This window comes from Pyrus communis, chromosome 16 (genome assembly GCF_041283825.1).
Source record: "Pyrus communis isolate YQ-2024b chromosome 16, ASM4128382v1, whole genome shotgun sequence".
Lineage (NCBI taxonomy): Eukaryota > Viridiplantae > Streptophyta > Magnoliopsida > Rosales > Rosaceae > Pyrus > Pyrus communis.
This window is the reverse complement of record NC_142580.1, coordinates 14,087,895-14,159,983: the sequence shown is the minus strand read 5'-3', so window position 1 is coordinate 14,159,983 and position 72,089 is coordinate 14,087,895. Positions and strand designations below refer to the sequence as shown.

At 37.4% G+C, this 72,089-nt stretch overlaps 3 protein-coding genes, 1 long non-coding RNA gene and 3 pseudogenes across 6 annotated transcripts; 3 read left to right on the top strand and 4 right to left on the bottom strand.

The window, feature by feature from the left end:
• Window positions 1–6,816: 6,816 nt before the first annotated feature.
• LOC137732730 (quillaic acid 3-O-glycosyltransferase CSL1-like) lies at window positions 6,817–18,835 on the bottom strand (annotated as a pseudogene).
• A 328-nt stretch (window positions 18,836–19,163) lies between these two features.
• LOC137732728 (quillaic acid 3-O-glycosyltransferase CSL1-like) lies at window positions 19,164–22,242 on the top strand (annotated as a pseudogene).
• Window positions 22,243–25,481: 3,239 nt separating this feature from the next.
• On the bottom strand, window positions 25,482–28,356 carry LOC137733007 (SMAD/FHA domain-containing protein). Its single transcript, XM_088687750.1, has 2 exons — window positions 27,105–28,356; window positions 25,482–25,620 (listed from the first exon to the last, which is right to left on the bottom strand). Coding segments are annotated over exons 1-2 (1,149 nt in total). The 5' UTR covers window positions 28,253–28,356; the 3' UTR covers window positions 25,482–25,619.
• A 932-nt stretch (window positions 28,357–29,288) lies between these two features.
• Window positions 29,289–36,944, bottom strand: LOC137732206 (uncharacterized). The gene is made up of 7 exons (XM_068471506.2): window positions 36,713–36,944; window positions 36,316–36,432; window positions 33,988–34,057; window positions 32,487–32,743; window positions 32,009–32,125; window positions 31,217–31,259; window positions 29,289–30,004 (listed from the first exon to the last, which is right to left on the bottom strand). Exons 2-7 carry the CDS (start codon window positions 36,406–36,408, stop codon window positions 29,493–29,495), a joined length of 1,092 nt encoding a protein of 363 aa, XP_068327607.2. The 5' UTR covers window positions 36,409–36,432; window positions 36,713–36,944; the 3' UTR covers window positions 29,289–29,492.
• Window positions 36,945–37,177: 233 nt separating this feature from the next.
• LOC148690026 (uncharacterized) lies at window positions 37,178–40,169 on the top strand. Of its 2 annotated transcripts, XR_015957973.1 has the most exons (5): window positions 37,178–37,393; window positions 37,464–37,814; window positions 38,376–38,465; window positions 38,798–38,870; window positions 39,844–40,169. It is a non-coding gene; the product is annotated as an uncharacterized LOC148690026 (long non-coding RNA). The 2 variants fall into 2 exon arrangements; XR_015957972.1 differs by lacking the exons at window positions 37,178–37,393; window positions 37,464–37,814 and having other exon boundaries at window positions 37,878–38,465.
• Window positions 40,170–49,716: 9,547 nt separating this feature from the next.
• Window positions 49,717–52,072, bottom strand: LOC148690025 (zinc finger BED domain-containing protein RICESLEEPER 1-like; annotated as a pseudogene).
• Window positions 52,073–55,320: 3,248 nt separating this feature from the next.
• LOC137730847 (TNF receptor-associated factor homolog 1a) lies at window positions 55,321–64,827 on the top strand. Of its 2 annotated transcripts, none has more exons than XM_068469836.2 (13): window positions 55,321–55,495; window positions 56,319–56,535; window positions 57,097–57,208; window positions 57,995–58,083; window positions 58,173–58,241; window positions 58,335–58,464; window positions 58,921–59,079; window positions 59,407–59,755; window positions 60,406–60,518; window positions 61,366–61,516; window positions 62,215–62,684; window positions 62,765–62,972; window positions 63,253–64,827. In XM_068469836.2, the coding sequence occupies exons 2-13, from the start codon at window positions 56,358–56,360 to the stop codon at window positions 64,636–64,638; spliced, it is 3,414 nt and encodes a 1,137-aa protein (XP_068325937.2). In that variant the 5' UTR covers window positions 55,321–55,495; window positions 56,319–56,357; the 3' UTR covers window positions 64,639–64,827. The 2 variants fall into 2 exon arrangements, with proteins under 2 accessions (XP_068325937.2, XP_088543574.1); XM_088687448.1 differs by having other exon boundaries at window positions 55,335–55,495; window positions 61,369–61,516.
• Window positions 64,828–72,089: the final 7,262 nt, after the last annotated feature.

Genomic DNA, 72,089 nt, shown 5'->3' with positions numbered 1-72,089 from the left:
TACCAAAATACCCTAGGTTGATATCACATGTCCCAAAAATAACACTTGATCCAACCGGAATTGTCATTTACTAAACTTAGCGTACAGCTGATGTTCCCTCAATTTCTTCAAAACCAGAGTGAGATGTCAAATATGATCTGCCTTAGACTTAGAATATACCAAAATATAATCAATAAAGACAATAACAAACCTGTCGAGATACGACTTAAATACTCGATTCATCAGGTCCATAAAAGCTGCTGGTGCATTCGTTAACCCGAACGGCATCACAAGAAACTCGTAATGACCATATCGAGTCCTAAAAGATGTCTTAGAGACATCTTCATTCTTAATTTTCAATTGATAATACCCAGACCTCAAATCAATCTTGGAAAACACATAAGCACCTTGAAGTTGGTTAAACAAATCATCTATACGCGGTAATAGATAACGACTTTTAATCGTTACCTGATTCAGCTGTTGATAATCAATACATAGCCTCAAAGTCTCGTATTTCTTCCGTACAAATAAAACTGGAGCTCCCCAAGGTGAAATACTAGGCTGAATGAAACCTTTATCAATCAATTCCTACAACTGGGTTTTCAATTCCCTCAACTCAGCAAAAGACATTCGATAAGAGGTTAAGGAAATAGGTTCTGTACCTGGAAGTAAATCAATGGTGAACTCTACTTCTCGATCTGGTGGTAATCCAGGTAAATCATAAGGGAAAACATCAAGAAAACGTCTGACTACACGTACATCCTCCACATGGGTAGAAGTATCCTCATTCAATACCACGTGAGCCAAATAATCTTGACATCCTTTCCTCAATAGCCGCTTAGCCCTCACGGCAAAAATAACGTTGTGTTTCAATCCACTAAGCATACTCACAAAGGTAACCATAGGCAAGCTCGGCCGATGGAAAGTGACTGTCTTCTCGTAACAATCCAACTTGGCAAGATTGTAATGTAACCAATCCATGCCCAAAATAACATCAAAATCAACCATATCTAATGGAACAAGATTAGCTGGAATGACAATGTCCTCCACCAGAACAGGACATCCTTGGCATACCCAGCTAACGTAACATGTCTCACCTTTAGGCATCAAAAACTCTAACTCGTAACCAAGAGGTGTAAGGTAGGGTTGCGCCATTTGAACAAACGTATGAGAAATAACAGAATGTGTGGCACCTGAAAAAATTAATACTCTAGCAAAATGGCCAAGAATATTCAACGTACCCATAATCAGATCAGGGTTGATCTGAGCATCTTGCAGAGTGATATGATGGACACGACCTTATGCCTGCTATCGGCATTCATAACCCCTATTACCTTGGTTTCCACGTCCATGCATACCTCACCCCTGACCAGGCTAGTTAGGCTGCCTAATCGATCCAGCACTGCTAGAAGCAACCTCAACGTTCTGGGACTGTCATCCAAGATACCACTGTGATCTACCACCTGGATATGGCGGATATGGCTTGTAACCTTCTGGATATTAAGTGTAACCACCCTGATGATACGGATCGTGTGGGTACTGATATGGTCCTCCATAATATAAAGCTATATCTCCCTGATAATGGTATGCTCCACCATAACCCGTCGGGGTATAACCACCAGGCCCTAGGACATGCTGTAAAGAAACAACTAGTGGTAATGCAAACTGGGGTTTCTGCTGGCTCTATGGGCACTGATTAGCCTGGTGTCCTGTCTAACCACAAACAAAACATCGTCTATTGCCTTGTTTACACTTTCCAAAATGCCGACTATTGCACCTACGACAGAATGGGGCACCAGAACTATTAAAATCTCTCTGTCTCTGAAAACGAGAACCTCATGAGGACTTGCTGCCCCTCCGCGGCGCAATAGAACTTGAACCCCTATTGGGTGAGCCAGAACTAGTACCACTTCGTTTAAAACTTTGTGTCTTGTGAGAACCATGTGATGACTGCCATTTATCTTTATTATTACTTTTCTTCTGGTTATTATCTTTTTCTTCCTCCTCGTCACTGTCACTTGGAGCATTTTCTATGTCCTCAACCCAAAGTAAAACCTCAAAGAACTCTTGATATGTAGAACATTGAGTTGAAGTCGCCATAAAACGCAATTTCTTAAGTACCCCACTTAAAACGTTGAAGCATCTCAGCAGGATTTGCAACAATCTTCAGACAATATCGGGACAAATCAGTGAATCTCCGATGATACTCAGTAGCTAACATTTTCTCTTGTTTCAAACGTGAGAATTTTTCCCTCTTACAATACAAATACTCCGGAGGTATAAATCTCTTATGAAATAGATGCTTAAAAATCTCCCAATTTGCGGCATCTTCCTCTGACAACTGGAAAGATTCCTGTCTCCACCATGATGTAGTCTCTTCACCCAAAAACTAAGTGGTTGTCTCAACCCATCTGTCCTCAAGAAGATTTCCCTATCACTACATCACTCGAAAGGTTTTCTTAACATGATTGATCCAATGCTCAGCTCCCTCGGACCTCTCAGTACCGTCAAAATTATTCAACTTTAAGTTATATACAGTTTCCAAGGGGGTCCTCTAGGGAGGACAGAGTAAGGACTGAATAGCATTAGCAATAGCTTCACCAAGTTGTCTAATATCTGGAAAATTAGACTCAGAAGAAGTACGTGGCTTTCTACGGGGAGGCATGGTTCTGACATAAAACATCAAAATGATTAAAATGCCCACAAAATATGCAGGACTGCCAAACCTAATCTTTGATACCAAACTGACACACCCCAACCTGAATCGAGGTGTAATCACGGTCACGTGAGGATAACGTAACCATGTGCGCAGTGCGGAAGTGATAGTGATATGCAAATGTTGGTAAATAAAAACCAAACTAGCTAGTTTACACTAGATACATACACAAGTGCGAGTAAAGGTGTTTAAAGTATACATACACATAGTCAGAGCATAGGCAACCTAGATGCAGTCCAGCCAGCTAAATATTAATTATACAAGACATGAAAGAAATTCCTACATTATTTGGAGTCTGTCAGAACCGCCGTAAGTCCTCGTAAACCACAAACACGAATGTCTAACTAGAACCTGGAGGGGCGCAAAACAGAAAATGTGAGTGGGCAAAAACAAAGCTTTTTGAAACCATTTCTCTTTCCAAAAATAATAACCCCTCACCGTAAAACCCGTATAATTTCCCAGAAAATAATAATACATACGTATGTAGAAATCATGCTTGAGAGCAATGAAACCAAGTATATGCCATGTTAAGTATCTCAGTAATAAATATGTAAGCCAGATGTTGTGAACCAATATAAAATGATATTTTAGTCAGAGTCACCTAACGTGATCTGTACGGCTGAACCCATAGCTCATAAAACAATTCCTGCACATGAGTCAGAACCACCTAATGTGGTCTGTATGACAGGCTGAGTGTAAATAAGTACGCTCAAGTGCTACGATCACGTGAAGGCTGTGCGATGAATCGCGGGTCACCTACGAGTCGGAACCACCTAATGTGATCTGTACGATAGGTTGTCACCAAACTTGGATCCAAGGTGAGCGTACGGTGCGGGAGGTGAACGATCACGTGAAGGCTGTGCCCTGGCCTCAGGCGGGAGCACTAACACTGGGGTGCAGGATAATGAACTCTAAATGCATCTACGCATAACCATACACAATGCAACCACTACCATCATACAATACTCACATCAAGCTTACCTAGGCCTTTGCAGCGTTATTCAATATTATGCATACCTATACTAATGCATATACAAAAATAAAATGCAAGTAGGACATGGCACTTAAAAACATAATTCCATTTAGATCAGTTTCTGGGCAATGTAAAACATATATACATATATATAGAAAACCAAAAGCCTACTTAATGGTATGTAGCAGGGTCGTAACCCCCGAGTCTCGCTTGGCTACGCTCGTCCTCCGGAAATGTCTCACCTATATGTGAAACAACTAATTAACGTTAATTCGAAAGTACATAACAAAAACCATGTAATAACTTCCCATATTTTTAGAAAAATTTTCTCATGTCTCACGTGCCGGCCACGCACTGGCATGTGCCTGGCACGCTAGACGGAAACCCTAATGGTGTTAGGGAATATTCCGTTAAATTGAAGCATATTCCATTATATTTATCTGACGCCATTAGTATATTCCGTCAAAGTTGATGGAATATTCTATGTCTTCTCCGATGGTCTTCGTCGGAACCACCGTCTGCAACGTCGGATTCTGGAAAATCTTAAAACCTTAATATCTCCCTCAATTCTCAACCAAAATTCACGAATTTTATGTAGATTTGAAGCTCTTGAAGTCTAGAACACAACCATACCTATTTGAAGTCCTAAAATCGACAGAAAACGACCAGAAAAATTCTTGGAAAAACCGGCTAACTCTGCAATTCCACCATCATGCTTATTCCGACGTCCAAACTTCTCCAAAACTAGTCTAAAATGCTAGGGAGGTTAAGTGAGTACCTTACTAAGCCTCAAAACCAAGTGGATTACCCACGGTCACGTCGAAGCTATTTTAGCTATTCGCCAAAGTTTCTAAAATCCGGCGTTTTCGAGATCAACTCAATTAACAAATGGTACCACAAGATTCTAGAGCTCAAGAGATGTATGATTATAGAAACCTCAAGTTTGATCAGTGAAATCTGATGGTGTTTGAAGGTTAGAGGGCTCAGGTCGTACGGATGAGAGAGAGAAAGTTCGAGAAGGAATGAGAGGGTTACACGTGTGTGTGTGTGTGTGTGTGTGTGTGTGTGTGTGTGTGGGGTCATGGGTTGGCCAATTTAAAATGGTCTCAAGCCCTAATTGGGCTATAGAATTTAGGGCTTACACAAAAAAGTCCAAATAGGAATAAAGCCAACCCAATCTCACTTATTCATACGTAACATTTTCGTTACAAACCCGATTTGGTCCTAACTCGCGTCAACACACTCGTGACGACGCGTACAATTTAATTACGTCTGTGAGAAAAATAATTTAAAAGTATATGCATACATCCACGTCACTAAGCCTCGAGGGCAGTATCGTCACTTTACACTTTCAGGGAGGAAATATATACAACAATTTGGGATGGGTCGCCATATATGATTTTGTTACTTAAATATAATCTTGATTCTGTTGTTAGAGGGGTTTATGGTACTTAAGATTGGTCCGTTTAGTAGTTTGCCATCTCAACATTTTCGTGGGAACAAAGGCAATTGACAATCTTAACAATTTTCTTCTTCTGAAAAACAATCTTGACCTTTATTTTGTGATGCAAATCTTTGAAGTGTTGGATACTAGGGCATGAAGAGTGGAGTTTTAGCGTCAATTAGTGAGTTGATTAAGGTTGTGATTAAATTTTGTGTCATCCATATTCTAAGTTCAATCTCATAGATTTTTCAGTAGTAAAAAAATTATTTTTGGAGTCAGCAGAAAGAAGTACAACTAGAAAAGTGATTAGTGGTAAAAAGTATTACTATGAATCAGTGGCAGATGCACATTGGAACCAAGGTGGTCTTAAGACCACCTAGAGTCCTGAAAATACACATGTGAAGGTCTTTCGAGAACTTTTCGATTGCTTTGTAAGGGTCCTTTTGTGCCCAACAAGTGTTTGAAGTAATGCATTCTAGGCATATTTTAGCAGCACTCAAAAGGTTGCGTCAAGAGCACTCAACAAATTATCTCAATAGCACTCATCATATTGTTGTGGCATATGTTGATATTTTTTGACATGTGCACAAAATGGTTCCGCTGACAACAATTGTTCAGTGAAATTCCTTAACGAATAAACTGAAATTTTTTTTCATGCTTCGAGCTCTATTTCAAATAAAAGACTTAGATCTTTAACACTGCGACCACTAATCCTTAAATCTTGGATGTGCAACTGTTATGATTTGAACATCAAGAGAGGTAATGCATAATAGATTATGAAGACAACGATTAAAACTTAAACACGTTAACTTTTCTGTCTATATTTAGCCTTCAACTTGTTTAAGAAACAAGCCAAGCTTGACTTAGACATGCAACTTGTAAAGCATGTGAGTAGCTCGTTAATAAGAAGCTAGATGAAAATGTTATACAAGAAGACCATCTCAATGTAGTAAATTAGCTTGTGTTTGACTTTTCTTTTTTACCCCACTTGAGATCGGCTCAAAAATAAATGAGGCAACCAAGTTGAGCTCTTATAAAATTGTAACAAAGCCAACTTAAACATGATGAAATTCACAACATTTATAGCCCTAGTTAAATTTGGCAAGGTGATTTCACACATCTTTTTTATTTTTTCACACACCCACTTTATTTATGATCGTCAAATTGCATAAATTTAAAAAAAAAAATGAAGAATAAACATAGGTGTGAAAGAAGCTAAAAAGAGTGTTTGATTATTCTTTCTTTAAACTTACTAGGGCATCATGGTGATTTGGAAAAAGTAGCTCAACATGAGAGGTCCAGAACTATTGTGGACTTGGACTATGGAGGTACATGTTCTTACTTATTAATGTTGCAGCCGAAACTTATTGGGCTTAGTTTATGGTAACTTTGCTTTGATCACTATCAAAGAATTTAATGGTGACATTTCTTTCTTCCAAATAGTGGCTCCACTCGTGCATTCCTATTCTTTTGGAGGGTGAAGTAGAAGAATTTTTTTTTTTTTAACAAACAATATTATCTACACTAAATGAGTATAGGTAGACTTAGCCTCACAATGAGTTAGCAATAATTTCATTCAAATTCATTTTTGGTCAGAATTGAATCGAAGATCTCTTACTTACAAGTGAAGAGGAATACCACTAGATCATAATAAAAGTACATGTTTTAGACACCCCTACATTTAATGGTAAAAATGTACCTATATCATGGATAAATATATAGTCCATAGTCCATGTCCTTGCTACATGAAAATAATAGAACCAAAAAAATAGAAACGAGGGAAACTAAGGCAGATAGTAGGGTAACAGATAGTGGAATGCTTCCTTTGTCTTTCCTTATAAGCATTCCTTCAATGATAGGGTAGTTCATTACTATGACATAGAAGGGTATGAAAACTTGTATGAGCATCTTGTCCAACTCCCCCACAAAGATCCCTCTAGCAATCCCCACAGCAAATGATGCCATGTTCAAGATGACTAAGGCAACCATTGGAGCAAGAAATAGTATGATGTTTGGAAATCAAATACTCCCATATTGTAACGCTTGAGTTGTTCAACGTCGTCGACTTTATTCGTTGGAAAAAAACTGGCTTCTCTCATACCAAGTTTCTTCATGAAAGCATCCACACTACCATAGAAGTGAGATGTGACTGACTTCATCATCCATATCCTCTGCTCATTACCCAATGTCGAAATGTTGACCCCGTTGCGAGCACCTTGTATAAATGTTTAGAATGGAATGATGGGAATATGAACAAAAATACAATGAAATAAGTATTTGACACCTGCAAAGAACAAGATCGTCATACTATCATGTCAAAATCATACTACTAAAGTTGTATAACAACTAATTAAGATGGTAATGCTTTCTTATATACTATACAAATACTTATATCGACAGACTGTGAGTTTGAATTTTTAACCACAAATGTGTTCATAATCAACCATAGTAAATGGTTCAGTTTCAGTCTTAAGAACATAAAGCAAGTGAACATTTCCCTTGATAGTGAAAGTAATTATATATTTTGAATCATTTATACAAAAGAATTTTTAAAGAAACTTGTAAAAAAATATAGGTATAATGAGGGAAAATTATTTGAGGGTATAAAGGAATGCCATTGAGTAGGCAGAGTTGAGGAATGGTAGCAAAGCCCCAGAGCGACAAGAAATAGAAAGGGCCATATATAAGAGGACTAAACTTGGAGATAGCAACATCAACCAAACCAGAGGACCATCTTGTCCCTTGGACCAAAAACTCATCCAAATTGGTGGTGCCACTGCCCAAGTATTGTGGCCTTTTTGGATCACAATACACTGAAATCCAACATTCACAATGCAAATGAAACCCTGTGAAGTAATCTTCCACCACTGAACCGTATAAGAAACCAACCTGCATGCCACAAATAAAAGAAGATCACCATTAGCATAAAGTTGGAGGAATGCTAGGCTCAGTCACCTCTCTAGCGGGTTTACTATGAGCGCTTGATACATTGTACCACTAACACGTATCAACTCCTCACAATTGACTAAGCTTGGCATAATATTTTTTTCGAAATAAGTAACGTTTCAATAGTTTCATTTGGCTGTGCATTATTTCTCTGCATGAATATAGGATCAGGCTTGTTGATTTGGCGGAGGGATTTGATGAACTCATTGGATGGACCAAAACATTGTCTAAGTTTCATTGCATCCCCGGCTGATCATTCAATAATTGAAACTAATTAGTGACCTAAAAAACGTAAGAAAGCATATAATACAGACAAGTTCATAATTCTAATACATATGGTTCTTAAACCAAATTAAGGTGATGTAATTAAGTGAATTTATATTTACCTTCTGATAGGAGCATATTCATGCGACTTAAATAGCTTGTTCTCGTGCATTTACGTTATGTTTCTTTAGTTATTTTAGTACTTTAAGCTATTTTCGTGTGTTTGTAGGTCCAAAGGGCTAAAGGAGCAAAAAAATGCATTTTGGAGACTTTTGGAGCACTTTTGGGCTAAGGACGGATAGCTTATGCTTGAAGCCAAAGTGTTGGACGAAATTGAAGATCTAATTGAAGACCAAAGTGTTGGAACCTTGTTCCCTTTAGTTTTAGGACATTTAAACCTTTCCTTTATCCTTAGCCGTGCATAACATTCCAACATTCCACACTCCCACTTATCACACACCACATATCACTTACCACTTATCATACACCACATATCACTTACCACTTATCATACACCACATATCACTTATCACATATCATTCACCACTTATCATATCATACACTCAATCACTTATCACATATCACTTATCACACACCACATATCACTCATCACATATCATATCACTTATCATAACCACTTATCATTCACCTACAACATCCACCTACTTCACCTACTTCACCTACAACATCCACCTACTTCACCTACAACATCCACCTACTTCACCTACAAATGACATAGCCATATGTTCCCTCCACTACTCCTATAAATACCCTTGCATTCATTCATTCATGGACATCTCATTTCATACACAACACACCACAAACACTTCCATTCCCTCATTGCCGTGAGTCCCCCTTCCCTTATAATCCAAACACAAACCATCTTTCCATTTCCATCACTCCTCACTCCATTCCACACTTCCATTCCCCCAAACCAACTATCCTTAGACCTTATGCTACAATAAAGAGGAAGAGAAGAGGGCCTAAACGTTCATACAATTCAAGTTTGAGTTGTTGGAATGTTTAGGTGTTTCTTTGATTTCAATGTTTAATTTTAATTCTCTTTGTTTTGTATGAGGAACTAAACCCCCCCTTAGCTAGGGGGTGATTCGAAATATATGTTTATATTTGCAATATGAATTGATTAACTTTCGTTGGAATTTCATAAGTTGTGGATTCAATTTGTTTAACCGTTTGATTGATAACTTATTTATGAATGTTTATTAAGAATGTGCGCTTAATTTTCATGCATGAATATGACACTAGAATATAAGTGAATTTCACCTAATCGTTATGAACTTATATTCACAAGTAGTGGAGGTTGCTTATAAACAATCGCGTTAAATGAATTCTTGGCACGAGTTTCATGCTCATCATAGTAACGAATGCCTCGTCAACACTTATAGTTTTCATAATGCTTAATGATCTTTGATTGTATCTTTATTGTGCTGTTCACGTAAAGGACTTTTGGAGAATGTTGTGAATTGCGTTGCGCTAACCCATCCAATTCATTAACTTAAGGAAAACTTGACGGTTAATTTAAGCGGACCTAATTAACCCGGGGTGATGAGTTTCATAATTTATTGAAATGCAATTGGAAATCTTTTTATTATGCAAGTGTAGCATGTGTGGAGATGAACCCCTTGGCTAGCATCCATTCATTCCATTTCATCAATTTCATATTTACATTCTGTCTAGTTTATTAACTTGTTTCGTTATTTCAATTTTCGTCAAACATCAATCCCCCTTTTGCTTTAATGTTCAATTTAGTTAGAAATCAATTTAGTTTGTGTTTTTAAAGCATTTTGAGTATTTGGTTTGTCTTAGTGTTTTAACGTTTAGTTTCGCATTCTTTGAGTCTAGTTTAGTGTTTTATATTGTTTTTACGTTTTTAAGTCAGTTTCCAAGAGATTAACAATCCCTCCTAATCCCCGGTCCAGAACGATCCCTACTTATACTTATACTACAATTGTCAAAAAGAGGGTTTAATTTGTGTGCGTATAAATCTCGCATCAAATTTTGGCGCCGTTGCCGGGGATTAGAAAATTTGCTAATCCCTTGGATTGTTTGTTTCTGTATTGTCTTTTAGATTTAGTTTTTATTTGTGTTTTGTTTGTTAAGAACAACATGGCACTTGATAACGCTTCTCTTTTGTCACAGCTCATGGAAAGGTCCCAAATGCAAAGAGTTGATATATCTAATCTTCAATCAAGGAATAACGTGTTTTCCAATACTTACAATTTGGATTGGAGTGATCATTCAAACTCTATGTGGTGGGAACCTCAAAATGCTCAACAAGGAGGATATTGGCAGCCACCACAACCTCATATTCAATATGCCCAACCAAACTCAAGTTCGTCAATAGATTATAATCAAAAGCTTAATGAATTAATTTGTTTGGTGCAGGGCTCACAAAATCAAGACAATGAGGCTCAACAAGAAGGATATTGGCAGCCATATGAGGAGTTCTATTCAACGCCTATGCAGCCACCACAAAGGTTGGACCACTTGGATAAGCAAATTGGGCAGATCGCGGAGTTCGTAGGACAGTTTCGAGACCAAGGCGAACTCCCTAGTTCAACCATTGCAAATCAGAAGGGAGAATTTGAAAACACCAATGCTATCATGTTGAGAAGTGACAAGGAGGTTGGAACGGACCCTCAACCATCAAAATCAAATCACAAGGAAGAGGAATACACCCAACCCACGGAAAGGGTGGAAACACCTTTACCGGAGGCACCTATTGCTCCTATGCCATCTAATACAGGTATGGTTGTTCCAAATTTCATTATTTTTAACCCCGTTCCAACAAGTATCCCTATTCCTTGCAGATTCATGACTTCCAAGGAAGAAGAAGGTGAAAAAGACATCTTGGAAGCCCTTTCAAAGGTGACAAGTAGGGAATGTCATGAATTCATCAAAGAGGACGTTCTTGAAATCACAAAATCCAAAGAAGTTAAATTTGATGACATTGGACAAGTCATAACCATCACTTGCAATCTGGCCAAGTCCAATATCCCTGAAACTTTCAAAGGAGTGGTGTTTGTCATTGAGTTCTTGTCGGACAAAACAAGTAAGTTTTTTTCAAATTCCTTTACATTTTATACTAACTTGCTGTTTTTTATGAATCAGGCACCTACACTAGAATTCAAACCATTGCCGGTTCACTTCAAGTATCACCTTCCATTCAAGGACCAATTCCATGCCGTTTGATTTTATTTATGTTAATAAAAATAAATAAATAAATAAATTAATTAAAAAAAAAATAAAATAAAAAAATAAAAAAAGAGAGAAAGAAAGATACTAAACATGGAGAAAGGTGGAGCTTCACAAAGGTTGTTTGCGTGAAGCCCCACTACGAGGCGCAGAAGCGGAAGGCATAGAAGCGGGAGGCATAGAAGCGGGAGGCATCGGAGCGGAAGCCATCGGAGCGGGAGGCATCGGAGCTAGAGCATTCCAGGCCTCAATACTTGGCCAAGCGCTGGATGACCCAGGAAAAAGGTGCCTCTGGAGATAAGACGCAAGGCTTTGACGGTCACTGTGAATTCGACCCTCAGATTCTTGCAGCTCATTAAGCTTCCTCTTCATCCCCGACGAATAGTTATTTGCAAGCACATGCAAACTTCTATTCTCGTACTTAAGCTGCTGGATCTCTTGCTTAAGTCTTTCCACCTCTGCCATCAACGATTCCACTTGGCGGGACCGAGCAAGCAGGCGTTGGCCCATGTTGGACACAGAACTCGCACACTGAACACTAAGTGCGAGGGACTCTTGAACGGCCAACTCATCGGACCGTCCTGACAGCAGCCTACTATCTTTTGGAGTGAGGAGGTTTTTAGCTACTATTGTAGCTGTTGTGGCGTCCTGCATCACAGAGTCTTCACCTGAAAGAGGACCGTTAGAAGATAAAAAAGAAGGGCGCCATACATTACCTTGACGGGGCGCAACCGGATCGCTGCTGAGACTCAAATCTAAGCTAAGGTTCGATGAGTTTGCCATTTTTTTTCAAAAGTGTTCAAAGAGAAGGGGTGGATGGAGTTAAAATTTCACAAAGGGCCGGAGTCGAGTTTCAGGAATGGGAAATCTTCAGAGTGTGTGTGCTGGGGTGATTGATAGCTCTATAAAAAGCCAAGACGACGTCCACCGATTCAAAGAGCCGGATTTTCCGGCTTAATTTAGGCGACGCTCCCTCGGCTTTTCAGAAAACGCGTTCAACTTTGTCAAAAGATTTCTGACAAAGCTGAAAACACGTGGAGGCCATCATCGCATCTACACATCTTTAGCCGACAAGCGCAAAGTTCGGTGACGCTTTCTCTGCTTTTCAGAAGGCGCGTGCAGCTTTGTCAAAAGGAGCCGCATCTGCACTACCACGTGTCGTTCAGAAAGCGAAGGGGCGTCGTTCAGAAATCGAAGGGGCGCCTGCTCAGAAATCGAAGAGGCGTATTCAAAGATCGAAGAGACGCCACTATTTCAAAGAGCCGGATTTGCGGGATCAAAACGTTTGTCGACAAGGGTAAAAAGTACCACCACTTGATATTATCTCTATATATGTCGACCTTCGTCTTTTATGGCAGGGCAAACCTGAAGAAAATGCCCAACTCTCCCTCACCTCTGAGGGCGCACTCCCAGCAAAGCCTTTCAAAATACTCAATTCTTTTTTCTTCCCCAAAGATGATACCAGATGCCTGGAGTACATATGACCCAGGAGGAAACGGCGGATTGAAGCATGTGCTGATTCATTCACCGCTTCTTCAAAGCAAAGGTATCTCATATCATCAAGGTCAAAAGCAAAAGTATCTCATATCATGCTCTTTCCCTGTCTTTTTCTTTGTCCTTGTTCTTACTTGCATGGCAAAGTAAAAGAAGCAATCAGCCGGCACTTGGAGTCAGTCTTCCGATCTGGAGCCAACTGCCTGGAATCTATTCCTGATTGCTTACCTAGCGTTGCTCTCGAGTAGTCATCTTCAACGGTTGTTACACTTCCAGAGAAGGGACCACTCCTGCAAAGATTGAACAAAGAAACAGATAACAGGAGGAAGCTCAGACCTTCGGGGGAAACCAAAAGAACCATCCTGCTGCCCAGTTCAAGAAGTAGCACAAAGGAAAATCAACGATGGGCAGAAACCAGTTCAAGAGTAAGCCTGTGGAATCACAAAGATCAAAGCCTCAATGCAATCACCAAGGAGAAGAGGGAATTTACACTCCATAACCAGATTTGCGTCCCTAAACTCTTCTCTTTGTTAATTACATTATGCCATGTTTAATATGTTTAGTTGCTTTTTGTGTGTTTACTTATGTTTTGTGTGAATCTATGCTTAAAACATTGAGGACAATGTTTGATTTAAGTGTGGGGGGGTAACTAAAGTGTTTTGATGCAAATTCGTAGGGTTTTATCCACCATAACTTCTAATGTTGTTCCTTGCTATTTTAAGGTGTTTTTAAGTTGTTTTAGAGTGTTTTAGTGTGTTTTGTTTTATAATTCGAAAATCCCATAAAAATTTGAAAAATTGTTTTGAAAAACCCAAAAAGAGTTGTTTTAAAGTTGTTTTTGTGTGTGTGTTTGTGTCTTAGGGTACCTTCCAACACAATGATAAGGATTTGGTTTATAATTGCATGACGGTTAGAAAGAGTTATAAACATAGAGAAAAGTTTGATTTACTCTTGGTATATGCTTGGTTATGGTTATAATGTATGACTTCACATGCAATCATAAAAGAAAAAAAAATTCGTTTTTGTAACATGCTTGAAGGAAGGAACTCAAACAAACGCTACAACCCTGAGAGACTTGAGCCTATAACGTTCTTTGGAGAGTATAATCTGTGATTTCTTGTTTTCTAAAGTCGTTGCATGATCTCATTATTCTTTGCTTGGTTACTACTTAGAAGGCGTTTCATCATATAGTTCCAAATGCTAGAACTCATGCCCATTTCATTCAAAGCATGTTATTGATTTGCATAACACATATTCAAGAAGAAGTTGTGTAGTGACCACCACCATAGCCAAATAGCCTTACTTCCCATACTTCGTATATGTTATAAGTTTTAACCCCGTTGAGCCTCTTTTTGCCTTTATTCCTTGTTTACCCACATCACCCCTTACCTAGCTTAGAGTAGGACTTTCCTATACCCTTGTTCTTAAAGTTTAGTGAGCATGACTTAAATGAATTCCTTTTGAGTTACATTATGCAAGAAAATGAGTGTGGGGGAGTAAAAGTTTGTTCTTACGTTTATATGTATGTTTTGAGATTCAAAAGAAAAAGAAGAAGAAAAGAAAAAAATAAAAAAAGGAGTGAAAATAAGTAAGAATGAACTCACGAGCGTTGATGGTTGAAGAAAGGGTCCAAAAAGTTGAATATGGCCCTAAGTTTTGTGTGATTTTCCCTTGGGTGTTCAAAGTTGACTTCTGCGTTCTTAAGGGAATTCTAAGTGCCTAATTCAATACTTTGCTCACTATTGCTTTAAGAATGTTTGTTTATCCTTCACCTTTCATTGTTAGCCAATACCCTAGCCCCGTTACTACCCTTTGACTTCTATATTGAGTGTTATGTATTTCAATTGTGGAGTTTGAACTTGGTATGAGCTTATGGTATCACTGGTTCTCGCGTCTAAGTAGTAGCATTCCATTCATGAGATCATATCTTAACATGCTTATTAACTCCAGATATTGCTTCCTTTGAAATACATATATGTGAGTGTTCGTTTTTATGATTACATCAATCTTCTCACATATAACTAGTTTAGGGTGTGTAGTCAGAAAATCTGTGTGAAAAACGAGAGCATATCTTGTAAGGATTTGAGCAAATTCTCTAAGGCATGTTACTACATTCAAAACATGGTTTTAAATGCTTAATTGTGAAATAGTATGTGGTGACTATGATTAAGAATGTACTTAAGTGTCAAGATGGCTAAAATCTGTGGGAATAATGATTTTTAACTTGTCTTGTGCATTGGAAATCCGTGAGACGATTGTTGGAAGGTGTAGGTTGTGTTTTGTTCGTTTTGTCTAGTTTCGTGTTCTTTTGTTTTGTTTTGCTCGAGGACTAGCAAAAGATAAGTGTGGGGGTATTTGATAGGAGCATATTCATGCGACTTAAATAGCTTGTTCTCGTGCATTTACGTTATGTTTCTTTAGTTATTTTAGTACTTTAAGCTATTTTCGTGTGTTTGTAGGTCCAAAGGGCTAAAGGAGCAAAAAAATGCATTTTGGAGACTTTTGGAGCACTTTTGGGCTAAGGACGGATAGCTTATGCTTGAAGCCAAAGTGTTGGACGAAATTGAAGATCTAATTGAAGACCAAAGTGTTGGAACCTTGTTCCCTTTAGTTTTAGGACATTTAAACCTTTCCTTTATCCTTAGCCGTGCATAACATTCCAACATTCCACACTCCCACTTATCACACACCACTTATCATACACCACATATCACTTACCACTTATCATACACCACATATCACTTATCACATATCATTCACCACTTATCATATCATACACTCAATCACTTATCACATATCACTTATCACACACCACATATCACTCATCACATATCATATCACTTATCATAACCACTTATCATTCACCTACAACATCCACCTACTTCACCTACTTCACCTACAACATCCACCTACTTCACCTACAACATCCACCTACTTCACCTACAAATGACATAGCCATATGTTCCCTCCACTACTCCTATAAATACCCTTGCATTCATTCATTCATGGACATCTCATTTCATACACAACACACCACAAACACTTCCATTCCCTCATTGCCGTGAGTCCCCCTTCCCTTATAATCCAAACACAAACCATCTTTCCATTTCCATCACTCCTCACTCCATTCCACACTTCCATTCCCCCAAACCAACTATCCTTAGACCTTATGCTACAATAAAGAGGAAGAGAAGAGGGCCTAAACGTTCATACAATTCAAGTTTGAGTTGTTGGAATGTTTAGGTGTTTCTTTGATTTCAATGTTTAATTTTAATTCTCTTTGTTTTGTATGAGGAACTAAACCCCCCCTTAGCTAGGGGGTGATTCGAAATATATGTTTATGCTTGCATTTTGATTTGATTACTTCTAATTGCATTTCATAAGTTGTTGATTCAATTTGTTTAACCGTTTGATTGATAACTTATTTATGTATGTTTATTAAGAATGCGCGCTTAATTTTCATGCATGAATATGACGCTAGAATTTAAGTGATTTTCACCTAATCGTTATGAACTTATATTCACAAGTAGTGGAGGTTGCTTATAAACAATCGCGTTAAATGAATTCTTGGCACGAGTTTCATGCTCATCATAGTAATGAATGCCTCGTCAACACTTATAGTTTTCATAATGCTTAATGATCTTTGATTGTATCTTTATTGTGCTGTTCACGTAAAGGACTTTTGGAGAATGTTGTGAATTGCGTTGCGCTAACCCATCCAATTCATTAACTTAAGGAAAACTTGACGGTTAATTTAAGCGGACCTAATTAACCCGGGGTGATGAGTTTCATAATTTATTGAAATGCAATTGGAAATCTTTTTATTATGCAAGTGTAGCATGTGTGGAGATGAACCCCTTGGCTAGCATCCATTCATTCCATTTCATCAATTTCATATTTACATTCTGTCTAGTTTATTAACTTGTTTCGTTATTTCAATTTTCGTCAAACATCAATCCCCCTTTTGCTTTAATGTTCAATTTAGTTAGAAATCAATTTAGTTTGTGTTTTTAAAGCATTTTGAGTATTTGGTTTGTCTTAGTGTTTTAACGTTTAGTTTCGCATTCTTTGAGTCTAGTTTAGTGTTTTATATTGTTTTTACGTTTTTAAGTCAGTTTCCAAGAGATTAACAATCCCTCCTAATCCCCGGTCCAGAACGATCCCTACTTATACTTATACTACAATTGTCAAAAAGAGGGTTTAATTTGTGTGCGTATAAATCTCGCATCACCTTCACTAATGGAACTTCCACATAACGACACCCTCTTGATGTAGTAGCCAGTGCCAGACACACATGGCCCTCCAAGCCCATCATAACCTTTCCATAGCACCTATATATATATACACGTTGTCAATATCAATTATAGTCAAAGATTATTATATGCATTTGTAAATATGATATATAATTAATTAATGTAAAGTTTGGTCCTTGAGTTCTTACATACCTTAAATGTTGATCTCAACTGACTGTTATAGATATCGTTGTTACTGATGTTGCAAAAATTTTGAGGGAATTGAACCAATGCTAGAGAGGGTGATATCTTCGTGTCAAGATGGAAACACATTGCTTGCCGAGCCAAACTTGCATCATTGCAATGCATGTAAAAATCTAAACCTAACATGTAAGGTGAATTGCTTATAACTCCCAATACACGTAGCTGATCAAAATATCAACGTTACTTATCAAATAGTCTACTATGTAGGTAATTATGTCAAACTATCAATCTGAACTATCAATTAATTGAATGAACTATTTTTTAAGACATAGTAGTTAATTGACAGCTAACTTGACAATATATAAGTAAGTTATACACATATATGGTAAGAGAATATTACTTAAAATCACTATTCAAAATATTCTCGTCTAGGCGCTAGGCGGTTGGTCACCATTTTAATTAGTTTCTAGGCGTTTGAAAATTAAGAAAGTACGTCTATACCAACTTAGGCATCTAGCTAGCCCGCCTAGATGCCCCCGACTAGGCATCCATCTAAGTTGTGACTCTCACTTAGACAGAAAATTGTTAACTTTCATTTGCATTTTGTTTTTTCAATAAAATGTAAGAGACTTGTTGATTACTTAGATGAACATCATTATATGCTTGTTCCCCATGTTTTCAATATGTTCTAATACTTCATAATTTATATACCATTTTATTTTATAATTTATGTATCCTAATAAAATTTTGTGTTTGTTTAAGTATAAATAGGCACTTATTTACACAATATCTAATAAATTTACTTACATCCGCCTAGGTTCCACCTAGCTGTGTCCCAACCTACTGCCCAACTACCGTCTAACGTATTTTAGAAACTTTCTTAAAATCGACACATAAATTGAGGAAAATTTACAAAAAGAAGAAATGAATGCATATAAAAACATTGAGCGCTCCGGCCTTGAAATGGTGAGGTTGAGAAGGTCTTTTTTCACAAGAAACATAAATAAGAAGTGGTACATTTTTGGCTTCATTTGCTTGAGTTGCATCCTCATCATCACTGGACGTTTCTTGTATTACCTGCCAAAATTCCAGATATGGATCTAAAGATGAATTTGTATATATATCTAAACAATATTTGTCTTTCCTTACAATATTATGTTCTTTTGTGGTTGAATTCTTATAGCAAGCCTGATGATGAGGTAAGGCTAATCAACTTTACTATATATCACTAGGAAAATATTAATTACATGTTAATATGTAATGAAATCATAATTTTAGCATTGATAGGTGTTTAAGAAAAGTGTAACAGAAAATGCAAGGATTGGGGACACTAGGAGCAACAGTCGTCGAGATCACTCTACGGTCATCGAGGTATTAATGTTGTCCCCCTACATAGGACATTGTTTGTAGATTAGGGATTTGGATCCTCTCCTGAGCTAATGAAGAGGATCCTTCTGACCAATCATCGTGGACCGTTGAATTTTTATTCAATGACTACAAACAGGATGTCCCTTTAAAGTTATAATAATTGTAGCCGTTGAATGAAAATCCAACGGCCCACGATAATTGGTCAAGAGGATCCCCTCCATTAGCTCAGGAGAGGATCCAAATCCGTTGATTAGTGCCATAGCTTTGGTAATTCTCATCAATGCAAAAGACAGATTTATTTAAGACCAATCAAATAAGCCAGGCTCAATGACGAAAAGTACTGACATAGAAAGAGTTTACTGCAACAATGGCATTATAGTCTAATAATATAATATTATGCGTAAATTTATCATCACAAGACATTGTATTATTGAACCGATATGTCATATGAAGTTTTCATTTGTCAGTGTTAAAATTAACGATTTCATTACATATTAAAATGTACTTTGTATTTTCCTAGTGATAGAAACGTTGATAAGCTGTGCCTCACAACTGACATGCCTACTTAATTTCCAAATTATTTTCTATTTTGCCAAATACATCCAACAAATGGGAAAAAACTGGTCTCCACACAATTCATATCATTAACTTTGTCGACATCAGGCTTGCTATAAGAATTCAACCACAAAAGAACCTAATATTCTTGTAAGGAAAGACAAATATTGTTTTAATTATATACAAATTCATCCTAAGAGCCATATCTGGAATTTTGGCAGGTATTACAAGAAACGTCCAGTGATGATGCTGATGCAATTCAAGCAAATGAAGCCAAAAATATGCCTCTTCTTATTTATGTTTCTCGTGAAAAAATACCTTCCAAACCTCACCATTTCAAGGCCGGAGCGCTCAATGTTCTTGTATGCATGCATCTCTCTCTTTTTGTAAATTTTCCTTTATTTATGTGTCGATCGATGTTAAGTAACATCCTCTTACCATATATGTGTATTACTTATATATTCTCAAGCTAGTTGTCAATTAACTACTATGTCTTAAAAAATAGTTCGCTCAATTAATTGAACTCAGGTTGATAGTTTGACACAATTACCTACATAGTATACTATTTAATAAGTAACATTGACGTTGTTTTGATCAGCTACATGTGTTGGGAGTCATAAGCAATTCACCTTACATATAAGGTTTAGATTGTGACATGCATTGCAATGATGTAAGTTCGGCTCGGCAAGCAATGTGTTTCCACCTTGACCCCAAGATATCACCCTCTCTAGCATTTGTTCAATTTCCTCAAAAATTTCACAACATCAGTAACAACGATATCTATAACAGTCAGATGAGATCAGCACTTAAGGTACATAAGAACTCAAGGACCAAATTTTACATTAATCAATCATATGTCATATGTACAAATGCATATAATAATCTTTGACTAGAATTGGTCTTGACAACTTGTATATAAATAGGTGCTATGTAAAGGTTATGATGGGCTTGGAGGGCCATGCGTGTGTGGTACTGGCTACTACATCAACAGGGTGCCCTTATGTGAAAGTTCCATTAGTGAAGGCAAATACAAATTCACTTAATGAAATACCTTAATTTGGTTTAATAAGCATATATATTAAAATTATGAACTTGTCTGTAATATATGCGTTCATACGTTTTTTAGGTCAGTAAGTTAGTTTCACTATTGAATGATCAGGATGCAATGAAACTTAGACAATGTTTTGGTCCATCCAATGAGTTCATCAAATCCCTCCGCCAAATCAACAATCCTGATCATATGCTCATCCACAGAAATACTGCACAGCCAAATGAAACCCAACTACTAGCCTCTTGTGCTTAAGATGGCACCAAATGGGGTAAAGAGGCGAGTAAAATTAATCTATTGAAACCTTACTTATTCCGAAATAAGGAACTATGCCAAGCTTAGTCAATTGTGAGGAGTTAATACGTGTTAGTGGTACAACGTATCAAGCGCTCATAGTAACCCGCTCGGGAGGTGACCGAGCCTAGCATTCCTCCAACTTTATGCTAATGGTGATCGTCTTTTATTTGTGGCATGCAGTTTGGTTTCTTATACGGTTCAGTGGTGGAAGATTACTTCACAGGGTTTCATTTGCATTGCAAAGGTTGGATTTCAGTGTATTGTGATCCAAAAAGGCCACAATTCTTGGGTAGTGGCACCACCAATTTGGATGAGTTTTTGGTCCAAGGGACAAGGTGGTCCTCTGGCTTGGTTGGTGTTGCTATCTCCAAGTTTAGTCCTCTTATATATGGCCCTTTAAAAACGCCCACTTTTCTTCACAGCAAGTGTTATGCAGAACTTGCCCTTTTCCCCATTTTCTATTTCTTGTCGCTCTGGGGCTTTGCTACCATTCCTCAACTTTGCCTACTCAATGGCATTCCCTTATACCCTCTCAGGTAATTTTCTCTCATTATACCTATATTTTTTCACAAGTTTCTTTAAAAATTCTTTTGTATAAATTATTCAAAATATATGATTACTTTGACTATCAAGGGAAATGTTCACTTGCTTTATGTTCTTAAGACTGAAATTGAACCATTTACTGATTATGAACACATGTGTGGTTAAAATTTCAAACTCACAGTCTGTCGATATAAGTATTTGTATGGTATATAAGAAAGCATTACCCTCTTAATTAGTTGTTATACAACTTTAGTAGTATGATTTTGACATGACAGTATGTTGGTCTTGTTCTTTGCAGGTCTCAAATACTTATTTCATTGTATTTTCGTTCATATTCCTATCATAACATTCTAAACATTTATACGAGGTGCTCGCAACGGGGTCAACATTTCGACATTGGGTAAATGAGCAGAGGATATGGATGATGAAGTCAGTCACATCCCACGTACTTGGTAGTGTGGATGCTTTCATGGAGAAACTTGGTATGAGAGAAGCCAGTTTTTTTCCAAAGAATAAAGTCGACGACGTCGAACAACTCAAGCGTTATAATATGGGAGTATTTGATTTCCAAACATCACTACTATTTCTTGCTCCAATGGTTGCCCTAGTCATCTTGAACTTGGCATCGTTTGCTGTGGGGATTGCTAGAGGGATCTTTGTGGGGGAGTTGGACAAGATGTTCATACAAGTTTTCATACCCTTCTATGTCATAGTAATGAACTACCCTATCATTGAAGGAATGCTTATAAGGAAAGACAAAGGAAGCATTCCACTATCTGTTACCCTACTATCCGCCTTAGTTTCCCTAATTTTCTATTTTTTTGGTTCTATTATTTCATGTAGCAAGGCCATGGCCTATATATGTGTCCGTTATATACATACATTTTTGCTATTAAATGTAGGGGTGTCTAAAAGATGTACTCCGTTTTTTCTTGTCTAAGAATTCTACTACTTGCCATTTAATGCTACGGTTTAGTAGTATTTCTCTTTACTTGTAAGTGAGAGGTCTTAGGTTCGATTCTCAAAGGCGAATTTGAATTAAGTTATTGTTAGCTCATTACGAGATTAAGTCCATCCATTTTTCATTAGTGTAATATTATTTGTTAATGCATGAGTGGAGCCATAATTTGGAAGAAAGAAATGTCACCATTAAATTCACCATAAATTAAGCCCAATAACCGTCAGCTGCAACATTGATAAGTAAGAACATGTATCTCCATAGTCCAAGTCCACAATAGTTCTGGACCTCTCATGTTGAGCTACTTTTTCTAAACCACCCTGATGCCCTAGTAAGTTTAGGGGGCGTTTGTTTGCCCTCACTAAGTTGGACTGAACTGGACTGGACTAGCTATTAGTCCAATACTGTGTTTGTTCCATGCTGGAACTAACATTAATGAGACTAAAGGGGACTAGCATGGACAAAACCCTTCACTAAGAGGTCTTGGCGAGACCCCCCAATAACCATGGGACTAGCTAAGACTATCCTCTCTTTTTCGTCCTCGTCATGCTCAACGACCACTCCCGACAGACTCCTCGTCATCTCCGGTCACCTAGATCAATCATTAACTTTCCGACTCTCTTTCAGATCCATTTCACAACCAACTTTCATATAAAATATACCAAATTGAAGCTGGGAGTGACAAGATTACGATTTTACCTGAATCGAGGCTAAAATGTGGTCGAATGTGGCCGGAAAATGGCCTGGAAGTCTCGGCCTGTTTGGGCTTCTTCAAATCCATGACAGATTCGAGCATTCAAAGCTAAGATCTCGGTCCAGGGATGGTGATGAATTTTTTGGCGGTGCTAACTTCATCCAATTTAATGAGGGTTGGCCGGAAAACACATCGGGAAACCTGCAACTCGTCGGGAAAATTAAAGCCGTGAGGTTCCGTTCAAACAACGCATAGCTAGAGAGGGAGGGAGGACAGAGAAATAGAAACTTGAATCAATAAGGAGTTTGACCAGGAATGAGAAAGAGACATGAATTAAGAGGTCTAAGAGGAAAAAAAGAGGGAGAGGGTGGGACGATGAGAGAAAAGGAAAAGAGTGGTACGGAAATGGTAGGAAAAGATGGAGAAAAAGATAAGATCATAATAAAATATTAATAATTTATATATTAAATAATATAATATTAGAATTTGTTATTATCCAGCTTCTTAGTCCAATACTGCACCAAACGCTTCACTAAGTTAGTCCAGTTTAGTCTAGTCTAAGCCAGTCCAGCTTAGTCCTTGAAGCTAATTCAGTCCGAGATAGTCCGGCGCAACAAACGCCCCCTTAAAGAACTAGTAATTAAACTCTTTTTAACTTCTTTTGCACCTATGTTTAGTCTTATTTTTTGTTTCCATTTAATTTATACAATATGACGATCATAAATAAAGTGGGTGTGTGAAAAAAATAAAAAGAATGTGTGAAAATCACCTCTCTAAATTTAACTAGGGATATAAAAGTTGTGAATTTCATCATGTTTAAGTTGGGTTAGTTAAAATTTTATAAGAGCTCAACTTGGTTGGCTTGTTTATTTTTGAGCCGATCTCAAGCGGAGTAAAAAATAAAAGTCAAACACGAGCTAATTTACAACAATGAGAGGGTCTGCTTGTATAACATTTTCAAGCTTCTTATTAACGAGCTACTCACGTGCTTTATGATTTGGGCATGTCTAAGTCAAGCTTGGCTTGTTTCTTAAACAAGTTGAATGCTCAATATAGCAAGAGAAGATAACATGTTTTAAGTTTTAGTCATTGTCTTCATAATCTAGTGATGCATTACCTCTCTTGGTGTTCAAATTCATAACAGTGGCGGATTTAGGATTTGAACCACACAAAAAATTTCAGTTTATTCACTAAGGCATTTCTTCGAACAATTATTGTCAGCTGAACCATGTTGCACATGTCAACATTTATCGACATACGCCAAAGCAATCTAATGAGTGCTATCGAGAGAATTTGTCGAGTGCATATGATGCAACCTACTAAGTGTTGCCGAGATATGCTTAGCATGTATTACATCAAATACTTGCTGGGCACAAAAGGGACCCATACCAAACATTCGAAGAGTTCTCGGAAAACCTTCACATGTATATTTTTCGGACTCTAGGTGGTCTTGGGACCACCTTGGTCCCAATGTGCATCCACCACTAATTCATAGTAATACTTTTTACCACTACTCACTTTTCAAGGTACTTTATACCAGCTCCAATATAATTGTTTTATTACTGAAAAATGTGAGATCAAACTTAAAATATGGGTGAAACAAAATTTAATCACAACTTTGATCAGCCAATGATGCTAAGACTCTACTCTTGATGCCTTAGTATCCAACACCCCAAAGATTTGCATCACAAAATAAATTATGGTCAAGATTGTTTTTGAGAAATAGAATTTTTTTTTTTTTTTTTTTTTGTTCAAATAGAAAAAGAAAATTGTTAAGATTATCAAATGCCTTTGTTCCCAAGAAAATGCTGAGATGGCAAACTACTAAACAGACCAACCGTATTATCTTAACAAACAGTACCCATGTAGACATGTAAATTTTGTTGCATGCAAATGATGCATCATAAAGCTTCATGTGGCATATGACTCATCACAAATGAACAAGCCAACAATGACATGTGACACAAGTCAAGCAAAGGAAGCTCAAAAACATTCCCAAAATTCGGCCAAAAGGGGGAAATACCCCTTAAAATTGGCAAGGGGTCCAAATTGCTCCCAAAACCGGAAATAAAGCTAAAATATCTTCACAAAACAAGCAAGAATTGAAGATTGCTAGCAAAATAGGCAAGAAAGCCCTATAGATTTCGGCCAAGCAAGGGAAAGTGGCTGAAAACAAGACACAAAACATGCCTAAATTCTCCCATGGACAAATCAAGACACAAATCAAAGGCAAATCCACCCAAAGGCATGGCTTTGGAAGTCTATAAATACAAGATCCCAAGACAAGCATAAGGTCGACAATTTTTATATTCCAAGGCCGAAATTCTCACATTGAGAATAACCTCTGCCAAAACTTTGAAGACTAATACACTGCCAAAGCTCTCTTCAAAGAACACACAACCGAAGCCGAAGCTTTCTTTCTACCAAAACCAAAGCATTCCCTTGAAGAATCAACAAGCACCGATTCCTTCAAGACTTTGTTGCATGCTTAAAACTTGTAATGACGTTCGATTCAAGATCAAGTCATCAAGACCCTTGAGCCAACGAAATCCTACATCAACATTACATTTGCCCCAACTTTGAGGTGAAGACTATCTACACATTGTTTCAAGCTCAAAACTTGAAGCAATTGTTCAATCGTTCATCCAAGATCAAGTCATCGCGACCCTTGGATCAACAACCTATGCATCTACATCAAATTTAAAGACTGAATCAGAGGAAAATTGTAAACAAAGATTGTAACCCTACAAATTCATCAATACAAATCTATTTTGTACACGTCTTCTCATTTCATGCGTTATAGAATTTTTGTGTTTACAACCTAATCCTAATTATGCTTAAGTAAAAAAATTACCCCTAACTGCAACAGGAAAACCCTAAAAAAACAAAGAGCAGTAGACAATCACATGCCTCGTCCTAAAGTCGCTCTCACTGCCTCACCATTGAACCTTTCACAAGACAACTCTTTAAAACTTAACTTTTCTAGTGTTAGGATCGGCTGCCCAGTCTAAATCAGAGAATGCAATAATAGACTGATCTAAGGATGTAGAATATGTAAGACCACAATTGATAGTACCTTGGACATATCGAAGAATCCGTTTCACTAGAACATAATGGCTTAACTTTGACCACACATCATAAGAGGGCATGGGAAGAGTATGGGAATGGAAGGGCAGACAATTCACCTCCATAGATATATACGACAATGAGGGACCTACACCAATGACAGTACGCCCAATATAATCAAGCAGTCTCACAAAACCTTCAATTACATCTGAAAACGACTTGTCCGCGGATCCCATTATCAAGCAGTCTCACAAAACCTTACTATGATTTATGAGCGTCCCTCATAGTCGTCCACATATTCCATTATCAAGAAGTGTATCCACAGCCTCTTGTACGTATTTCTCCATAGCTACCAGTCAGCCAAGACTCATTGTTTTGAAAGCTACGAATTTATAACAAAACATGTAGAAGCAGGCCGCTAAAGGAGAAGTGCATAAATTGGTTGCCTTGCCAAGCTAAACAGCTAAACTCAATGGGAGGGACTCAATGGGAGGGACCGGGTAGAGATGTTTGAGACCTCATCACCTCCCTTACATGGCTAAAGGCCCTACTTAGAGAGAGTTCTCTGGGGATAAGGAACCCAGTTATTTCTTTCCTCACACGATGAACATAGACACACAAGCAATTGACAGAGAATGAAGCGCATCATATACAGTCTCACCTTTTTCTTCGGATAAGTTAACAGAAGCAACTGCTTTGATATAGTAACATCTATGAACTCCCTGTCAGTAACACACGATTTGCAAAAGCTGACATCAAGCAGACGAGTTCAAGACACAACCAACGTACCCAAAACATGAAAATTCTTGATTTTGCTATCAATATATAATGTGGTATGCAGAACACTCAATGAAAGTGCTAATGCTATTCCAGCCCTCTCAATATGAACGATGCTCACAACAGAAATAAAAATAGTTTCATCTCGTCCCATATTAAAGATTCAATGGATTCAACTTCAATTTCACAGCCAACACTTCAAATTGAAGACCAGGTAACTTTATCACAGTAAGAGATCACGTAAACACAATAAAACAAAACAAAACAACACAAATTTGATACGCCACGTAATTTACAAAAAAAAAGAAGAAGAATTGAGCTGCAAATTACCAGAAAACACAAGTCCCAGCTCCCCCCTTGTAGCCCACAAGCACTTTCGCCTTCTCCTTCTCCTGCACAATGTACTCCTGAATTCGCTTAGCTTTCTCTGCCATTTCCGCAATTGCCTCCTCCGTCTCATCAATGATCTGTTGTGGAAAATTCCTCTCCAAAAAATCAAACCACTCCCCAAGCGTCATCTTCTCCGAGTCACAGCTCTCATTTACACCTGAACCACTCCCACTTCCATTGACACCGATTTCACCACTTCCACTTCCTTTCTCACCCTTTTCACCACTCCCACTTCCATATTTACCCTTTTCGCCACTCTCTCCTCTAACATTAAACTCTCTATCTGCCTCTTCATGTCTCTCTTCCTCCAAATTCAGCCCATTCGAAGCCTCTTCCTCCTTAACATCAAGCTGATCACACACTGATACCTCCTCCGGTACATTTTTCGTCCTCCTTGCACCGACATGGGTCCTTTTCGGCTCAACGTTCACTCCTTCACTATCTACACCAGAGTTCTCTGGAATCTTCCCCAATTCCTCAATCCTGGAGCTCCGAGTTTGCCTTGTACTCACCTGCCGTGCCAAGTTTTCCTCCGCAGGCTTCTCCTCCGCAGCTTCACTCTTCAAAACCCTAGCTCTGGGCGGTCGGCCCCTCCCTCGTTTCCCTGCGACCTCAATTTCCTCAACATTCGCTCTCTCCACCTCCGCTTTCTCCTCGCCCTCCTTCGCAACCCTACCTCTCCGTCTCCGACTCTCCGAAACCGGCACCGCAGTAGCTTCCGCTGCGGCCGCCGCACGCCTAGGGTTCCGTCTCAGCCGTGTCTCTTCGTAGCCGGCGATCTTCACCTCGACGGAAGTGTACTCACCGATTTTGATTTCGTCTCCGTCGGTGAGATCCACGGGCGTATTTGGGGGGATATCCGACCCATTCAAAACCGTGCCGTTTGAGGAGTCGAGGTCTCGGAGAACCCATTTGCCTGATTCAGATTCGATGGAGAGGTGCTTGGAGGAAATGCCGGAGTCTTTGATCGGGAGGTTGTTGCCCCGAACAACGCGGCCGATTCGGACCTTGGATCCGGGTACGAATTCTAGGGTTTCGCCCTTCCGTGGACCTTGAACCATTACCAGTTTGAGAGCTGAAGGCTCCATTTTTGGCAGAGAAGAAAGGAGGGAAAAGTTTTGAGTTTTTGAAATGCTTTTTAGAGTGAAATACAGGCACGCAGAAATGCTTTCAAATATTTTGAGGTTTTTCTTTCTCTCTCTTCCTTAAATTTATGATCCAAAGCTAAATTCCTTTTTTGTCCTCAGAACATAGATATAAATGTAACAAAATTCATAGCTACGTTCTAGAATTCGATTTGGATCTTACTTTGCCAAATTCAAAAGTCGAAACTTCACTTTTTAAAACTCAAACTTTGTTTCATTTTGTCTCTTGAAACTTAATTTTGATCTCATTTTACCCCTAAAACTCAAAAATCGTAATTTACGCTATAAAACTCAAAATTTGTTATACCCTACTTTAATTCTATTTTGTGAGTTGGATTTGAAAGCAACAGACTAATCAATTTTTTTTTTTTTTCTATTTTTTTCCATCTTTGCGACTCAAGCACAGCAACCAAAATAACGTCCACATTCTTATTTTATTATTTTAAACTTAATATTTTTTTATTATTAAGTGTTAACGCATGGTAGAGATTTATAATCAAATTTATTAGCACATGTGGCATAGCCTTATTAGGTGGTGGATCACACATGTTTGGCGATTTTTGAATTTCAAGAAGAATAGAGTCCACAAGTCATAGTAAACGAATTTTAAGTTTCAAGAAGTACAGTGATGAGTCTTTTCAATTGTAGAGCCAAAGTATGATCAAAATCAAGTTCTATGGGTATGGCTAAAAATAAGCAAAAAAAATAAAAAAAGTTTGTGGCAACCACCGGACAACGGCAGTCGGAAGTTAAATTTTGATGACTTTGTTAGAGGCCTAGCAGACGCTGGATGTGTAGAAATTTTCTATGGTCATGACAACAAGCTAGTTAGGCCAAACCATTGAGCCGGAATCCCGCTTTTAGGCCCAAAAAAACCTCCACCCCATCTCAATCTGCTTCTGCCGCTCTCCCAATTCAAAATCGGAAATTCACAAAGCCATTCTTGTAAGAAGATTATGTACAGTCACTACAAGAAGTGTTTGTTTTGTACGGAAAGTTGTGCATAAAGTTCATTCCTTTAAATATGTGCTTCACATTCACCCCAAAAGAAGTTTGTAAAAAAGAAAACAGTCAAAACAGATGAGCATGAGTTAGTAACAATTTAAACGCCGCTAAAAAAATTTCACGATAGGTACACTTACTGGGAGTGAAACCTCTCGTTTTGGTGAGGACAAGGATGATGTCACAGAAACTTCCAAGTGGGGCGCGTGGCACTTGTCAAAGGCATTCCAATCTCTAAGACGCCCTTCATCCATTTAACCCGGCTTACAAGTTCCTCCAAGTCCAGAATTGCAGCTTCTAATGTATCAGACTTCGTCGAATTTAAAACTATGTTCCCATCCGTTTTCATTTTCTTCAACGACACATTGTTGTCAACTCTATCTTCTCCGGTTGCACTTCTTTGCATCCCCTTTGGCTCACTTTTAACATGCGAACTTGAAACACTATCTGAGCAACTTGCCTTCGCAATCCCACTATCTGCCATATCGGATCCAACATTTACATCTGGTGGTGGTTTCTCCGTAGTTTTTATAGTGCCTAGAGGTTGCTTTGCCATTTCCTCTAATCCTTTAGGAGGTTGCAATGAGCTAGCAGACACGTGAGAAGAAGGTGAACGATGTGATGCTGTAGCAAAAGCTTGGAGACACCTACTTTCATCACCCACAGCATGGGCTGTACAGCTTGGAACTTCCCCTGCAACAACAATAATCCCCTCTTAATCAGATCCATCCTGCTGGAAAGAGAAATCAAAGACAAGATTCAAGAGAGGAAGTTAGGGTAACATTATATGTACTCTTCATCTTCTTCAAAATCATGGATAACTAACCAAAATTTCACTAGAACATTCTTATAGCCCTTGATCTGCTTTTCTTCTACAACTACTTGATATGGCACCATTTTATTGGTTATTCAAACGCTTCATACTTAGATCTGACTTCACCTCTCCACATCAGCCTTAACTGTGGGGGAATGGGACCGAGAAACATATAATGTTCGTTCCTTGGATACTTAGAACCCATAATTTGTGTTCAACATTGCATATACCGTCAAAAGAAAAAACATTACATAAACCTACAACAACATTAATACAGCACAAATCCAGTGTTCAACTACAGCTGGCCAAGTAACTTAAAAAGACAACACCACGATTGTGGGTAGACTGGTATAGCTTACAGCTTTCACTACAATCTCTGTATGGGTTCTACCTCTTGGATAACTAAAAGGTCAAAATCTTATTATGTATGAAGTCCCTTACCAACTCATCCCTTCAACTTTATTTTCTTGATACTGAGGATATATATTTCGCATTCATAACTCTCAAAGCAGCCTTTACTATTTTACTAATTAACTTCTTATTGCTCATCCAAAAAGGAGCTCTGTTTTCGCCAATTTGAGGCGTATTGAGTTGCATCTGAAACCCTTCAAACAGGATTGACAATCCCCAAAACCAACAAGGCTTGAGAAGATGTATGACTGTAGCAAACACTGAAGTTTCCAGAAGCAACCGTATTCCATCGAATTACAAAATTGTTTCCAGCCGTACTATCTGATTTGAATCTTTCTTCGTCAATTGGAGTTTAATTATTTACCAGGTTATAAACTGGCCAGCTATAAGTTAATAACTAAGATCAAATCACCACCTCATAGTCCTATGGAAAATATCATTTCCCTTAGGATCCATCTATTAGGAGCAAAAGAAATGGACCATTGCCTCCAACAGTCCTATCAAAGAAAAAAAATTCAATAACATGATGTACAAGTATCCATCTCCAATGGCTCCAATTTTATTTTATCTCAGTCAATTGTCACAAGCCCTAGATGTTGAGGTCAGAAGGCTAATAGAAAATAATAACATGCATGCATGTATATACGTTGTTGAGAAAATATGAATTCGTAATTGATTACCAGGCTTCATTACTCGAGCACAAGGATGCACACGTTCACCCTCCTGCGACCAAAAAGGCATTTCAAAAAAATTCAGAAATTGAAGGATAAAAGAATTGTTTTTCATTTCTTATTAGGACAGAATTTCATTTCTTATTAGGACAGAAAGCATCAAAACCTGCATGGTAGAAGAACCACCTAAACACAAGGTAGAAGTAGCTTTAAAATATCAATACAAAATTGCCCTAACACTACTAACATCGGTGACAAAATGGAATCTTTTTTAGCCAAAGGATTGCAGCATTTATCGTGAATCAGGATGATGGCCTGGCATTCATTTTTAGAAAGACATGAGGTATTGTTTCAACCCCAATGAAGAAGAAATATAACAAAAATTTGACGTATTTTTTTCAACAAAAGAATGCTAGAAGGTTAATACCCAAAGTGCAATACCAAATTAACAATGAGAGAGTTGTCAGCAAAAAGAAAAGAGTTTTGTAACTTCACAATTGATTTCATGCATGGCATTCATTTTTAAATGCCAATTTCCTGAAGTGACACGTCATCATCATCAGGTGATGGGAATGTGGATGCTCCTTGTCAGTTTCTGACAGTTCAAGCTGATCGAAGGTAGTATTTGAAACAAATGGAGAAGCTAGAATGACTGCTTAAGCAACAAATTTCTTGCTTAAGCAAGCCAACTAATTGAGCTCAACTCAGTTATTAATCAATTTAAAGTTTGGCAGAAATATCTGATAATTCCTCTTAAACGGGAAAAATAAAGATGCAGAAATATGAATGGGCTGCAGGTACCATGGGTGTGGGTACTGTCCAACCATTCTCTGGAGACCAATCCAAGGATGGGCGCAATTCCTTGGAAGAAACTTCATAGGAATATCCTTCACCATCTGGAGGAGGTGGCAAATCAAACTGGAAAAACATAGAGAATACCAATTAGTAAATAGAAGCTCTCTTTCACATCAAAGTAACTATAATTGAAGCAAGAAAATGCAGCTACATCTCAGTTGCACTAAACAAACATATTGCTTTCTCCTGATGCAAGAGTGTTATATGTTAGTTAACTCAGGAGCTCAAGTAACATCGTGTATTGCATGGATTTGTTATGAAGAATGAGAGGTCATAAAATAGGGTATGTGATTATTGGAGTTATAACATTTATAAACAGTGAGCAATTTGAAGGGGGGGGAATGCTTAACGCCTCATACAATGAACACATTGAGAACAAGCATGCTAGAGTAAGCATTAATATGTTGAGAGATACAACACCCACCTTAAAGCTCTCATTCCCCAATATTTCTGTTATTCTTCCAGACCAATAACAACCATCCTTCCACCAATCAACTAAATCTCCCACTTTCCAATCATCGTTGACAATAACCACCACTTCTGCTCTGGTATTGGCATCAGGTATTGTACTTCTATTATAGATGGGAGGAAACTGAGGACGCAACATCAATTGCACTTTTAATGACTTTGACTTCTTACTAACACCAGGGATTTTTTGATATACTCTTGTCCACTTCACTTCTGCAGATAAGAGCAACAATATGCAGAAATACAAAACATCAGTCTCACTAAAATATTTATTAAACTTGATAACCAAGAGGAAAATAATTCTTCAGAGATATATATAGAAACTAGGCAATGACTACCAGTGCTCTTGGTAATATTCTCTCTTTGTTTTCCATTCAAAACAAGTAACAATAAAAGTAGCACACTCTCGAACCGAGGAATCATACATGCATTTCACATACCATGTTGTTTTGGTATGAGCATTCTTACATAGTAATTACTTTAAAATACTTTTTTTAAAAGAATTGGTCAATGTGCAATTCTTACATGCCCTACAATCAAAGTGCACTTGATAATGTACAGGTCTATTAATACTTTTTTCTTTAGAAAAGAACAGGTCGATTAATAAACACAACAAACATAGAACAAAAGCGAATAAGAGTCTGTTATTTATACTGCCAACCAAAACTGTTTGAGACACCACGACCCAAAACATAGTGAACTTTAATACCAGAGCTAGCTGATGATATTGCCCCATTTAGCATTAATATGTTGATGTGGTCTATGGTCTTTGATGTGATCGAGGGCTCTATTTGAGCTGTCCAGGATTAATTACTAAGTTGTAATTAAGCTAATGATTAAATAGTCCATTTAGTTGAAGATTAAGTCAGCTGTATTAATCATTGAGTATAAATATAATCACTACAGTACGGAGATGCTTTATGTAATCATTTTACTAGTAATGAAATTCTGATTCTTGTTGTTGCTTGCTCATGCTTTCTACAGTGAAGGTTTTCTGATTTCTCATTCATGGTATTGAAGCAGATAGGTCCACATATCCGCATAAAGCTCAAAGGCTGCACATGCTCCACATCACCCAATATGTGTTATCCATGTGTTTGGCTTGAGTGTTGCCACACGTGAAGGCACGTGTGAGTGTGAAGTGTTGTCCCACATCAGAAAGCTAACGGACCTTGCATGTGTTTACAAGGAGTTGTGTCACTCCCCCTGTTGCCAATTGGTTTTAGGGTTCCTTCAAACTTAAGCCCCTCATACATGTGTTTGGCTTAAGTGTTGACACACGTGAAGGCGCATGTAAGTATGTGAAGTGTTGTCCCACATCAGAAAGTTAACGGACCTTGCATGTGTTTATAAGGAGTAGGGTCACTCCCCCTGTTGCCAATTGGTTTTACGGTTCCTTCAAACTTAAGCCCCAAAAAAATGCTCATACAGGAAACATACCCACAGATATCACTTACTTTCATCAGGAAAGTCAATATACTCCATGCTAGACGACAACCGAGCTTGTCTCAATCCGTATTCCTTTATCTGGAATATAATATAAATATTATCAGAGAGCATGGTATCATTTTCTCAAAGATTTTTATACCAAGCATAAACAATGGAACCAACCTCAACCAAATGTATGGAAACAATCTCAAGCTGAAAACATCATATAAATGCAAATATGGGCTTTATAAAAGCAGATGGACACCTTAAACCATAAGTCATTGGAAGTTACATCATACACCCAATTGTTTCAGCAGAGCATCTAATGGTATGAGAAGTAAGAGAAGATTGATGGTAGTATTGGTAAAACCTAACTCTGTATACGTAGAATAATTCAAGGTTGAGAAAAGTAAATCATGCAACACATAGATCTAAAGGCTTAGTTGTAATTGCAAAAATGCTACCTAACATTGCAAAGTAATCAGTTCTTCATTACTGGAAGACGTACAGATTTCATGAAAATAAAAATATGCAAGGAAGCATAGAAGGCTTAAGTAAAAACAACACAAAATCTACATAAAAAGAAAAAAAAAATCTTAAAGAAACGGGGAAAAAAATACCAACCATAATAATTCTCTTCAACTTACAAAGTTATAATAAACACCACTTTTATTGAAGAAGAAAGAAATACATAACAAGATGGATTCAACTTCCATCAACAGTATTACAGCTAAAAAACAAACACACACCCAAATCTTAACTATCCTTGACAACACTTAGCAAGTAGCAAATCAATCCAGATAGATCTGACTAAGGTACAACATTAAAATCTTTATAGAGTAAAGCCCAAAGTGAGCAAAGAATACAAATCTATACTGCAGTGAACTCAACTAATCCTCCTCCCTATTATCCCAATTTGTACCTGCCCCTCAAATAAACTACCATTTCTCTCTGATAATGAATATAGACCATAAAATACCAATGCTTGGTGGTTCAAGTGGTAAGGAGCTTGTTTCCCTTAAGCAAGGTCTCTAGTTCGAGCCTTGTGAATGGAGAAGCCAGCATTGGGAGAGCTTGCCCCCCGAATGGGATCCAACCCTGCTCGAGGGATTAGTCCTCGCCTACGTGCGGGGGATACCCTGGATTTATCCAAAATATAGACCATAAAATACGAGTAGTTTCCCCCAGCTGCTCTGCTAGCCTTCTTGAAAAAAATACCATGCCATCCCACCAGATTCTAGGCCACAGAGCATGCAACACTCAAGAGTTCACAGAGAAAGAAAGCAGGAGGCCAACAAGCATATGAAAACGTGTAGTGTAGAAAACAACCAGTCACACATTCATTTGCTTGCAACACATTCAGCACTCATTCATAAGGAATAATCCTTGTTTAATAAAACTTTCCAACATCAGAATCTTTTCTAATGAGAAAGCAAATGCCTAAGCAAAGAATGAGGCCTTTAATTACCTAAATGGTCAGCAACTTCTCCGTGTATGATGTTAAACAGAAAATAAACGAGCCCCTCTCATATATAGTTGAGAACTAATCAGACTTCCTATGTTGTTCGAGCTTTGATCTTAAGGATAAATCAGGAAAAGATTCAATATACTTAACCCAAAAAACCAATAATTCTTATGGAACCCTATACATTTTAGACCACGTATATATTTGCTAGTTTCCTACTTGGGTCTTAGTCATTTGGACTTGCTGCCACCAACGAGAAGCATACCCTTTCAACTAAAATGCTACCAACTTCTCATTCGCATGAAATGGAAGAACAATGTATTTAAAATTTCCTTCATGTTTATTTAACCAACCAACTTCCCCTAGTTATTCTCCACTAAATTCTGGTATCTCCACCTTAAATTGCGGTTCTTGAAATCTCTGCCAATAGTTGTCGTTGCAGGAATCTATCTAGAACATGTTGGTCATATGTTTGTGTTGGTTCCTTTGCCTACCAACGATCTTATCTAGTTGACAAATAGTACCAAGATTTTTTAACTCCGAATCTGAAAAGGCGTGATATACTAATACAACAACCAATACTTTGGTAAAAGGCCATAACTTGTCAAAATTCAATCTTCAAAACTGCAGTTTTGTCCCGTTACAATCTACTTAATGTTTCCGAAAAAACATGGATGACTCTTTCCATACTCCTAATTAACTTCTTAGCATTCCCACTTCCTAATATTATTTTACGACTATCAACACTGAAAAAGAAGAGACGAATACTAGAAACCGAAAACTAGTAATCATAATTGTAAGAAGTAAAATCTTCGAGTTCAAAACACGCTTGGAGCAAAACAAAATTGATCACCAATGGATATTTGCCAGTACTATTAACTGTGATTGTTACCTTACATCGGAACCACGCACCGCGATAACCCGTGATAAACGACCTGCATTCAACCTCTTGGCCAGCTTCAAAAGGTAGGCGATTCATGCCCATGATGATCCGTCAAAAACAATATACCTGCGACATGAACATTTCTGACTTGCATGCAAATTTTTTGGCGAAAAGAAAAATGCACAATGATTCGAACATAATAGTGAACGATTCACTACGGTAGTACTAAAAATGGGCAATTTCGGCGATATATCGAGAATTTGAGGGATCGACATGGAAAGGGGGTGAAGCCTATTTCTTCACCCTCCTTCGCCGATAGTCTGAAATATCAAACCTAATATCGCCAATAACCTGAAATATCGGGAAAATCGTAGTGAAAAGGCCTGAATTTCTGGAGAAATCTGACCTGTATTTCACTAAGCTCTGCGCAAGGAGTTGCAGAGGCGCGTGCCTCGCCGAGGGAGAAGACCAGCCGCCTGCAACCCTATTTTTCTATTCAGTCGATACGGCGTCGTCTCTTCGTTTGTTTACTACCATTTACCAAAACGATTATTTTCGTATCTATACTTTTGGAGGGGAGAGAGAGAAGGGGAGAGAGAGAAGGGGGGGGGGGGGGGAGGAGGGGACACTTGAAATTCAGTTTGCTTAGTACTGTTTTTCACTGTTTATAAACTGTTGTTTGACGATTTTGCCCTTTATTTGGTACTCATTCTGAACTTTTTAACGTGTATTGAACAGTAGATTTACTTATTTGCCCCTCCTATACACGTGTTGCTCATCGTGGAAGGCAAGAAGTCTCTCAAGACCCAAACCCCCTGGCCTCCGCAAAAGGGTCATCTCTCTCTCACACCTTTTTTTTTTTAAATTTGTGATCAAATTGCCTTTGCATGAATGCTTGTCTTACATATTTGTTTCGGGTTTGGTTTTTGGGTTCTCTTTTCTTTGTTCAAATTTTTGTGATTTTAATTTTTAAAATGTGGGTTTTCTTTGTTCAATGGTATGGTCCATCTTCAATTTTTTCACCAAAGATCTCTGCTAGCACTGCTCCTTTCTCGGACCATGTACGACTCATCATCAAGTACTCAAGGTATGGATTCATCTCTGAACGTCCCATGCAAACTGTTTTCAGTTTTTCATCTGGGTTTTTTGAATTGCAGGAAGTTTGCTTCCGCATGCTCATTGTTTGCTTCCATTTTTCTTGCTTTGGCTTCAAATCGGACACCTAAACCCCTCTACCACTCTCAACACTTTCGATTCCGTCCCCCAATTAAGATTACAGGGTGAACTACAATCCTTAAACATACTTTTAGAGGCTTTATTAAAGCAAAGATAAATTGAAAAAAACTAACCGGCTACAAAGTGGAATAGCTATATCTCCTTTAAAATTTGGGTGCTAGCCCTTCCTCCTAGCCTACATAAGATTGACATCGACTTTGTTCTTCTAAATCAGGGATCGACCTAAAGATGTGGGCAAAACTTATAGCTTCTTCAAATATTGCTAAAGATATGTATATTTTCATCTCTTTTTTCCCTATATGTGTGTGTGACACACACACACACACACACACACATATATATATATATATATATATATCTTTTTGTGTTCTATATATAGTCCATATTATTCTAAGCTTTGAGTTAATATCTAAACCATGATTGGCCATGTTGCCTGTTTTATTTTGCATGTGAGAACCAAATGGTTACCAAGTAAATCAATAGAGTTCATACTATTATTTAGTTAATTTAATAAGCATAATAAGATATTAAATGTTATCATCTTCTGTTATGTTTTTGCAAATTCATAGATCATTTGAATTGAATATAATTCCTATAAAGATTATATTATTATCTCATCACAAAAGATTATATCCAAACATGAATCGCAACAATTAGCTTTGATTCATGTTCTAATTAAACAAATAGTTATGTTGCAGATTTTAACTTGAATCATCTTTTAATATGTTCAAATTATCTAATATGAACCTATGCATATTGTCATTTCATCGTCATTATAGTTAAGAATTTCTGTTATCATAACCCCTGAATTTTGGGCACTTCTGCATAAGCAGGCCAATTTCAAAACTGCAGGCACACACGCGGATGCACCTAGCAAAATTGAAGTGAAGTACTAACATTTTACAAGGCAGAACCTTCAAATGGTATTTTCTTAACTTCTCTGTTCACAAATTGCAGATTGCATAACAGACCCCTTTCTATTATTTGAAACACTATTTGATATTTGAATTGATACTTGAATTGAATAAACATCAGATAGGCCAATCAAGTTAAATATCAGATTTCATTTTTGTATTATGTTTCTCAATATCATATTTTAATCATCGTTATTGGTTTAACTGTGATAATGAAGCTTTATAACCAGTGCAATGTATTATCTAGTATCATGTTGATTTTGTCATCTGAGTTTCTTAGAAATCTCACAGCTCGGTTACTTTTCTGACTAGGGTTTTGACATTTTATTTGTATTTTTTAGGAAATTGCAGAAACCTTACGTTGAGATTTGGTTCTTTCAGCAGTAGGACCTCAGGATTGAAGACTGAATTATTGTAAGTTTGTTTTCTTTTTCTTTTGTTTTGGCAAGCAAAATCTCAATTATGCTCCACTATTGTTTTATAGTGTTTTTGTTGATGTTGGTACACTTATATTACTGTAAAATGAGCTCTTTATCTTGGTTTGTTTGGCATATGGATAATTTTAACTACTCTAATTGATATGCCCAAGTTATAAATAAGGACTATTAGGGAAAAAAACATTAGTTGTATAATTCCAGGAAAGGTGTAAATGAGAACTATTAGGGAAAAGAATAATAGTTGTATAATTTCAGGGCTATGAAGAAGGTTAGAAAAACAATTTTAATCATCCAATTGTATTCAAAATTTCATTTCTATTGGAGCTAAAAACTAACATCACTGAAAGAATGCAATCTTGCTATGCCTTTAGTTTGGATGAGAAAAGCAGTAAGCTTTTTCAATTATTTTCCCTTTCATGTAAATGATTCTAGATTAATTCTTTTAAGCGTTTCTGCCAGTGTTTTCCTTACCTACTCATTGTTCATAGAGATCCCTTCTAACTCGAGTGTTTAGAGTCGTACCTTCTATGACTTTTTGCACATAACAAGCTTCACTCTCAACCTCGTTAGGCTTCAATCTACCAATTAATTTAATGTCATGTCTTCTAATTTGTATTAGTTAAGGCTTTCAAAATTAATTTTTGATTTCTACCATTTCTTATATTGTTCTATTGTTTTAGGCTCCATGTGAAGTGTAAAGTGTTATACATGTTAGGTAGAATGAAGAAGTGAATTAGGTACGCTTGAGAATACAGTGGATAAATCCATGGATGTTAACTTGGTTTTTAGATTGTTTGTTCAGTAATAACGTAGATCTCAATATTCACACCTCCAAAATATTTAACATCATCTACTAACTAAATATTAGATTGCACTGATCTAAATAAGAGCCTATTAAATCTGTTAGTATAAAATAATTGCATGTAATTTCATTTTATTTCCTTGCCTAGGCTGCTTGACAATCAAGAGTACTGGAGGGAAACTTTTGGTGCTCCAGTGAACAATTTCATTCATATTTTCTCAAGGTAAATGAAACAACATTCCCTAATATTTTTTGCATGTAAATAACCCAACGTTTCGTAATCTTTTGTATATAAGTTCTGCTATCGATCAAAAACCATAATCAACTGGAAGGTCTAGATCTTTTTTTTTTTGTTTTTTGTAATGTAGATAGCCAAGAGTTCTACGATTTTTTGTACGTGGACTGTATTGATTAAATCTTTTGCATGAAAAAAAAATCTTCCTAATGATTTCAATGTAAATCATGTTAAACTTCTATGACTCAATTTTTTAGATTTTTCAAACATAATCTCTTACAATTTTTAATCCCGCAGCATTGCACGGGAAGCAATATCTAGTATGGACTAAATTGGACCGCACTAAACAAAAGGTTTCGGTTTGAACCAAACTGCAAGTTCAAAAAAACGATTTGGTTTCAACATATTATCTCTGAAGCCGAACTGTACCACATAATATAAAAAAAATTAATTTAATACTTGCAGGCCCACGTTGGTACTTCTTTTTTTTATCAAAAGTTGTTTCACTTTCAAGTTAAACAACAAAAAAATGTTTAGTAAAAATAAAAGTAATGATCTCCAAATAATAGTTTTTAAAAGTAGCATGTGGTTGTTTTTAAAAGATACTTTAAAAATAAGGTTGAGCTTTTAATGAATATCTTTAACTCGTTAATTTAAAAAAAAAATAACATTATTTATCCTTCTAAACACATTTAATTTAGGGCTGGGTTTCAGTATGGTTACCAAACTCCCCCATACCAATTACCGTGCCAAATTTTTAGTTTAGCAAAATCTATTACCATTACCGTATCAAACTTTAGATGTAATAAGTTTCAGTATGCCAAATAATTCAGTTGACATGGTCTAGTAATACTAATTGCCTGCCAGGACCACTTTTTTAGGTCAAAACCATTTTTTTTTTTAACCCAATTCAAGGGCAAGACAGTTTTTGTGCCTTCATCACATATATTGTAGTCTAACGTCATCAATCATTCATAATTCACATATATATATATATATATATATAATAAATCAATTTGTTGTCGTTGCCGCCACCACCTCACCACCATAAACATAATCACCACGATTGCTACTACAACCACAACCACAACTGCCAATGTCGCTGGTGTCGTCGCATTACCAATATTGTCATCTTTGCAGCCTAACCAACATACTCTTTTATTGGCACCACCACCACCATCATCACAACCATTGTTATCACCATCGTTGTTGTTATAATTGCCCACAAAATCATGTCCATGTTCATCATTATATACAATTATATCACTTCTACATTAAAATTTACCAAACGCTTTTATACTAATTTTCATACTCATAACTTTAATAGAAATACAGTTTATCAAACACTCAACAACTATATTTTGCAGCTGATTATTCTTAAAGCACATCAGAAGCAGTTTTTAAAAACATAGAGTAATCCCACAATGACCCTTAATCCACAACCACAACAACAAGCTTCAAGGCAATCTCAAACTTCTAGTTCACAAGGTTCAACGGCTTCTCATCCATCAGTTTCACTTTTACAAGGTCCAAGGTCTTCCTAACTATCACATTCTCAAGCTCAAAGGCCTATGTTTGGAACCAAATTTGTCAACCGTCATAGGAGGTGGAGATGCATAAATCCAAGTAACCTATAAAAGAACAAACAACTATAAGCTAGCCAAAGACAAAGGCTATGTTGGTCAAAGACTCTGATAGGCAAGTTAGTAAGCAATATAAGAGTCAAGTGGTAGACAAGAGAATAAGTATGTCATAATTGCGTTGTTAGAGATGAACTCTAGAATGGTGATCTATACCAGTCGAGAATGTGACCTTCTAGAATAGTGGAATCCTTATTAAACAAGGAGAATCTTAAATAATATCTAGGACCATCTCTAAAGGAGATGTCAAAAAATCCACATCAACAATAACGGTAAGAAAAAACAGAAGCAATGTTTTCCAACCGAGAAGTCAAATCGATGTGGCATGACATGAAATAACATCTCTCCTCTTGTGTTAAATTTGACAGTAGCTTCAAATATTTTTTTTAATTAATTATCAAATGCTTTTGTATTTTTTTTTTATCAAATATGCAAATCTCCTATCTCACTCAAACCTGACTTCTTTTTCCCATTTCTTAGAACCAAACCCAAAAACCAACCTCTCTCACTCGAACATCACTATCTCAGCCTCGATAACCATCTCTCCATTGGTCATTAGAAAATCAATAATTCATAAATTTGAGTTCGCAATCTATGAAATCGAGAGAGAGTGAGAGTTAGATAGAGAAGAGTGAGGAAGTAACATGGGAGAAATTGACGACTGTGATTTGATTGGGAGGTAGAGCTCCGGTGGATATAAGCGCAGTTGATGGAAGCTCAGATTGTGAAGTGAGTTTAACATCAGAGACTTGGTTGCAGAAGACTGAAGAAGTGGCGGGATGAGAGAGAGAGAAGGGGAGGATCTTTATCAATGTTTTATTTTTGTTTTCGGTTTATCTCTAAGGACATCATGGTAGATATAATTCGGTGAAGGTCATTATCAATTATTTATATATGTAAAATTTAAAATATATAATAGAAGTTATGAAAATAAAATAGTGTAATAAAATAATAATTTAATTTGACATATCAGGTGGAGAGCAAAACTTTAAAAAATGTCAAAGTGCCACGTAAGCTGTCAATTTCAAATTTTATGTTTAAAATTTAGCATCTCCTTTGAGTTGCTCTAGGAAGTAGATATTGCAATCTCTTAGGAGTGTGATTATTTGTGACGCACATAAATCCTTAGATTGTAAGGACTCCAAGATTATAGGAAATATGTTGGTTCCTTGTAGGATTAGGTTTCTGTATCTTGCGGAACACGTGTGGTTAATCTCAGGAAAGTCCTCGGACTTTGCCCACTAATTTCGAAACAGGATGATGGTGGCATCTCTGCTCTTTTTATTCAGCTCCGCAGCAGAAGTTGTTGAGTCCATAATCGGACTTCTGAGGTATTCGTATTCCGATCCGCCTTACTCTTACTATGGACAATCATGGTCATACAAATGACCCTAACTATGTCTCTGAAATGACTTGTGTCCCCTTAAGGATGGATAGTTATCCAACGACCATGCCTTTCGGTGTAAGTCGTAATACGTACCGCTTTAACTCTTCTGTCACGAGGCATTTTGGCTTTGAGCCTCATAAACTTTTGACGTTTCATATTCAAACATGCAACCTCGAGAATCATAGCGCGTAGCTAGCAATGATGAGGGAGGTCATGTTGCTTGTGTACATTTAACAAGAAGTGGTCTTTTTGCATCACCAAGTGACTTTGATTTTTGAACACACTAATCTCTAGGCAAGACTCTTCAAATTCGATGGTGAGATTTCTTGGCACTCCCCTTTGAATAGCCCAACCTTGACTTTATTTTTCCCAATCCTTTCTCATAAGTTCTCAACTTCATTGTGGATTCTCTTTATTTCTTTCATGTTTTAGCTTTTAAACTCAAATTTCACTTTGAACCTTCGATAATTAGGATTTATAACCAAGAAATTTGTCACATACATATTCACTTTGATGGTGGGACAATATCAATGATGTTGGTGGTGAACCATGCTAGGCCTTACAAGTTTAACAAAACCACATCACTAAACATCATCGATATGTCCCAACTTAACGACCTATTACAAGGTGTTAAGTTTTATCATAAAAGGTCTCAATGATGCTAGGAGAAAATTATAAATCAAAATATACTTTATAAAGTAAAATCTCTCATATGTTAATACTATATTTTTTTTTTCTTTTCATATGCCCGATGTAGAATTCTATTCTTATACAGATATCAAATTATTGTTGATTTCTTTGTTGTTGATATTATTATTGATTCATTGTGTGACTTATGATAACTTTAAGGAAATAAACCTAGAAGACTTTGGAAAGAATAAGACTTGAGATACTTTACTAGATGCCTTTGATTGATATCAAAGGTTACAATATATAGGAATACAAGAGCCTAATTTAAGTAGGTAAATTAATATAGTTCAATGTATAAGGATGTACTTAATTCAATGAACATGCTACAATACATGTACTCCGATAAAGTCTAACTATTTCTAGAAGGATCTACAACATTGGTTGGGCTATGGGCGTCTCTCAAACTTTTCCCGTCCCTGGAAAACTGGACGGACTTGAGCAGACAAGTTTGGAACGGAGGAGATCAAGCCATGGTTTATGAAGGCTTTCGCGAGCAAACAGCATGTTGATCAACATAAATATTATAATAGACATAGTGAGTACCAACAACAATCTTTTCGGGAACAAAATGATAATTCAATTCATTATGATGAGTATGAAAACAAGGTACAAGGTTTATACCCAAGAAAACAAGGTAGCCACTTGTAGAGTGACAACTGACTAAACACTCAACGAACTCAACATCAAAGTAGCAGAGAGACTGAGAGAAACCGAATCAAGATGGAATGTTGGTTTATAATCGATGGTGCCCTTGATATACTAAAGAATACACTCGATAGCTATTATGTGAGAAGTACGATGAGCGCTCATGAATTGTGCAATAATGTTGATAGCCAAGGACAAATCTGGCTTAGTGAGAGTGAGGTACTAAGGAAGCCGACAATTTCACAATAAGTAATGGGGGGGGCCAATAAGGAATCGTCCTGGGCTGTTAAGGCAACTTTGTCCATAAGAGGAGTGGACTCAGGCTTGTAGTCAATCATGTTCTGCTTAACAAGAAAGTCATGATCATATCTATCTTGATTTATACATAGACAGTTAGAGTCACAAATCACTTGTAATCAAAAGATATACCTGAGTGGTCCTAGGTACTTAATGTCAAATATGTTGCCCAAAATGTTGATGAATGTTAAAAGTAAGGAAGATTCCAGTATAAGAATGTCATCTATATAAAGTAGTAAATAAATCAACTATGAGCCATGTCAAAAAATAAATAGGGAATTGTCGGCCTGGCTTTGAGGGAATCTAACGGATAAGAGAAATAAGCTAATACGAGTGAACCATGCACGATGAGTTTGCTTAAGAACATAGAGGGACTTGCGTAAATGATGCATATATGCTAAGTCGAATCAATGAACCTTTGAGGCTGAGTCATAAAAACATTTTTCTATAAGTAGCCATGAAAGAAGGTATTCTTCATATCAATTTGATGAAGAAACTAACCATGAGAGGTAGCGAGACAACAGATAGGGGACGGTGCAAAAGGTGGTCAATTTGACAACCAGGCTAAATGTTTCACCATAATATGCCAGGGCATTGATGGAAACTCTTAGCAACAATGCGAGCTTTGTAGCAGTCAATGGAGTCGTCATATTTTCTTTTAAAACGAAAAACCATTTACAACCAACTGTATTCTGACCGGGATATAGGAACAAGACTATAAATGTCTATTTTAAGAAGGGCGTTGATCTCTTCTATCATAGCAGTGCATCATTCAAGATGCTTGGAGACTTGTGAAAAACATGTTGGTTCAACAAAATCAAGTATGGTAAGAAGAGCATGAGGAAGAGGGTACTACACGATGCCATCAAAATAAATTTTCAGTTGAGTGATGTCTTCCTAAGTGCATGTGACCATTAGGTGATTGGTGATAGTTATGGAGAAGCATGTGTTATAGAGGGTTGATCCAATTATTGTGCTGGCCTAATTTGAGAGGCAGAGGAAAATAGGCAGAAAAGATGGATTTAAAGTTAGGAGGGACATAATTCAGTGTGATGTAGACGGTGAGATATATTGTTACAGCAACTGAGGTGGTAAAAGATGAGGCTATAGAGTTTGGCCGGCTGGCGTGAGTCTGAGCCAGGATTGTTCCTGAATAGGCTTGGGCCAGAACATACGCATATAAAGGCCATAGGGGGCCGATGCAGGAGATAAATGAGTGATGTTAAATAGGACTATCGATGAAGAAGCATGTACATGCAAATCACTGTAAGGAATATAATTTTCATTAAGTAAACATGACGCAAGACATAGACATAACCAATGGATGTATCAAGACAACGATAGCTTTATGGAAGAAGTTATAACCTATGAAGACACAAGGAATAGAACGACTCATTAGTTTGTGTTATGCATAAGCCCAAGACGAGGAAAGCAAAAAAACAAAAAAACTTTGAGATGATAGTAGGTTGGAGGAGAGTTGAAAATGAGGGAATATGGACTTGAAGGTAAGAATGCGAAGTTCTGATAAGCAAAGGAGATGATGAGTGTTGAGGATCGATGTGTGTAACATGATGTATTCCCAACCAACACCTTGAATGACTAGTAGGACCAAATATTTGTTAGAGAATAAGATAGGTTCACCAATATTTGAACGACTTTGCAATGTGGACAAACTTATCAATAGTTTGATGCCCCTTGTGCATCTTGTGGGACACTTTAAAATGAGTAATGCTTACCATTCCATTATTCACACAAATCCTTCCATGACTTATTGGCTGCCTTGCTTGAGGAATAGGTTCACAAAAATGGAGATGAATTGGAATAACGTTGGAGTTGGCTTCGAATGTGAGCTTCATTAGTAAATGATTTATGGGCAAAATGGATTGTGAGAGCCTCCCAGATGTTTTCAATAGTTTCGCAACTGATAATGAGGGATAAGATTTCCTTGGTAAAGATGGTGGTGAGCTAGGAAATAGTGAGCTGGTTCGATTGAACCCAAAGTTCATGAATGAGATTCACAACTTTGGTGATGAGTTAATCCTTATCAACAAGAACATTAAAAAGGGAAATAAGGGGAAGATAAATGCCAATCACAAATTTCCTTAAGCCATGTCTGATGAGGAACAACTTCATCTGACGAAGCTAAAACAAGTAGTTAGTGTGGTCAAGTTTTTCAAAATGGACAGTATTAGTACTGTGAAGGTGTGGGAGGGAAGGGGAAGAAGAGGCAGAAGTTGATAAGGCCATGGACCATGGAAAACTAAGAAGATTGAAGACTTCAATGGAAGATTTAGGAGGCAATGAAACCATGTAAAAGACTTTGGAGAATAAAACTGAAGATAATTTACTGGAGGCCTTTGATTGATATCAAAGGTTACAATATATAGGAATACAACTAGGTAAATTAATTAGTTCAATGTACAGGATGTACTCAGTTCAATGTATATGATACATGTACTCCAATAAAGTCTAACTATTTCTAGGAAAATTTGTGGCATTGGCAGGCCTATGGGCCATCTCTCTAACAATAACTCTAATATTATTGTATTGAAGAGGCTTAATTATTGTCATAAGACTTTTTAGCCAAAATGGTCCCTGAGATTTGCATAACACGTCACTTTGGTCTCTGAGATTGAAAATCAATATAAATGGTCCCTGAGATTGTCCACCATCTATTATTTTGGTCATTCCGTTAAAAACTCCGTTAAGTGTCCTAGAGCTCTCGGCCGGAAGTTAGGACAATTTTCAAAGCTTCGTAACTCAATCGTTTCTTAACCAAATTCGGCCCATAATATATCAAAATGAAGATAGGAAAGTGTAGAACAAGACTATACCAATTTAGAAGCCCAATGGTTGCCGAAGATGGCTAGAAGATAGCCTGAAATGTGACTGGTCCACGGGAAAACTGGAAAACTTGTCGGAAACTGGATAAACTTTAAACGTTCATAACTTCTTCAATACTCAATGAAATCGAGTGATTCAAAAACGAAAATCATATTGATCGATGAGACGAAGAGAATGATATTTTTCTTGATGGCTAAATCACCATGGGTTGGCTGGAAAACGGCATGAAAGTGGCTAACTTGAGACCAAGACAACCACTTTCGAGCTATTTTTCAGCCAAACCACGACGATTTAGCCACCAAGAAAGGTACCATTCTCTTCGTCTCATTGAGAAGTATGATGTTCGTTTTTGAATCACTCAATTTTGTTGAGTATTGAAGAGGTTATGAACGTTTAAATTTTACCCAGTTTCCGACAAGTTTTCCAATTTTCCCGCGGACCAGTCACATTTCAGGCTATTTTCCGGCCATCTCCGGTAACCATTGGGCTTCTAAATTGGTATAATCTTGTTCTACACTTTCCTATCTTCATTTTGATATATTATGGGTCAAATTTGGTTAAGAAACGATTGAGTTACGAAGCTTTGAAAATTGTCCTAACTTTTGGCCAAGAGCTCCAGGTCACTTAACAAAGTTTTAAACGGAATGACCAAAATAATAGATGGTGGACAATATCAGGGACCATTTCTATTGATTTTCAATCTCAGGGACCAAAGTGATGTGTTATGCAAATCTCAGGGACCATTTTGGCTTAGAAGGCTTGTCATAAAGACAAAAACCTTCATGAATTGAGAGACCTTGCACTTTTGTCATAATACTCATAAGGAAATATTTGGGAAAAAATATCCAACCACTATTTTTTTACATTGAAATCATGTTTTAAACGTATTCTAATCCTAAATCATTAGAGCATCTCTAATCATGTTCTCCATTTCAAGTTAAATTTAACTCTTTAGAGCCATTATGGGTTGGTCGAAAAAAATCCCAAAACTCCACCTTGAGATGGAAACCCCTAAGCCCAATATTGGGCTGGGTTAGATAGTGGCGTGGGTGTAGGGTCATGGCCTACGACCATTTTGGAATGTATGGATTTCGTTGTAAATCTAGGTTTCATGTGATAGAGTCGAGATATTGTAATAATTTGCGAAGTCAGGCGTAAATGAATGGTGGCTCAAGGCTGTCATCGTAATCTATTCCTCGAATTTCGTCAGGGAAGGAGGAGCCTAGCGCCATCGCAAAAAGAGTGCTCATATTACGTCTAATGTTCAATATTCTTATGATGATTATGACTAGGGGTGGTTCGGTATGGGATCCCATACCGAAACCCTTGTCCCGATTCCCAAACCAAAATTTTCTGGAATCCCAAATTCAATATCGATCCCAAACCAAATTTTCGGGAATCCCGAAATGGTTTTGAGCTTTTGGACTACATTTGATATATTATGCTTTTGGGCTAAAATTCAACCTTTTATATTGAAATTTTGGGCTTTTGGGCAGGCTGCCAATCTACTGCCCAATCTGTTGTTGGACTATAATTTGAATCTATGCACAATCTGTGCACAATAGCATATGTGATCTGCCTATTCAATTTCTACTACACTTGACATGCATGCAATAAAAATAAATTAAGTAACAAATCCAAAAGCAAAAAAAATTAGTTACAAGCCAAGGTTTTAAAATAAATAAAGTAACAAAAGCAAAAAATTAGTTACGAGCCAAAGTTTCAAAATAATTAAGCTACAAACCAAAAGCAAAAAAGCAAAGCTTAACGTTTATGAAGATTGTTGGCCTCTTTGGCCCCTTCGGCCCTTTGATATTGTTGATGCTATTGGTTGCTCCCTTCGTGTTGGTACTTGTACTCTTCCCGTTGGTTGAGCCATTCCCCTTGATATTAATGGTTGAGCCCTTCTCCTTAAAATGGGTGGTTGTGGAGGTAGTGATTAATTAATTTGATTTTGACGTTGAACCTCAACTTGAGATGGTCGAAGAGGTGGAGGTGGAGGTGGCATTTCATTTTCTTGTGTTGTATTCTCCTCACCTCCCAAATTAGCCATGCCTAAAACAATAAACCACAAATCATTTAGATTGAATTATAGTCTAATAGTAATAGATAATAAATACTAAGAAAATAAAAGAGGAAATTAAATTGTTTGCTTACTTTTTTCTAAGCGTTCAAGCTCCTCGTAGAAATATAATTCGTCAAGTGTAGGCCCCTTGTAGAAACAAAATTCTTTTCCTCTAAGCTAATCACTAGTACACACTAAAGCCTCAACGTTTTTAGGTGTTAAGGAAGCTCTAAAAGGATCAACAACTCTCCCACCAAGACTAAAGGCATTTTCACTAGCAATGGTGCATCTAAGAAGGGCCAATACAACCTTAGCAACTTTACTAAGAGTTGGATATTGACCACAATTTCCTTTCCACCAATCCAAAAGATTGAAACCCTCATATGTTAGGCTTTGATGTGGATTATTCAAGTACATATTCACTTCATTGGCTATCTCATTTTGTTGTGTCTTTGTTCTCTTTCTTTGGATCTTCTTTGTCATCCTTGAAGCAACATCATCAATATCTACTATCATACCCCCCCCCCCCCCGGTCCCATCATCTAGTACAACATTTGATCTTTGCTCCACATTTGAGGTAGCACTACTACTAGTACTACTACCACTAAGGACCACTCCCTCCTTATATGTATTATACAACTCGGTTACATAGCCTTTAACCCTTACTTTCTCCTCCCTTATTTTGTCACATCCATAGCCGAGCTCTTCTAGATTTGTCTCTAACATATCAAATTTGTACCTCGAGTCAAGTGATTGGGCCACAAAGAGAATATGATTCACCTTTTCAATGTCACCCCAATATTTGTCAAACTTGAGCTTCATTAAGGTAGCCACACTTTGCAAAGTGGCATTAGAAGCGTTTAAAATTTGTTCTTCTATCTCCACTTGCAAGGCAATCACAGTGCTAAGTATTAAGTGTGACATTGGAGTAAGGGTTGCACTCAATGTCAAAGTGGCATCATAAATTTTTTTGAGAAAGTAAGCAAAACTCACCGACCTTTCCCAATCATCCACCTCCGGAAGACCCACCCGCTTGGCCTTTGTTGTCACCCCATCAACCTCTTTCGAGACCTTCTCTTTAAAGTGAGCAATAAAAGAATCACACTCAAATGCCATCTTGGAGAACACTTCTTTAAACTTGAAAGCACTATTAAGCATTTGACACGTGGTATTCCATCTTGTGACAACATCAAAAGGGATACTTGACGTCCTATCAAATCTCAACAAGACACAATATTCCCTAAAAGACTTCAACCTTATCGGGGATGAGTGTATAAACTTCACACAATCTCTTATGGCATCAATCTCCCTACTAGGCTCTGCCATTCCATCATTAACTATCAAATTGAGGATGTAACAAGCACACCTCATGTGCAAGTGAGCCCCGTTAAGTAAAAGAGTACCATTTGACTTAAGTCTTCTTTTCATGTATGCAATAACGGTGTCATTTGCACTAGCATTGTCAACAGTAATGCTAAACACCTTATCTATGCCTCAATCATTCAAGCAAACCTCTAGACATCTTTCAATATCATCACCTTTGTGAGAAGTAACTTGGACAAAGTTTAGGATCCTCTTATGTAATCCCCAATTAGCGTCCAAAAAATGGGTCGTGATAACCATGTAGTTTATCATTGGAATCGAGGTCCAAGTATCGGTTGTGATACTCATTCTCAATCCCTCAATCACACATTTTATTTTTGCCTTCTTTTCAAAATAACCGCCGCTGCCACCTTATGCCTATTAGCAAGTTTGTACTTTGGATTCAAGTCATGAATAAAAGCTCGAAAGTCCTCTTGATCAACCACCCTAAAAGGCATATCCGCTATTATAATTCACCTCACACATCTCCTATCATGTCTTTTTTGATTGAAAGTGTGAGTGACAATTGGACCTCCCATCCTCGCTTGTGTCAATGTAGGTTGGTTCGAATCCATATTCTCAAAGAGACGAGAACCCGGGCATTTTCTCAAATGTTTAAGAATTCCCGCCGTTCCATGAGTTCTAGGGTGTGTCGGTACTAAGAGTTTGCAATGCTTGCATTCGGCCATGAACAATCTCTCCCCATTATTATCGGTGATCGTTACCCTCTTACCATCGTTCCACGCCGGACTTGGACCCTTTCTCCTATTGCCCTTTTTCCGATGAGGACCATCCCATTGTCTCACTACTTCTTCTACTTCCTTTTCCCTCTCTTCTCCCTCTTCCCCTTCTTCTTCTATTTGTTCTAATGCAATATCCTCCTCCACATCTGAATCATCATCCCAACAATCTTCATAATAATCATTATGCAAATAATCTTGAGGTGAGGGAGTGCCTAGTTGAAGGGTACCACTAGGTTGGGTTTGTTTTCGTTTTCCTAATACCGAGACCATAGGTGTACTAGATTGGCTACTAGACCCTTCCATCCTAACAAATAAAATAACAATGCATATTAATATATCATAACCACAGTTCAACATATATCCAAATTCCAATCGATAAATCACATATCCAATTCAAATGCAATAACATTAACATATTCAATATGTGCAAAGTAAGAGGAAACAATTAAAGAGAATTAAAGAGAATTCATATATATTCATAAGGAGGAAAGGAGCTACAACTCTATGATCTCTACATTTCATCACCACACCGTAGATGTTTCCAGATATTAACTACTACATGTACATGCATTATGAGAGAGAGAGAGAGAGAGAGAGAGAGAGAGGATGTTTCCAGTTAGTCATTAGATTTATAGAAGAAAGATATATGTCTACATACATATCTTGCTGTATCTTTTGATGAATATGGTTTATTAGAAAATGATCTATTTGTTATTTTCGAACCGTCTGTTAAAAGAAATTCACATGTTGTATTGAAGATAAGTTATCAATAAAACTGCTGCAGGACAGGGAACTGAAAAATACCTTAACCTCATAAGCTGGATTCCCAAATTGGTAGTGCTCATCTTTTGCTTTGTTGTATCGTTTAATTACTGATTTTATGCTGGTAGAAGGATACATTTGAGTTAGATACTTATTCGATTTTTGCCAGCTTAGCACAAGAAACATTTGGAATATGTTTTCAAGAATCTGTATATGGACAACAAAAGAAAATTGATAAATCATTGTAGCATAATAACATTTTTGACTAACTTTTTAATCTACTTCCCTGCAATCAATATGTTTTGTAAGCTGTTGTTACTGATAAACGTATGGTTTTCATATCTACTTGCAGACATTGTTGTAGAAGGTATTTTAGAAAACATTTAAGTCAAGCTCCTTCCCCCCTTTAACCTCTCATTCCCTCTAGACTGTAACCTCTCCGTCGATTCAAAATCCCTAATTCCAAGCCCTAATTCAGAAACCCTAATTTTAGAAATTCCTAATTCAGAAACCCAAATTCAAAATCTCTAATCGAATTTGAAATCAAACAATTTGTATGAACTTTGGTTGAGTTTATTGCAGGAATTTCTTACCTTTTGCAGTGAGGAGAAGTGCAGATTAAGACCGAGAGCTTGATTCAGGAGCCAAATTCGGGTGGTATGGACAGTGGGTGAAGGCGTGATTCAGGTGAGGAGTGAGGACTGAGGACTGAGAGGAATGTGGACTAGTGTGGGTAAATTCGGGATTTAGGCGACGGATATGGGAGGAGAGGCAAATCGACGAAGAGATACTGAGGTGAGGTTTAGGTATGAGGTAAGGTGAGTCAATGTCGAGAGACCGAGACAGAGAGAGAGAGTCAGACACGAGTTGATAACTTTGATTTATATGCAACGGTTGAGATTAAATCTCAACAGGATCCAATGGCTATTAAAATTCTAAATATATATTTAAAAATTAATTAATATATATATATATTTTTTTGGTTCGGTATGGGATTACCGAAATCCCAAAAACTTGAGACTGATTCCCGTACCGAAATTTTCGGGAATTTCGGTTTAGGCATTTCTCGGTTTGGTTTCGGGAATTTTTCGGTTTGGTTTGGGATTTTTGGGATTTTTTTCCAGCCCTAATTATGACCTATTAGAAATACAATTTTTATTTATTTTAATTATCATAAAAATAATATTAATTATTATTTGAGCTCCTCACTCACTAGTGACTTTCCACATTTTAAGAGCTCCTAACAATTTAGCTATCCTAAGAGTATCTTCAAAGAAAATGTAAAAATCCTACGTGGATTGTTTTGACAAAAAAAATATGGTTTTTTTTTGTTCCAAAAGAGATGTCAAAATCTTATGTGGATCGATTCTCCACTTTGCTGCCAAATTTGAAGGCAGTGCCAATTTTTGTTTTAGTTTTATTTAATGTTGAACTCACATATTTCTTTATTTTTCCTTCACTTATTGATCATTTTAGGGGTTCTATCCACATACATTTTTACTTCCCACAAACCCCTTGTTAATCTATGTTTTTTTAATATTTTTCAATTCATTCGATCCTCATGCTAGAAATTAAAAAGGACGTGTGGGATGTAAAAAAGGATGTGTGTGCAGTACACTTTTGATTAGTGAGAATAGAAGATTTTCAAAATGTTATTTTACCGTATCAACTGTAAAAATGATATTTGATATCTCCACTAAAGATAGCCTAAGCATGATAGGGAGTGTGATTGAGATGAATTTTTCAAACTTAGGGCTAGTTTGGAATTGCTGTGTTTTTTTTTTTTTTTAATTTTTTAAAACTGCTTCTGCTATGTTTTTTTTTTCAAAATTGCTTCAGTTGTGTTGTGAAAATAAACAACCATGAACAGAAGCAGGTAAATGTTTGGTTAACTATACTGCTAAAATTATTTTTAGCAAAAAAAGAATAAGATTGTCAATATGAAAGGTATTCGACCTGCCTTCAATAAATTTTTTTTCTTTTTCAAAAGCATGTGTATAGTTGCTTCCTTTTCAGCTGTTTTGGACCCATGATTTTGAAGGAAAAAAATCATTTTTTATTTACCAAACACAATTAAGTTCCTGTTTTTTTAAATGTTGTTTTTGAAAAAATTTATTCAATCCCAAATGAACTATGATGGTAAATACTGGTTTGGTACTGATGTGCTTTTACAAAAAGTGGGCATAAAAAAAAGCTGAGCTCAAAAAGGTGTTTGGTAAACACTTATAAACAACTTATTTTCACAATTTTGGGTGAAAAAAGCTGAAAACGTGAAACAATAAAAATGAGCTTATTCTCACAGCACAGCAGAAGCATTTTTTTTTCTTTTCAAAGCACAACAATACCAAACCAGCTCTTAGACACCATCTAGAAAGTCCATGCTTTTAAGTAGTTTGGTACTGAGGTGCTTTTATAAAAAGTGGGTATTAAAAAACGTGGAGTTCAAAAATGTGTTTGGTGAACACTTAAAAACAACTTATTTTTACAGTTTTGGGCGAAAAAAGCTGAAAACTCGAAGCAGCAAAAATGAGCTTATTCTCACAGCACAGCAGAAACAGTATTTTTTCTTCAAAGTACAACAATACTAAACCAACCTTAAACCCGGAGTTGCAAGTAAACCTAAGACGACCTCGTTAACTTAAGAATAAAACGGGTCCCACAAGGTGCAAGGCCAATAAAACTACTCTTTGTTATACTCCCCCGCATTTGTCACCGACCCTATGTAACCCTGTATCCCCTTCTTTTTACTTGTACGATCATCAATTTTAGTTTTCTCAATTATGTATTCCTTTAATTATTCACATTTCAGTAATTAAAATTAATTCCTCAAACAAAAAAAAAATCATATTAACAGAGGGAAAAAAGAAAAGTAAAATTTCAATTTCTAAAAAAAGAAAAATAATTAATCAAAATTCAATAAAATGAAAAATCGAAAAATCTAAATTAAATAAAATTAGATTTTCTTTTTTGGGTTCCGCCCTTGCCCAACTCTCTCTCTCTCTCTCTCTCTCTCTCTCTCTCTCCCCCCTGCTCCTTCGACCCATCTCTCTTTTTCTCTCTTCCTCTCTCTCTCTCTAGAATCTCAGAGCTTCCGTTGGCCATTGTGAATAAGCTCTAGTCTTCGTTGCAGGTTTGTACCACCATTCGATCTATTGGATATCGTTTCCGAGATTCCGTTTTCTGTTCCTTCTGTAATTTTTATTTTGAATTTCGTCGCTCTAGGGTCCATAGGGTTTCTATTTGATCGCAGTCGAAGGGGATTGATTATCCACGATCTTAGTTTGATTGGTTCCGATTTTTGTGGGTTTTTAATTGGGTTGAGTTTCCTGCAATTGGGTTCATCAAAATGGTTCTGACTTTTTAGGGTTTTTGATTAGCAATTTCATGCTTTCAATCTGTTTGGTTTCAATTCAGTTTGGTTTCTTTAAGTATTTGGAGTTTTGATTTTAGGGTTTATTGGTTTTTGGTTTTTCGGACGTGGGTTTTTGGTTTAGGGAATGGTAACTGATAAGCTGTTTTGTTGCATAGAAAATCATGGAAATTTATGACTAAGTTTAATATTTATTGCGTTTATGTTGCCTTAAGTCTTGATTGCTGTAAAAGTGGCATCCTCTTAGGCATCAGTTGAGCTGAGATTTTTGTTTTGTCAGGCCCCAATTAAATTGATTTTCTTTTTTTTTTTAAATTTTACGGTCTTCTCGTTACATTTACTAGCAACCAGACAGGACAGAAAGGATGATTCAGTTTGTTAAATTTGAATTTGGTTAACATTTCTCCCCTGAAATTCAAAAGTTGTGATGTGTGTTGTTTTATTTATTGGCTCTTTAAGAGTGTAATTGAGTAAAAGAAAAGTCGCTTGTAGTGTGTACATGCTTCTGTTCGTGCAATTTTGGTCGAAATCCTAATGTGAATAAATTTCTTTGTTGGTTGTTTTTCTCTTATCATGTGAGCAGGGTTGGAAAAGTGTGAGGACAGGAGTTTTGGAGTGGAAAATGGCTGGGATTTCTAGTGAAGAGTCTGGACCAGGAAGGTCTACGGAGGGGATTTCAAGTGGGCAGCGTTGTCTCTCTGGGGAAGCCTTAGCAGAATGGCGGTCCTCTGAGCAGGTGGAAAATGGAACCCCATCTACTTCGCCCCCTTATTGGGACTCTGACGACGATGACGATGGTGGTATTGTTTTATGCACTACATATGCTAATTGCCTAGTGTGTTAGAATGTGTATTCTTTTTTTTCAATAATACCAGGCTTGTGGAAATTTTGAATCAATGGATCAAAAAGATACCAAATCTAGATACCAATGGTTTATAGCTACTATGCAGATGATTTTGTTATTTCCAAATACATTTATGTATTTTACTTGAAAATGTGAAATAACATAGTGTACTTTCACAGGCTTCAGTCAGTTTCTTTTTTTTCTTTCAAAATCTTGTTAAACCTGCCCTTGCATAATTTTACTTTCCTTTTGACTGCACATCTCTGCATGGTATCAGTTTCATAATGTCGTTTCCTCCCAAATTTCTGATTTGATATACAGGCTTAATTCATCTTTTGGTATATTTCATTTCTAATTACCCTTTCACTCTGCCATGGATTGAAACTTTAGTCTTCCTTTATTCTATTGTAAGCAATAAGAAACTCTACATTTCCCATGTCATTTATTAGTGAGTGTTTCTGCTCTCAAATTTTATTTGGATGATTTGTTAAATGTTCACAAACCTCTTACTTTATAGGGCCAAAGCCGTCAGAGTTATACGGAAAATATACGTGGAAGATAGAGAAGTTTTCTCAAATTAACAAAAGGGAACTTCGTAGTAATGCTTTTGAGGTTGGCGGCTACAAGTGGTATGAATTCTGAATATGATTAATTTATGTGCATGTTGAGCATACAAAAATGCTATCACCTTAGTTTGCTTGTTTAGATTGTTCATATTCACCGTGTATGTGGTGAGACATGTATTCTTTCATAGACATCAGTTAGTTTTTATTTTCTTTGTTGTTGGCGCAAAACCAAATCATCCCGACCCCACTTGGTGGGATAAGGCTTTGTTGTTGCTGTTGTTGTGTAGTATTTATTCATGTAGGGGAAGGTATGCCCCTTGAACAAAATTCTTACATGGACACGCTGCCATAAAGTTGTGATTTGAATGCTTGTAGGACAGAGAATGGCTGTTTGAAAGATTTGTGTAACTAGTATAACATGTACTGTATTTTTAATTTTTGGCTCCGGCGAATTGATAATCATTGAGTCCTCCTTTTTCCAGACAACACATGCAAAGAGACCCACCAATAATTAGTTAAGTAATTAGCGGAACTATTACAGACTGCTTTTCCTCTTCCTTATGCTTAACAGTGAATGTATTTGACATACCATGTAATGCTCTAATCATGGGTGTTTATATTTTGCAAACCTATTGGGGGTACATCTTCAGGATTCCTTTTGTACCCACCAAGGGAATGTAGCCCGAATTCATTTCTGAAGGGTTGCATAAGTGCTGCAGTGTGAGAAATGTATATGTCCACGAGACATAGTTACCCTTTCAGTTTGGCGCATATTTGCTGATAGATGCATGTGGCTTGGGCAAACAGTCATCATAAGATGAGTTAGTTTTGAAATTTTTGTTGTGGCAGGTATATCTTGATCTATCCCCAGGGTTGTGATGTTTGCAACCATCTCTCTTTGTTTCTTTGTGTAGCTCATCATGACAAACTTCTTCCAGGTGTGTTATTGTTTCCTTTGTTGAATTATCTTGATTATCAATTTTGTTTGGGGTATAATTATGGAATTTCTTGTTTGTCTCTCTACCAGGTTGGAGCCATTTTGCTCAGTTTACTATAGCTGTGGTAAATAAAGACCCTAAGAAGTCGAAATATTCTGGTTGGTTGTTAATCAGTATTTTTTTTTTTTCTTGTTCCAGTGGCTTCTTAATTTATCCATTACCAAGTTTGAGTATGTGTAAAACTTTTGTAGATACATTACATCGCTTTTGGAAGAAAGAGCATGACTGGGGATGGAAAAAATTCATGGAGCTGTCAAAAGTATTAGATGGGTTTATTGATGCTGACACTCTTATAATAAAGGCGCAAGTCCAAGTCATCAGGTGCTCTATGATTGTTTAAGCTCTAATTTGATTTATTGAAGAACCAATCTTGTATTTTTGACTTATAATCGGAAAAAGAGTATCATAGTTAGGTCTCAACATAACCACATGTTTTGCAAATTCAAGGACACGTTATAGCTAAGAATGCACTATATCTTGTCTATTGAAGGGAATCCACTTCTTATGGATTTTTATTTATTTAGTTTTTACTTTTTATTTATAGTTTTTTGTAAGTTACTGTCTCCTCTGTTTTGACATTGAAGTGCATCCTCTTATGTTGTCCTATTTTGTTTTTAAATCCAGCTTTACGATGAAGCTCCCCATTTAAACTCACACTTTGACCTTTGGTGGCTGAATATTGTTTTGGCAATTTATCATGTTGCTTTCGGTGTTTTCATTTGCATGGACTTTATTCGTCTTTGTAAGCATTCCTATTCTTTGCTTCTTGTTTTGTAGGGAGAAAGCAGACCGGCCCTTTCGCTGCCTTGATTGTCAATATAGGAGAGAACTTGTTAGGGTATACTTGACAAATGTAGAGCAAATTTGCCGTCGTTTTGTGGAAGAGAGAAGAAGTAAACTCGGAAAGTTGATAGAGGATAAAGCTAGATGGTCAAGGTATGTCTTTGATTTTGGAACTTCTATCATGTTACTGTTTGGAATGATCACGACTGAGTTATCTATACAATTCCCTATTTTGGAAGACATAATGTTTTGAGCTTACCTTTACTGTGCTTTATGGTTCTTGTAAATGTGACTTGGTATGAATTTAATGAAATTTTTGCTATCTGCTGGATTTTTAGTAACATGGTCACTTGGGTTCATGTGTGTTCTTGGACGCATGTATGTCTGCATATGTTTGTACATTTATTCACTTACTGGTTACTTGGTTAGTGGTTACATGTAATTCATTTCTTGATAACATTTCCTTTGATGTGGTCGCAGCTTCTGCTCCTTCTGGGTGGGAATTGAACAAAATGTTAGGCGTCGTATGTCAAGGGAGAAGATGTATGCAGTCCTGAAAGTAGTTGTTAAGCACTTTTTTATTGAGAAAGAAGTCACATCTACGTTGGTAATGGACTCATTGTATAGTGGTTTAAAGGCTCTTGAAGGCCAAACTAAGTCGAAGAAAAGTAATGTGAAACTATTGGATACTGAAGAAGTGCGAGCGCCAATTGTTCGTGTAGAGAAAGATATGTTTGTATTGGTGGATGATGTTCTGATGCTACTTGAGAGGGCTGCCTTGGAACCATTACCTCCAAAAGATGAGAAGGGTCCTCAAAATCGTACAAAAGTGAGTAGCTAACATCCTATACTAAGCAATGATGTTTGGTTGGTTGGTCTGATGCGTTTAAATCTCGGTTGTTGGTTGTGTGGTATAGAGGATTCAATTCCTTTTTTTTTTTTTTTTTTTTTTGTAGATATTTCATATTGTCAGCTACATTTATGTTCAGGGTATTGGAAAATATTATCTGGTTAGGAAAAGACTTGTCTAACAACAAGAAGTTCGTCTCAACCTAGGATTTTTGGTTTACAGTTCTTTCTACCTTCTGACCGTAAAAGGAAACTCTATACCCTTTATTCCCACAATGCTTGTCCAGAATTAGGCTTCTCCTCACTGCTATCGGAAATGTGGATATATTGAAAGCCATTATTCTCTGAATAAATTTTAGTAGTCTAGTATATCTTGTTCACTGACTGGTTAACTCACTGTTCAAGGTTTTTGTTGTTCTAGTCAAAACTCATTCGAAGGGCTAAGATCAATATGTTCTAGTCTCACTTCAAGCCTTCAAGGGAGTGCAAAATTAATATGAATAGGAATTTAATAGGTTTTGTAGCAAATAAAGAACATATTATAGCTGTTGGTGAGGATGTGTAATATATGTTTAGTTTCCACTCTTTTAATTGCATGATTTCTGAACAATCATTCTGCTATTCCATCAGGATGGAAATTCTGGAGAGGACTTCAACAAAGATTCTATTGAGCGGGATGAAAGGCGTCTTACGGAATTGGGTCGTAGGACTGTAGAAATATTTGTCCTTACTCATATTTTCAGGTGTTCTATTAGTCCTAATATATTCTTTTCTTGTTTATGTAATATTTGAAGATTGTTCCTTGGCCTTCTTTATTTTAAATCAGTTGCGAATTCTACTACATATATATTGTGGGTATGTTTCATACTAAATGGTAGGAGACTTATGGTTTATGATTTAATCTGTTAGTGAAAATTTTGGTTGGTAATGGATATGGGTCCTTATTATTGTGCTATCATCAAATTTTCATTTATATATTTTCTTTCATAGGACGTGGCATGCCATGTTTCTTTTAGGATTGTGGTTCCTGGTATACTACACAAATTGAAATAGGTAGAGTTATGATGAATGATTCATTCAAGTACTTTGAACTAAGCTGCTGCCTTGTGGCTGGAATTAAAAATGATGTAATTTAGATCATCGCCCATGTGTGATAAGGGATTTTTGGATCCTGCACTATGAGTACACATTAAGAAGTAAGATATGGATTTTCATTGTTGATAATTTTTTTGCAAATTATTGCATATTATCTAGTTAATGATATCTCCTTTGGTAATGTGGAATGGCTTCATAGTTAGAATCCTTGCCTAGTGAAAATAACAGTTCTTTTTCGTTTTGGGCTTATTTTACCTTGTAACAGGTTAAGAGTGCGCATTTGGCGTTCTAATGAAGTTAGCAATTTTTTATTAGTGGAATTCAAGTATTTACATTTTGGATTATGAATATTCCCTTGGTGGATGATTGTTGATAATTTCGGAATTTGGACTATGAAAACCAATTGTACATCACTCTTTTCAACAGTCACGTGATAATCATATTTACTTGCCTATTCTTATTGATGGTGTCATTCTTTGTCCTATTTACATGCAGCAGCAAAATTGAAGTTGCTTATCATGAATCTGTTGCATTGAAGAGGCAAGAGGAACTCATCCGTGAGGAAGAAGCAGCATGGCTGGCTGAAAGTGAGCAGAAGGCAAAGCGAGGAGCTACTGAAAAGGAAAAGAAGGCAAAGAAAAAACAGGTTTGATTCTGTTCTATGTAATATCTTGTTTAGAATGTAAATGCGACTTTTCAGAGTAGTTAAGAGGATTATGATATTCCGAACTGGCCTATTAATGTGAATCAGTTGTGAGTATAACACCATATGGCTCAACAGTTGGCAGCTGCAATGCTGTATTTGTTGATGACATATTAATTCCTTTCCTCATTCAAAAACACCAAACGGTTAGTTAGTAGCACAATAATTTTTAGGATTACTATGTGGGAAAAAGCAGCTTCATGGGAATTAAATGTTTTTCTAGTAGCCTTTATTGGAATGGATATGTTTAGGAATATTGCCAAGTCTATTTCCATGGATACCGGCCAAGTCTATTTCCATGGATACTGGATAGGGTGCGTGTCTTTATGAACAATGTTATCTTTTGGCTTCATTTGGTTCATATCTTGCCACTTTGAAGACGAGACTGCCATGTGGGATCCATTTTTAACTAATCTTACCTTCTAATCTTCTATTTGGGTCTTTTAGATAGTTGAAAAAATTATTTTCCCACTCTAGGGTGGAAACGATAATCTATTATATGATGCTACTTTTTTGTTAACCGTAGTTGAAATTGAAACCACTGCAATAAGGAGAAAGGGTTATTGGTTGCATTTGTCAAAAGTGTTTCCTTATTTTTCCCATTGATTGCTCACACACCTCCCTTGGCTTCTTTTCTACAGGCTAAACAGAAAAAGAACAACCGGAAGGGTAAGGACAAAGGGAGGGAGGAAAGACCCGATGTAGTAGCACAAGAGAAACAAGAACACCCTACTGAAGAAATGAAAGACTACACACGGGATGAAGAACAACCTGTACTTGAAAAGCCAGATACGCTGGAAGATGTATCTGATGTGTCTGATTCAGTGGATGGTGTTGCTGAAGTACCTCCGCTTGATTCTGAAGACAGAGATGCTGGTCCAATAAATTGGGATACCGACGCATCAGAAGTCCATCATCTCACAGAAGCTAGTAGCAGTGGTATTACTGTACTGTCATCCTTGCAAAACGGAGTATCTGAAAGAAAGAGTCAATCTGTGATGGACGATAGTTCCTCAACATGTTCTACAGATTCTGTCCCATCAGTGGTAATGAATGGGTCATATAAGGGGAACTCATTATCTAGCTGCAACAACCAGAAATCTCCTAGCAGGTAAATATATAGCTTACATATCGTGCTCTGAACTTGATTATACAAGGCTCTTAATCAATGTACTGAATTCAAAATTGCAGGGGGAAACACCAACGCACCAAGGCAACAAGTGACAGGAACAGTTGGCCAAACGGGACAGAAAGTCAGCCTTCTGGGCCTGTAGCGGATGCAGGATATCAGAATGATGCTTCTGGAAGTAGTAGTAAGGCTGGTGAATCGGAGTCAGAGCCTGCTGTTCACTCATTGCAGGATCGGATTAAATGGCCGGAGCAGCATGTCGTTAAGAAGGTGGGTATTTTTTTTTTTTTTTTTTTTTTTTCTGTAGAATTTTTATGGTGTCCACCTGATTTTGAAGAGTTTGTTGCTGTTGTTGGCCCATCACTTGTATTTTTAACACCATAATTTGTTTAAGTCAGTGTCCTCAATGTTTCCTCTTGCATCTGGAATATTTTCATTATTCCTTGCTATCCCTAAACCCTAAACTTGTCAGCATTAATTGCAATTTCTTTTATTTTTATTTTTTATTATCCATGAGTGACATAATTTTTTTGCACGTGGTGTATAACAGGAGGAAGAAGTTGCATCTCTGCAGAAAAAATTGACTATCAATGATGGGGTTGATTTAGAAAGACCTTTGAAAGACAAGACACCAGCAGTAACATCCTCTCCTGGAAGCCCTTCTAAAGATGTGCCCCTGAATGGTCCACCGAAGTCAGATAGCCAGAGTAGTGCTGTTGTAGAATCTATTCCACTTAGAAAAGGATCCTCAAGTGGTGCACAACAGACTCTGAGAGTGGTACCTTTGACTACTTCACCGCAGAATAATGGCATGTCCAAACCTCAGACTCAGAAGCCTACTACTCCAAAACCAGCTGAAAAAGCCATGGCACAGCAAATGCCTGTGATGTCTAGGCCTTCCAGTGCTCCTCTTGTTCCTGGTCCGAGGCCTACTTCTACTGTTGTGCCTACAGTTCAAGCTCAAACTGCTCCTCAGCTTGCCCGTTCAGTAAGTGCAGCTGGCCGGTTGGGGCCTGATCCATCGCCAGCAACTCATAGTTATGTTCCCCAGTCATATAGAAATGCCATACTGGGTAACCATGTTGCTTCAGGTTCAACTGGTCTCGCACATACGAACTCCCCAAGTTCGGGAGTGAGCCCATCCCCAGTATACTCTCAGTCACCAGCCTTGGTATCTGCTCCAATGTTCTTACCTCGGAGCTCTGATATGATGGACCCAAGCCCAATTAAGGCAGGCTTCCCGTTTGGCACGGTGACGCGGGATGTGTTGCATAATGGACCCCAGTGGATGGATAATTGTCAACGGGAATCGAGCAAAGGCATGAACTATGATCCCTCCTCCTTGCATAATGATCAAAATTTCGACTACTTCCATCCTTTACATGGCGGGCAAAGGGAACACTTGTCTACTGAGTTCCCAGCCTGTACATCTGGGCGCCAGACCCAGGGTGTATCGGCAGATGAGTTCCCACACCTTGATATCATCAATGATCTGCTTGATGATGAACATGGCTTTGGTGCAGCTAGAGGAAGCTCTGCCTTTCAGTCCTTCGGTAATGGGCCAAGTAACTTAAATCGGCAGTTTTCTTACCCTGGCGATTTGGGCATATCTAATGACATGGGATCTGCAACCAGCTCATGTAGGTTTGAGAGAACACGGAGTTACCAAGATGATGGGTACCAGAGGGGCTACACACTAGGGGGCCATTTCGAACCACTTAGGGAATTTACTCCGCAAGCTGGTTCGCTACCTTATGTGAATGGGCCACTTGATGGGTTAGTTCCTAACCAGTGGGCAATGGCTGGTTCTGATCTATCTCAACTTGGCATGAGGAACACAGAACCTGATGGTTACCCATACTACAATCCAGAATATTCGAATATGGCATGCGGGGCGAATGGTTACACCGTATTCCGGCCTTCTAACGGACAGTGAAAGAGAATGAATGAACGATGGAGCCTGCCGGCACACTAGTGGGTCACTGTCCGTTGTAATAATGTATTCGAGGAAATTGCTGGGTCATTACATTTGGAGTGAGGTTGTAATCTTTTCCATAAGAAAACATTTTGTAAAGAGTGTTTCTTCCACCCCTTTCTTAAGTTAGAAATGAAGGCTTGGTTTATATCCCGGGGTTTCACGGTTCTCGGTTGAAGAAGCAGGCTTCAAACTTTTTCTCTTAAACACTTTATGGTCCCACCGTGTTGAGTGAAAGTTTTTTACTACTGTGATGTTGTCCCCAAGTATCAAGCTCCTATTCGCTACGTGCCTCGTTCTCTCGGTTGCGTCATGCTCCTGGCACACAATTTCCGGCAGAGCCACAACGGATTTGAACAGATACAAACCATTGAAAAGAGTACATGGTTTAAACATTGACTACTAGTTGTCAACATTGCATACCATTGGCAGGACTATTGACAAAAGCTTGTTCGGGTCAAAATTAAATTAATAGGTCTCATTTGAGGAGAGATTTCTACCACGTACCTATTTTCCTATGTCATTTCTCTTCTTTCATCACGTGAGAGAGAGATGGGAATAGTGAACCGGCTACATTCAAGATTTTGCCCTGTTTAAATATTACTTCATGTGAAAAGTTTGACACTCTTTTCTTTGATGAGGTGTTGAAGAAAGAAACAGTTATGTTTTAATTTATCCCCATCCGAGAGAGTAGTCCCTTTTGGAATTGGATTTTTTTTACCTATCGTAATGGATGACTCCATAGTTTGTTTTATGTCCAATAGCGTCGAGTCCCAGGAACTTTCCTATACCACTAAACGATTTGGACTATATTCATATATCACGTATTTATTGGATTTTTCTTTTAGGATAACTACTGAAAAAAGCTTGAAAACTGAGTTTAACGATAGTACCAGGATTAACTTTTTAGTGTAAAAATGTGGTTTTTCGTTAAAGTGAACAATATTGAGAGTTTTTTGTTAAAGTTCCTTTTTTGTTTTTTTTTAATAGGAAACACAATTCATGTTGTATTATTTTATGTGTTACTATAAGAATAAATGATATGCATATCATTTAATCTAAATCCAGATATTATAATCTAAACGGAATAGAATGTCATGTTTTGAGTACACGAAAAAACTGTTGACATTTTTCTTGTATGACAAAAATTAACCAATGAATGAAGGTATTAGCAAAAGTAATAAGTAAAAATAAGAAACAATGGAATTATGCTTAACTGCTCCAACTGAAAATTAGCACGTTTCTAAACAAATGAAATTGAAAACTATGAGAAAGAAACACCACTATCCCAACGGACCAGTCCAAGTACCAAAGCTCGATCTTTGAGGCTCTATCCGGATTTCGGAAGATGAGGAGACTTTACCCAAGAAAAGGGTAAAAAAAAAAAAAAAAAAAGGATTCCAAGAACGGGAGGGGCTCCTTGTGGAGCCAATGTATAATACTTTAGAAAGCATCTTAGCAAGTACCTGTATTGGCCAACTTCATGTGGACAATTCCAACTGACTAATTTTCTAGACACAAGGCTAACCTGATTGGGACTCACAAGATGGCTCATCAAAGCCCTTAATCTACTAACAATTTTTTTTAGAAATCATTTTGTAACTAGGGATCAAGACACAGTCGGGTGCCTGCGGATGCTGAAGTGCCCGCCAAACCGCCCGAAATGCACAAAGATCGCTGACGCCAAGTCAGCTCCTATGAGAGGTCGAAGATGATCGTTGATGTGAGGAGTTTGGAGAAGGGTGGATGTGTGGGTAGGACGGATCTGTTAGAGATTGTGTGTGGGGATTTTTTTGCGGGCCATTGTTTTTTATTTTTCAGGTCATTAAGGTGATGTTGGTTCAAAATTTTAATTCTTCAATTGTTTAAGCACGTGTTCATTTGTGATTGTGCACTTGTTCATTTCAACAAGACTCATTTCTTCTTTCAACAGTTAAACATTATTAAAAACAATGGATAAGCATACGTGAAGGGGAAAAAACACATCATCAAAGACCCGTAACAGTAACACTGCTTAAAAACAATGTATTAATTGTACAAGTTTGAGGCTTTGACAAGGAAGGGTGGACAGCAAAACCTTGGGATTAAGCTCACGTTTTCTTCCTTAATCTTTAATTAAATGGATTGATGACCTATTCAATTTTGTTGAACTGTACTTGAAGACTAAAAGAATGATTAAAAAAAAAGAAAAAACCAGCAGTCAACAGTCAAATTCCTCCAAATCAATAAAATAATAACAAAGTTCCACCATGGTTTTAGCTATAAATAACACAGCACTCCCCTCATGAAATTATTATAAATACGTGCGACGTATCTGAGTGCTAGGGGTGAGAGGAAAACCAGATTCCAACCGATTTCAAGCCGAAATATTCTAAACATTTCAACCGATTCAAATTCGAAGCCCGAAATATTATACCATACGTAAGAAATATCATGGGACTTGTAAACATTAATGCTTTGGCTGTGCTGCTGCCGCTGCTTTGTCTTGCACACGTACATCCCAACGAAGCTAGCAGGATTCTCTATGCCCACAGGCAAGAGCTCAGCCTGCAGTCTCTTCAAAGAGGCGACCTGCCTCCTGATGACTCCTCTAAATGCACCTACATTCCCAGCACCGGCGGATTGGGCTGCCCACTCAAGGGCAAGAACTATGCAGGCCATCGTCTGCAACATCATCACCATGCTTCTGCTTACCCTCGTCACATGGTTCCATCTGGTGTTGCTGCCAATATTCATAACTAATTAATTTCTCTTTTTATTTCCACATAACTTTTCGGCCTTCGGCTAACGATCAAATGTAAAAGTTGATTTATTGTTTGTAATAGAAAAGACCCTTTAACTAATCTGTTAATTAACCATGCTAATTCTATGAATATTCTACTTAATTAAGATGGTTTTGCGATTGGTTTGTATTTAGTTTACTTGCTCTCTAACCGCGGCCGCCACCGCCTGCCTATCTCTATCAAATCTCTTGCACCAGATATTCTTGATGCATGTGTGCCAATTTTTAATTTTTGTCACGCAATTCACTAGGTTATGGGTATCCATTTAATTCATTAATTTATAAAACCCTAATAAGCTTAAAAAGTTAAAGACAATACTACCATTCCACCCAAAGTGCCCAGTGAAACGTACCACTTCGACAAAAAAAAAAAAAAAAAAAAAAAACCACCTACTTGGCCCACCCTCTGCGGCCTAACCTCCGCGATTCCATCCACCACCACCTTCTACGAACCACTCATGATCTCCTCTTGTTCCCACACGCCCCGTCCTCCGAGACCCATCCCCACCCAAGGTCGACCCGGATCTGTGACGTCAGTAATGAAAAAAAATAAAAGAGAGAGAGAGAGAATGAGAGAGGAGAGAGGAATGGGGTGAGAGGAGGGAGACCAAGGGTAAAACAGCAAAATGATGTTGCATGTAATTATTATAGTGCCTAAATTTTTTATTTTGTTCAATTTTGATGAGAAAGTTAAAATGATAATTTTCTGAAGTTCTGGTCGAAAAATATGTTTTTGTAAATAAGTAGGTTAGACATCTTCATTGAAGGACGAATAAAATCATGAAATTGTAGCCTGAAACTCTACTGTTCTGTTTTTTATTTATTTTTGCATTATGGCCTGATTACCATGTTTGAATTACGAAGTTTAGGGTCAGTTTTGGGGATCAAGTATACCTTGGGAAACAAACAAGATAAAATGGTTTGGCAAGGCAGAAAGAAAAATGTGGTCTCAAGCTGAACATGCTTACTGTCGGGCGGCCTTTCTTTGACCGGAGCTAGAATTGGCTAGTGACCAAATCTCCAAAAGTACCACTGAAAATTATTAGTGTAATTATATAATCGATCAAATCTTTGTTAGCACAAAACATGCTTATTACCTTAATATTAGATAAATAGAGGAAACTGGGATATTAGTTTTCTTATTCAAGAGATTAAGAGAGCGAGAGTTTAATAATGAATGACGCGCGGTTTAAGTGTCATTAACATTCATGTTAAGAAGGTTTAAACTGGAACATTTTTTAAGGGATCCCTGGACAATTTTAAAATGTCCTCTTTAAAACGAGAATGGAGGACACTGGCATACTAGACTTATTTAGCTGATCTACATCTTACGACTTTTGTAGCAGTAATATGTTTTGATAAGATAAAAGTTAGGGGGAGATTAGTTACTCTCATCACTAGAGTCAAGGTGTTTGGGTTAATATTTGAACATTGGACCTAGATGAAGGAAAGCCCAAGAATGCCAACTAAAAAAGGACTTGCCCGAAACCCAGCACCAAGCACAAAGGCAAAGTGAAGCTTTCTCAGCCAAGATACAAGCCACGTGCTTACCATTGAAGTGACAAGTGATGAAGACTAACCTACTACCAGCCAAAGAACACTTTCTAGTGGCATTCCAAATAAAAAGCTGATGACTCACTACCCTCCAAGTGCTTTCGGGTAAGAGCAAAGTCACCGTAGTTGGGTTAATTGGCCTATAAAATGAAGAAGAGGCCCCAGAGACAAGGACATTCAACCAATCAAACAAACAAACATACAAACTCTGCTCTCAAGCCATATTTGCATTCAAAAGTTGAAATCAACCCAGATTCAGTCATTTTTAGCAACAAGCTATCTCTTGTCTAGTTTAAAGCTCTGCTATCTCCCTTAGTGGCATAGTATCGATTCCCTTGTGTAAACTTGTTTACCATCCATCACTTTTTAGCATATAAACCCCTGTTAATTCAAGGAGAAGTGATTGCAAGAGGTTCAACCTTGACAGACAAGGTGAAATCTTGCCCGACGCTCTTTGTTTGTTTTCTAAATTTGTAGATCTATTACTTCATGCATTCTCTCGTATGTATTCAAGTCATTTCCATCAGTTTTCCTATCTTAAGAATTTCATTTGCATCTGGATCTAGTTAGTTTAATGGATATGTTATCATTAAAATCAATCAAGAACCAAGAAAACGGCTTAAAGTGGCCTGGACTCACTTCATTTGAACATACAAGACTATGAACTAAAAATCCTTATTTCCAAGGCAAGAAAAAGAACTTAATGTGGACTTAACCTATCCATGACAATCCTTTGATAACAACAAGTCTGAGTAACTTGGGGCGCAGGTAATTGACTAAAAACACTCTTGTTCTACATCTGCTATATTGAGATAACAGTGGCACGCCTAGCACTTAGTTAATTTTGATTGCGAGCCTCAAGGCCTACACCTAAGGCCCTACAAAAGCACATTTCAGAACCAACTTTGTCCTCTTTTTGTAGCACATCAACAAGCAAGAGTCTGACTACACATCCAAAGTGCCAATCCCTTAGGGAACTGTGCTGAGGTCCGAGGATCATTCTTCAGAGAAATCTTTGCCCGAACATAGTTTTGGCACGCCCAATGGGACATTTATAGTCTTGTATGCCAAGAAAAAGAAGGAAAGAGAAAACCTTCAGGTGGAACACAGAATATGGGCTACCCTAGTGTCTACCAAGATCGAGCATGACAAATCATCTAGAGGATTTTTCTTCCTTGCAAGGACCAGTTGTTCTAGAGAGCCCAACTTCATCTAAGAAGTCAGGAGGAAAGTGACCGATGAAGATTTGCAAGCTGCCATGGTACAAGTGCTGAAAAGTATAGAGAATATCACTTTGGAATCCAGAGAAGAAGTAAGTAAACTCTGTTCCTTAACAGGGAGTCTGCAAAGAAGATTAAATCTGGAGTACTCTACTCCAAAGAATGGTTATGCCAAGGAAATGATGAGGGAAGAGAGCCCTGAGAAAGAACTAATTATCCCCCTATTTCCTGTGCTTGAGGAAAAGAGGGATAAAGGAAAAAAGAAGGAAGGATTTGGAGTTAGTTAGCCAGTATTAGAGGAGATCTTGGAAATAGAGTTGCCCGACCCCTAATTGTTTTCACTAGGTAGTAGAGGCATAACGGGTAAGAAAGAAAGAAGTATGGGATGCCCCAGTTAATCGGAGAATCTAATGGAAAAGGCAAGCCTACCAAGGCAGACAAGCCTCTTCCTTATAGGCCTCCACCATCGGCCAGTAAGGAAGAGGATGCCAAGTGGAGACAGCCCGACCTAAAGAAGGAAACCTTCTCAGGCAATGATATTAGCTCGAATGGGGAGCCTCACATACCCCATGCAACAATACAGCTAACTAGCGGTTGAGAGATGAGTTAGCTGAGTTAAGAAGGATGGTGGCCAAGAATGCTCAACCGCAAGCTCGTCCACTGTTCAGGATCACTTACCAAAAGCCATACCCGGAGTATATTGATGAGCATAATCCTTTTCCAATCAACTTCAAGATGCCCGTGTCTCCTACTTTTAGTGGGGAGGATGGCAATGTATCCTCTAGAGATCACATCTTTAAGTTCTCTAATCATTGCGTGGCATTCGAAGACAATCCTAATTATAAGTTAAGATTGTTTGGGAACTTATTGGTTGGCCTAGTATCTCAATGGTATTCGCTATTGCCCCCCAATTCTACTGCTAACTGGGGCCAAATGGAGATGGCTTTCCATGAGCAGTTCTATAGGATAGAGCCTGGGATGTCTATTAATGATTTAGTGGAGGTGAAGCAATATGAACATGAGTCTACAGAAGACTTCCTGATAAGTTTTGAAGGACAAGAATTGGGTGACAATTCCCTATCAATCATGCCCAACTCATATTCATTGCTCAAAAGGTCTTGAGGCTGCCTTTGAGGAAAAAGTTTTATGATGTACAATTCAATGAGTTACAAGAGTTGGTAATTGCTGCCACAAAGTACGAAAAGCTGTTGCTTAAGGAACATCAAGTGAAGCACTCATCTAAGGTTCTTCCTTTTTACAAGAACAAAGCTGCAATTCACCAAGTTGAGTTTGAAGAAGCTGAGCCAGAACAAAATGATAACCATGGAAGAGAAGGGATGGACATGTGTGCGGTAGAGATGGCTACCCCCTTCAAACCTTTAATAGTGAAGGAGTTAGTCTAACTAGTCAAGGAGCAGATAGTGGTGATAAATGATGGTGGATTTGTCTTTATGAAGCCCCCTAAATACCAGAGTTATTCTTTTGATTTAACCAAGGCCTTAAAGATCTATGAAGTATTGGTGCGGGAAAGAATGATCGTGCCCAACAGCACCAAAAAGATGCCTAAACCAGAAGACCTAAGAGGAAAGAAGTATTGCAAGTTGCACTGTACCTTCAATCACTTCATAACCAACTATGTCCAATTCAGGGATTGGATACAAGACCTCATAGTGAAAGGAAAGTTGCTGTTGGAAAAACCACAAGCCAATATGATGATTGACATATATCCCTTCACAAAAGCCCCAATAAACATGATTAACTTAACTTGGGCGGAAAAAAGGAAAGGGAAAGTTACTTGGGAAGTGAAAGTAGAAAGGAGGCAAGTTAACAAACTAACACAAGGAACTATCAAGCTG

What these genes read in the sequence shown, in the direction of transcription:
- LOC137733007 (XM_088687750.1), bottom strand. Translation starts at nt 28,252, where the DNA reads ATGGAGCCTTCAGCTCTCAAACTGGTAATGGTTCAAGGTCCACGGAAG.
- LOC137730847 (XM_068469836.2), top strand. Translation starts at nt 56,358, where the DNA reads ATGGCTGGGATTTCTAGTGAAGAGTCTGGACCAGGAAGGTCTACGGAG. An exon ending in GCGCAAGTCCAAGTCATCAG is followed by an intron (nt 58,465 to 58,920) that starts GTGCTCTATGAT and finishes CTTGTTTTGTAG; the next exon opens with GGAGAAAGCAGACCGGCCCT. An exon ending in AACCAGAAATCTCCTAGCAG is followed by an intron (nt 62,685 to 62,764) that starts GTAAATATATAG and finishes TCAAAATTGCAG; the next exon opens with GGGGAAACACCAACGCACCA.
- LOC137732206 (XM_068471506.2), bottom strand. Translation starts at nt 36,408, where the DNA reads ATGGGCATGAATCGCCTACCTTTTGAAGCTGGCCAAGAGGTTGAATGC. An exon ending in GTGCGTGGTTCCGATGTAAG is followed by an intron (nt 34,058 to 36,315) that starts GTAACAATCACA and finishes ATTATATTCCAG; the next exon opens with ATAAAGGAATACGGATTGAG. An exon ending in TATTGACTTTCCTGATGAAA is followed by an intron (nt 32,744 to 33,987) that starts GTAAGTGATATC and finishes TCTTATCTGCAG; the next exon opens with AAGTGAAGTGGACAAGAGTA.